The following is a 60,948-nucleotide window of genomic DNA, read 5'->3' as shown; positions in this document are numbered from 1 at the left end:
CGTCGGCTGTGGCGCCGCGCTCGCCGGCGTCACCGCCATTTAAAATTTTTTTTTTTTTTTTTTTAAATATTTTGTACGCTGTACTTTACTGTATTTATATTCCGAACAATAAACGCCCTGTTTTCGCCTGTACTTCCGCGTTGTCAATCAACATAAACATGTTCCCGAAAGAAGAAGCAGACGATATCACCGTGACATTCATCATCAGGGGGGTCCAGCGCATTTACCTACACCCTCCCCCCCCCCTTTCGGAGGTGACACTGTGCTTTGAATACAGATGTTTGCGAAGGATACTGGGTACTTTAGGAGTAATGAAGACATAAGAGAACGCATCAAGAAGCCTCTAATCATACTGATAGTGAAGAGGCGACGTTGAACCTGGCTCAGCCACGGATGCCTGAGGGGAACCTTAACCTGGCTTGCCTCTTCTTCAAGCCAACCGGATTCCGTAAGGCTGTTAAATATTATCTATAGTGTATACGGCGGAGCTATGGGATGCTGGTATGACCTGGAACGACGCAAGAATACTGGCTAGCAACAGGAATGCTTGGAGACGCCGCACGGTGTCCATACGCTCCAACCAAGGGGCGGATATGGCCGAAGAAGAATTGGCATGTTTCTCTTCAACATAATATAATAAGGCGTCGTAAATCTCTACTTAAATTGCTATCTAATTGGTCTGATTGCATCGATTCGAGATTCCCATCACGTATTAGAAACTGCCTTTAATGTTAATTATAGTAAAAATTTTAAAAGTATATTAATTCGGATTGGATACTGAGAAAAAAAACAAATCTGTTGGATTAATCCAAAAAATGATATCACATCTAAGTTGCATTTTGCACATGAGGTAAACTTTATATAGTTCAGTGGGTCTATTCTATACCTATCGACCGCTAAAGTGATAAAGTGATAAATATTATCAAACTTAGGGTAGGTTTGTATCAAAATATTAGCACTTATTGTAACAATTACAATAAGGTGGTTGTATTGTTGCAATAAGTGCTATATTTTAACAGCACCTCTCTTGCTGCTGTTAAAATATATCACTTATTGCAACAATTATAACCAACGTATTGTAATTGTCACAATAAGTGCTAATACTTTGATACAAACCTACCCTTAGTTTGATAATATTTATCACTTTATCACTGTAGCGGTCGATAAGTATAGAATAGACCCACAGTGCCATTTACTTTCACATTTACCCCGCCTACTAATTATTAGCGTATTATTATTTAATATATATTTATAATATATATTTTAACAGCACCTATCTTACTGCTGTTAAAATAAAGCACTTATTGCAACAATAAAAACCAACTTCGTGTAATTGTTACAATAAGTGCTAATATTTTGATACAAACCTACCCTAAGTTTGATACTATTTATCACTTTAGCGTTCGATAAGTATAGAATAGACCCACTGATAGACTATAGATGTTCTGATACATTTTGTCGGATTTTGCTAACTGACACTTAGTTTTCGGCTCAAGATGTGCTATGGGATGGGAACATCTGTCTAATAAAATTTTGAATACCAAGTAAAACGACATTGCAAATTTTTTCCCCGTTGGCGTGAGCATAACGTGGGTTCACGTGATTATAATGTGTTTCTAGCATAAGTTAGACTTGAGACTGCGTATAGTTTGCTGTTACGATCTCCCAATCATTTTACATTGCATGGGCACTAAACCAGGGATTTATTAAAATTGTGGACATAACAAATCAAAATTCAGGACGTTCAACATGAGATTTACATTATAACAAATATTACCCTCATAAGAGAGAAAAAGAAAAAATAAAAAAACAAATAATTTTATTATAGTAAAATAAAATTTCAAAAACAAAATACACAGCACATAACTGAAAATGTCAATGTCCTTGGGGAGCACATTGACTAGTCTTGCACCCCCGATGTCACAAAGAGATGAGCTTTCAGTATGTGGCTGTATAGATGTATCCTCAAAATTCCTTGGACTAATGTCCGTGTCCTCAAATGAATTGGAAAGGATCGAGAAGTTCTGCGTAGCATTAAAGTTAAAAAAAACTACCTACAGTACTTAGCCACATTATAGGAAGACAGAAGTACAACATACACCAGCTGATTATCCAAAGAAAGACTGTCCATAGCAGAGGAAGTTGCTGTATCTCCGTGGTTGGTGCGAGTGCAGCTCTACTGTTGCAGATTACCTCGATATAGGCTGACTTCTTTGAGAATATCCGCCCCTCAGTTAGCCCCAAGTATATGGACATCACACGGCGCCTCCAAGAATCCCTGTCGCTAACCACTTCTTGCTTCTTCCCATTTCATACCAACTCGTATTGGATACACCCTGTGGATGGTATTTTGGTACTTTTCAGGATGTTGGAATTCAGTTGGCTTAAAGAACAGCCAGGTTGAAATTTTCTCGAGGTATTCGTAGCACGTGGCCGAGTCAGGTTCAAAGTTGCTTCTTCATTTTCAATGTGATGAAAGGCTCCATGGTCTACTCTCTAATAGCACATCCAGTATCCACTGCAAATATCTGTCGTCGAAACTCTGCATATGGTTGCTAGGAGCCTTGAATTAATTAGTCAATGAATAATTTCCATATTGATCGATAGTTTCCGATTTATTAAGATTGCTTTTAAAAAAGTCAGTAATTTTTCGTTGGAATGGTGGCCCATTATTGATAATCATGTCTTCTACTTCATAGTAAGGATTATACTCTGAGAAATTTTGTTGTAAATAATTGTGTACTGTCGATAAGGCGTGTAGTGCCTCTTTATGAGATACTCTTGGGATTTCTTGCGTTTCATTTATAACGAGATTATTTTCACTGTCATTGGAGCTAGGTGATTGTTTTTCGCTTTTTGATTGAATATTATTGTCATTAAAAGTATTATTGTACACAGACTGGTTTCCGCAATCAACAAATTCTTCCATGTAATCATCGGACGCTGAATATTCAATAGGTCCGGCGTGTTTGATGAATTTTATTTTGTAACGTTTTTTAAAGCGTTCAAGCCAGCCGTTCGTCGGGACAAAAGTTGAGCAACCGAGTGATTCGGCAACTTGCTGCGCCTTTTGTTTCATTTTCGGTCCATTTATTACGGTGCCTTCTTGCCGCATGTTATAAAACCATTGAATTACCGCCTCTGAAACTCTTTCATTCGGGCTCTCTCGTTTTCGCTTGCGGCTTAAATTGCCCGTTGAAACTGCTTCATGCCGTATTTCACCTTCTTCTTTGCGGATCCTCGAGATGGTCGATTGGTTAACGTTGAACTCTTTCGCTACCGTGACTTGATTTTTAGTTCTTAGCGCACCCAGTACTTCTAATTTTTGTTCAATTGTCAGAGTATTTCGCTTTGTTCCAGTAGACATGGCATACATTTAAAATTATTAATTACCTATAATTTTTCATATTATTACAGAAACAAAAGTCATATTAGGTATAGGTCTCTCAGCCAGAGTTGGTGCGAACACAGATACGAAAGAGTGTATTGGTGCATTTCTGAGGCAACGGGCATTGCACAACGTCTATGAGAACCAGCCGTTTGTCTTGCTTACGCTTACTTATTGCGCTTATAGCGAAAAGAGGACAACATGCCTATACGTTGATATCGATTTAAAACATCCTTTTTGTAAACAATGTCTCTTGTGAGTATTGCTTCGCTTCAACTCTTGTTAACACATCTATACGTATCAGTTTTGAAATTATCACAATATATTAACACTACCTAATACCTATAATGATTTAGGTTGGTAGGTAGGTACCCACATTTATTGATTTTATAAAGTGTTTATGCATTAATATGGAGTTTGCATGAAAACAGCTGTGTCCGTACACTATATTATGAAGTCCAGTTTTTGGAAGTAGGTAATTTGGAATAGTTTTCCGTTTTTCTTAACATCCATAGATTATGCTTTTATTTAAAGTATGCATTTACGCGATATGCACTTAAAGAAATTATAAGCACAATATTTTTATGGAAGGAACGAAGGACGGTGACAGTTTGGTACGGTGTTGCACTCTACAAATAATACTGAGTCGAATAGTATTGTAATCTTATTAGAGTACCTATTAAATAATTTTACTTATATTAGAAAAATGTGAACTCATTCAATTCAATTTCAATTTCAATTTTTTTTTTTTTTTTTTTTTTTTTTACATATTGTGGACATTACAAATTATAAGTTTAAGACGTTCACAACATGACAACTAATTATTAACACATAACATGACATAACTAATTATTAATTTATTTTATTTATCTATAAAAAATCAACATGAAAATTTTATCTAACAAGTAGCAACACTGGTGACGATGTTATTTTTACGTCAGGTATTTTGTTTGCGTTAAAAATTTTCTTGCTGATAATAATAAATTACGCCAGAATAACATTTTGTTATTTTTACCCAAATGATAACACTATGAGCATAGCCATGATATGATCTGCACAAACTACGTAATGAATAATGACAATATAATAATAATGTGATGTTGATTGTCATCTCGTCACTTTTCGGGTGTTATGTCAGTTTTGACAATAGTGTTCATAGGTTCATCGCCAGTTAGTTTGTACTATCATTAATAATGTATTTATAGTTACAAGAGTGTGCCTGTTACAGTTTCAAAATAAATCGTTTAAAACATTTCGCATCTTTATCAGTTATCTTGATATTTTGTTATTTTTTATTACACTTACATAACCTATAAGTTTAGTACCTACTATTTTTTTCTAACGTTAACAGTTAAAAATTGGTATCGTCATGACGGTTCTACTCGTGAATTATATGGAGAGATCTAGGATCTATGAACATGCGTCAGTAAATACATTGTAATATGTAGTGTACGGGTGCGTTATTCTGCCTAAAAATGAGTGCCAAAAGCGACTTCAGGTTTGACATGAGGGAGTTCGCGTGCGGATGGGGAGCTGCCTTCTTCAACATAACGATCAGCTATCCGATGAACAAAGTCATATTTCGACAGGTGAGTCTGAAGCAGTATAAAATATCGACATTTTACCTAACGCAAATTATCCCAATGCCAAGATTCCAGAAACAGTTTTTTTCAAAACGTTTATCGCTACCGAGGCATGGGTTTACCAGTACGCTCTATGTACCAGTATACCCCCTTATGCTGTCTCCTACTGAATGTTGACAACCACCTTACAGTACACCTTCCTATCCGTGGCCATTGAAGTTAATGGCCCAATCATACCCGGTTTTAATCAGATGTATCAGGGACCCCACGCTTGACTGTGAAGGGACTCGAAGCGTGCCCATTGCCCTCTAATATTGGATTACGCGTTGTTTACGTGAAAAACTTAAATGCATTATTATGAGACAAACATAATTATTGAAAATAACATATTCTTTAACACATGTATAAAGTTTATCGTTACTGTTCGGTTATACGGAATACAGCGAAAAACACATTTTGAAAATACCCGATAAACTGGATTATTTGTTGGGTTAACCTAACCTAAACTAACCCAAACTAACAAATAATCCAGTATATCGGGTATTTTCAAAATGTGTTTTCCGCTGTATTCCGTATAACCGAACAGTACCAGTTTATCTTTTTCCACACTCGAGATCTGTACCTTGTTATACCACGGTTTCCATTAAGAGCATACACAAGTGAAACGGCAAATAATTTTCAATAGTAGGTGGGACGAAATTTTTCACTCGTCGCCAATCGGAGACCGAAAGTCGAGGTGTGAGCACATCAATTTGTTTTGTGATGGCGTCGGGAGGAATATATTCTTAAATCATGTAAAGATGACTAAAAAACATTATGCATGTACTTGAAAAAGAAAACATGTCAATGAATATACTATTATTATTACTAATATAACAATAAACATAACATAACGCATGTTTAATTTTTATGACAAATTATATTTCGTTCGGCACGCGTCATTTGCACAATCCGCGCATCGCCTAGTCACGATCATTTTAGACCATGCCTCAGCTGAAGTATAGTCTTAATTCTGTGTTCTCTGGTCAATAACCTTTTTTTTTCCTTCAATCACCAGATGCTGCACGGAGTGAAGACGACGTCGGCATTCCAGGAACTCAAGAATGAGGGTCTGGTCTGTTTATACCGGGGGATGCTGCCGCCGCTGTTCCAGAAGACACTTTCTATGTCGCTTATGTTCGGAGTGTACGAGGAGTGCCGGAAGCCGCTTGAAGCCACTGACATGAACCCGTATCTGGCCAAGGCGATCGCGGCCATCATCGCAGGAAATGCGGAAGCCGCCCTAATGCCCTTCGAGAGAATCCAAACACTGCTCGTGCACCCTGCTTATAACACTCAGTTTAAGAACACTAAGCATGTCGCGTACCACATCGCGAAGACTTACGGTGTTAAGGAGTTCTACCGGGGACTCGTTCCTATCCTGGTAAGGAACGGGCCTTCCAACGTTCTGTATTTTATAATCAGAGACGAGCTGCATCAGCGGCTACCCGCCCGGGACGTGGTTCTCTACCGGACTCTCCAGGATTTCCTGGCGGGAGCGTCCATCGGCGCTTTCCTCAGTACACTGTACTACCCGCTCAACGTGATCAAGATCGCGATGCAGACCACGTTGGGCGGGCCGCACATCAGCATGACTCAGGCCTTTCGGATGGTGTATGAAGAGCGTGGCCGCAAGTTCAGGAATTTCTACCACGGCGCATCCATGAACTGCACTCGTGCTTTCCTCAGCTGGGGAATAATTACCGCCGCTTACGAAGTGTTGCACAAAATACTGTACTAGCCGCTGGTTTTATGCAAACATCGTACAAGTTTCGGACTATCACGGTACCGCGAAAAACTTGCGGTGCCCGAAGAGAACTACTATTAGAGTGGAGGGAGTATTGTGAAATATTTGCATTACGATCCTTGTTAGCAGTTTCAGAACGTTTTTAGTACTGTCCAATTTTTGACTGTAGAAAAATTAATTGTTTTCACTGCGTTGGCAGCATTGTAATTAATTTGTATATAAAAAAAAAAATGGAGTCGTCCTGTTGACGTCTCGCTCCGGCTACTCACTTACATAGTGCTATTTGCTAGTTAACATAATGTTTCATCTAAATAATGATCATTCATTCTCTAAAAATACTTCTTTTAGGATTATAACATTGATATGAAGCACTGCAAATAAATCTCAAGAGCGTAGGTGTGAATTTTGCTACAGATGATTCTGCAATACGAAATGACATGCAGCTATAATTTAATCATTAACTTTAGTAACCATTTTCAGCTTCGCTTTTATAATATAATTATATAAAAGCTTCATCAGTTACAAGACGGTTTTTCTTCAAACTCTTTGATTTGAAAATACATCATTATGAAAATCCCAGAAATATCTGAAGAGAAAAGATCGAGGTTACGTTGTAATTATGTTTCTAGTGTTTTTCAAAATGATTACAGTGAAACCCCGATTCAACAGTTTTCAAGGGACCCTAAAAAACGATAAATACGAGATATATAAAATTAAAAAAAAACAACTCGTTTTTCTCTTGGATTTTTTTCGACATATTTTCAGTTTCTCAGATCTTATATAGAGTTCTAGTTTTCTTCATGGGGGGCATTTTAGTTGCGACTTATAAAAATTCATGATACTGCATGTGAGGCAAGCCTAAGCGCCGGCCGACCTGTGCGAACAAAGCGACGCGACTGAAAGGTCTGTACGTATCATAAACAATTCTACGAAAGCGAAATGTAAAATATTCAAAAAAATGGTCAATCGGGATAATATTTAGATGATAGATTGAGGAAAGCGATAAATCGGGGAACAGTTAATGCGGGATTATTTAACAATGTGTTTATTGGTGTTTGGCAGGACTTTCAAAAATGAACGATCCGTGCGGGAAAACGATTTATGCGAGAACAGTAGATCGGGGTTCGATTGTATATCAAAATCATCTTCGTATTAAATATACACAAATATATATATATTCATTCAAGATTTTAAGGATTGAACTAATACAAGTGCAATGGTGAGAAAACCGATTCCAAAGTTTAATATGCGATTATAAATTCTGCGTATCTGATTATTGTTTTCAACATTCTGCAAACGATCCTTTTTTGAAAATATCAGCACTCTTGTGGGTAAACAGTTATTATCGCGATAGTTTAATTTACATGCTATTGGTGCGCCAGTAAATCCATGCATGTGTACGGGCACAATATAAATAGGTCTTGTTAAAACTGTTACTATAAATTTCACTTTTTATTTATTCGTAACTTGTACCTGTTGAATGCTTAGGACCTCATATTAATCTTTGTTTTTGAAAAAAAAAAAGCGTTTCAAAGTACATGTTCAAACACGAGAATTTCTTGTGTTTTGTCGCCAATGGGTTAATAATGAAATTATTTATGAAGGATGTGATTACCACTAATTTTTTGAAAATTGTTGAATATTATTTATTTAAAAAAAAATATATGTGCTATATTGAATTGTTGGTCCCCTTTGATGGACTGTATGTTTTAAATTACAATATTATTGTCTTTTATTTATTTTTTATAACTTTTTAACGAGAAAAATTCACAGTAACGGTGCTCTTTACGGTTTATTTATTGCCTTTATGAAAAAAAAGGGTGAACTTAAGGAGTCATCCATGTATGATGTCGCACTCTAAGTGTTGGGAGGGATGGGTTAGGGTGGTTGTAGAAAATGTAACGTCGCAAAACTGACAATATATTATTATAAACTCATATTTTCTTAGATGAAAATAATTTAGACAGGGTGTTTAAGATTTTATGACAAAGTGTGACGGAAGGGGGCGTAAAAAGTACCGAAGACAGTGTGACTTCATTTATGGATGACCCCTAAGGGCCGTACTTATGTGAATAAGTGGTGTTATGCGTTACATGGAATGGGAATTATTATGAAATATTCCTGAAAACGGAAACATTCTGCCATTTTATTTGGTATTCAAATGTAAATAGCCGAAGCATAATAGATAAAAAAATATTCTTCTATCTATAAAATATCTAAAATAATGTATAATTTATGGTTAGCTTTAGGCAGAGTTTAATTGAATTTTAAAAACTAACCAACACCATCTGCAATTTGTATTCTTAGTTCAATGAAAACAAATAAGTATGACAAACTGAAGTTTAGTGTGTACTATTTATTTTTACCAAAATGGCCACGTGGCCTATAGCGCCGTGGGTCCCAGGTTCGAAATCCTGGGTCTGACAAATACACATATTGCTTTTCAATTTGTGTTTGAGTCAGGGTATGGACCCAATAGGTTGAGCGAGTGCCTGACATCCATTTCTCGTAAAAACAAAATCTGTTAATACCAACTTCCACTCTGTGGAGGTCCATAATATCGTCTCTGTTCTGGCAGAACACACTAACTGGAGAATACTAGTTTTGAGTAATTTGACTTTGAAGTTGTAAAATGTTTGAAATGGTCTATTATGTGAGTTTATTAAGTAATCGTAAAAAGGATGACTTTAAAATAAAGACTGTTTATTTATTAAGAAGGTTTCCAGACGGTAAAGTTTAAAATAAGGAACATTTTGGTATAACTAACTCAATATGTAATTTTTTCGAATTAGCGTCTTCTGCCAGAACAATGACGATATGATCTTATTAGGATCGGACATGGTCGAAAAAAAAACAACCATGTTGGATCTCCACAGCCTACCTCCACTCTTTGCCGCTGCGTGACAACAATCTGTTTGGCCTAAGATGTGATCCCATTCCATGTAATACATAAGCCCACCTATTTACATTACTATTGGTATGCAAAGTGCCCTAAGTAGCTGCTTTGTTTGCAATGTCGCTGTTCATGTCTGAGCATAATATTAGTCTGACCCATGGTAAGAAAGAATTAATAAATTTTTAATGTAATCAATGTCATTAATTTACTTTAAAAAATCTGTATGTTGTAAATATTATATACCTAATTAATGTTGTAAACATTTTAATTAAAAGGGAGTGTAACAGGCATTAGAGACGTCACTGACGGAATTATGCAATTAAAAACATCAAAAAATTTGAAGAATAACAATATGATTAATCAAAAAGTTTCCATGTTATTTTTATGGTTGTTTTTATCAATGAATTAGTCCCGTCCACAATTGTGCATTGTTTCATTTGATAGAGGAATGCATTGTTTGCCAGAAACCGGTTTCAAAATATCCATTTTCCGTGATGAAAGTGCACATAGCTCCTCATAACACATATTTGTCGCAACACGAAGATATTGCAAAAAATAACTTTAAATCTTTATGAAATCATTTTACAGTACGCTCTCAGTAATCCGCCGCTTGATTATCCGACAACTACTATAATCCGCCGTTATTTTTACTAGCTGAAAGCACAAAATCAAGCTCTACAATTCTCCGGTATTCGATTGTCGAATTCAGTAGTCCGCCGCGTACAAGTGTACAACGCAGATGAGACGGGTTTATTTTGGAAACTCTCCTTCGTAAAACGTATGTTCATCGCGAAGAAAGTATTGTGGGGGCCAGGGAGGAAAGTGCCCAAGCACCGCATCACAATAATTATGCGAGTACTGTATATCGATTTGTTCGACGCGGATTACTTCGGATGATTTCGCAACTATTGCATGGTCTTAAGGGCTGACGTGCCTCCGGTAACGTTACACTCCCCCATTTAAGAATGATTAGACTAGAAAGAGAAACGAAACGCTTTGCTAAAAGATGTATAATATTGAGGCTATATTCTGATTAAACATACTATTCTGTACCTACATATTTTATTATCGGGGTGGTTTTTGAGTATTGAAAGAATAATTCGCACCGCCATTTCAACAGTGCCATGTATTTTCTGTTTTTTGACACTTTACCTATCGCTCCGTCACGTCAACATGACGCCCTTAATAATAATAGTTAGCGCTTGGCCACAGTGACGGGATGGTAGTGGCGTGTACAACTCAAACGTATTACCGTGTGTGATATGCCCAAAAAAAGACATTGTCTTCGAACATTTCACACACGGTTATACGTGAGTTGAGTTGCGCACGCTACTTCCGCGCCGCCGTCCACCCGATCACTACATTCTTGCACTTAACGGTTACAGACCCATGTGTCGATTTTTGTTGTTCAACTCTATGTTGATTGAGAGTTGTAACAAAATTGATAAGTATGTTGAACTTAATGAAGACGTGATCCTTTTTACTTCTTTCAATGGCGCTACAGCTCAATTGGAGACTTGGCCTTCTCCACCGCTTTCTTCCAGCCAGGGGTATACTCCATGGCACCTTTCCAAACTTCGACACTGAGAAGGGCTTGTATGCCACTCTGCACCTGCCCAGTTCCATCCTCAGGAGTTTTACAAAGGTGGAGAGTTACAACTCATCATTATACCTGATTCTCACACCCCACCCTCACTCACACCCCACCCTCACTCACACCCCACCCTCACTCACACCCCACCCTCACTCACACCCCACCCTCACTCACGGGACCGTATATCCGCTACAGAATCTTCCTCTGAAAGGTGTCAATCCATCCAGCTGCCTTGGCAGTTAGTTTGGCCTACGACAGTTTTGTAAAGAGAAACCTGTGTTTTCTATGGATGCATCTGACTTTAAGATGGTTAACAGCGAGAAATATTACCTGTTTGCAGTGCATATTCTCTGTTTTTCTTCTTCAAGTTCCTTGTTTTCTTGACAGAACTTAGCAAGCGATTATCCATGCATGTTATGAATTTATTATCGACGTTGGATTTCAATCTTTGTATCATTCAATGCCGCTCAATTGTGATTTCCTAAATTCACTAATATGCTAAGTACCCATGCATGTTCTTATTCGATGGAACATGTTGACTTGGAAGCATGCTCGTCGTTGTATCCACATGCTCAGTCAAAACTCGATATCGAATAAAATAGCATTGAGCGAGATGGTACATACGTTGAGACATGTTCGAATGAGCGTAAAACCATCGAGCAAGAACATGCGTGGGTACTTAGCATTAGACTACAACAAATGTAACTCGAAGGCCGGCGGCGGCTTGGAGAACTAATAGCTTGTGCAATACTTCGCGTCACTTTCGCATATCTTGTTAACGTAGTTACAGTCTATTAGGAAATATTTAATTTTTTAAATATGTTATTTGCCTTAAGACTTATATGAAGGTAGGGTACAAAATACATGGTACAGAAGAACGTTGATTATACGGACTTACAGAAGATAAAGGATAGTCCAGAAACACACTCACTACCTGTTAAATTATTACATTTGTTGAATTATTTTTAAGCTTAATTTATAATTAATTATATAATATAAATAGCGCAATTATGTGATATAATGTGTACAAAATCATAATTTCTTTACATTATTTTATAACTGTTATTCTTGAAGATTTTGTTTGCATAATATGTTTGTCATTAATATTTATAAAGATTTTGTTTTTAAAATTCCAGAGTAAGCAGTCGAAAATTATTTAGTACGCCACTGAATAACCCGTCGCATCGCTTTGTAGTACTTAACTTTTAGAATTACCGTAGATTCTCACTAATACGGCACTGCACGGGTCCGGCACGTCCGGTAATCTCGTGTCGCGATTCACAATATCATTTTTCATAAAACTTGACTGATTTTTTAAATTCATAATGCGCAGAGAATTCATAATATTATGTTAAATAAACGCTCAAATACATATTATATACCTAGTTACAGTAAAACCCCGTTAATTCGAAATTGAGTGGACCGAAAAAATTTCAAAATGTGAATTATGAAAAAAAAAGTTTTTTTTTTACAATTATGTAACATTATTTCCATATCCGATATAATTTCTTTTAGCCGGCTCTCAGGTCCTAAATTCGCTTCGTCTGCCGCACAGCCATAAATTAAACCTTCTTGGAACGTCGGTCCGATGTTGCATATGTTATGAAGGCACCTAGTGACAGTCGATATAGTCGGTAGATATATTGGCATGTGGCGACCGGCGAGCCTGTATAGGAATGACCAATTCGTAGGTGTGCTTATGCGTTCTGGGGGCTTTGACTCGCAGCCCGAGACGCGTGCGATTTGTTGCTTGCAGCACTAGATGTTTTTTTCAAACTAAAAAGTCGCATTCCACCAATCTGTGCGAGCCGGCTTAAATTAATATCAGTGGTGACTATTTTGATTAATTCATCAAAAATTAGCAGAAATCGCTATAAATAGATTTTATGAATTGTAGCATATGTAAATTTACATCAAATACGAATTAATCGTATTCGTATTAACGGTGATTTAATGTAATTTTTATTTTTCTAGTAATTCGGTAATTCCAGTAATCCGGCACTTACAGGTTTTATATAGTGCCGGATTAATGTGATTCTACTAAAATCACATTCTCTCGCGAATATATATATTTTTTTAAGTGTATAGACAGACGTAGCAAGTAGAATAAGAAAGTCGACTACTGCAGAGTGATGCGATTGGTTGTTCATTGGTTACCGATTATCGTAATACTGTAATACCCTGAAGTTACCTGATGTAAGTCGAGGTACAAAAGTTCACACAGTTCCATACCAAATTAAATAATTGTCAGTCAATGATATATCATGTTACACCCTAGGGATTAGGAGGTGGTGTGACAATGGGTGTTGATTTGTGACAATAGGGGCTAAAGGGGTTGTAGAAAATATGATGTCACAAAACAAACAAATAATGATAATATAAAATAAAAATAGTGTGGGAGGGAATTAAAAAATGTGACCTAATTTAGACAGTGGGGGGTATTTTGATAAAATTTTGTGACAGGAGGGGGGGTGTTAATCAAAAAATACTGAATACTGTATGACGTTAGTTATTGACGTCGTCAGTTTGATCAGTAAAGATGGAAGAATTGTGGGCACATTATGACGTTTGTATTGCAAAAATACACAAGCAAATTGAAATTACAGTTTTTGGTGTATGATAACCATGTCTGAGCTTAATAAAATCATATGGGCCTCCACAAAGAGGAGGTTTTGTATTAACAGATTTTTGTTTTTACGAGAAATGGATGTTAGCCACTTGCTCAATCTATTAGCTCCATACTCTGACTCATACACAAATTGAAATGCAATGTGTGTACTTGCCAGACCCAGGATTCGGACCTGGGACCCACGACGCTTAAGCCGCACGGCCATCGTGGCATGTATTATTTAATATGTTTAAATTACAGACAAAGTAATTTCAAATCAATGTACGTTGGGGTATTACTGTAATTATTTTTATTCTGTCGATGGTATGAGAGGTGTTGGAATTATGAATTTGTTTTTAATGTATGTATAATAAATATTTAAATAATGAAATTGTTACCAAAATTTTGTCAAAATAGTTTTAATATAAACGAATTTTATAATGTTTCGACTATTAAACTATGTTCATACAACAATTTGTAGTTTTCATTTCATTCTATTAATGTAGTAAATAAAATTTTTATACCTCAGAGGAAATTGATGATTCGGTGCCGCTGATTGGATACTAGGATAACTGGACAACGGACTACTGGAGGCATGAATGAAATGTGTGAAGAATGTAGGAACCTATGTTACGATTTGACTACGACTGAACGACTGGACAACTGGACACGGTACAGATGAATAAAATGAGCAAAGATATACATATCGATAGCTCAGTTCAATAGTACGATAAGTCAAAAATTTCAAGTTTTGAGTTATGTTAGCCATTATATTCGTTTATCGCTCCTCTTCAGTTCCATAAAATTACAACGCAATAAAATTAGTTGTCCTCGATGCTTTTGTCACTTTTCTACAAGCCAGTGTAGGTCAGTCAAAATTTTGATCAGCCATTTCAGAAAACTACTAATTCCTAGTCGTAGCACTATAGAACTGAGCCATTGATATAAATAGCGTATATCCTCGATTATAAGACGCACCCTCAGAGTAATAATATAAAGAGAGTGGGTATTGTTCGGCAAAATGAAGTGGTGTTTTTTGCGTATAATGTACAATAGAACCTCAATTTTATTATTATTAACTTAACTATGAAACGTTATACCATCATGTTGCTTCTCAGTACGGTTACCAAATTTAAACACAACATAGTATTAACCATATTTTCTACTAAATTAACTAAAAATAATTATCACTAACTTTATATTTAACACAAAAACAATAAATTTCAGCAACACATGCTCGCAGTTTTTAAATTACTGTATTCAAATCAATATTTACCGGCGACGTGTACATCAGCCGTAGAAATTCTATCTTTCTATAACGCATATTGCAGAGATATAAGCGTGCTGAATGCTTTCTCACTCGCACTCATTGTTTTTTTTTGTTCAGGCTTGGACGCACCCTTATTTTTATATACCAATAATAAGAAATAAAAACAATAGGTATGTACACTTTATTATAACAGACAAAGTCATACAAACACAATAAAAAGGATTTGAAAATAGGCATATTATTTATGAACTATCGCTTCACTTATGACAAATTTACGTCCTGCAGTTCTGTTTCTGTGCACGTCTGCATACACAAAATTTTTTCTTTTCAATGCAGCATCATAACGTAGTCTTTTTACCGACATTTTAAATGGTAATTAGGGACAAAATTTTTATTCAACGTGTTTAGGCAGTGGCTACTGTAATTCGACTACCTGCTCCATTGCGCCGGACCAACTGACCCCTCCACTACTAGTAATCAGTGATGATTCATCACAACCAAGGAATTTTACAGCAATTTTTTACAGAATTTTACAGCAATTTTACAGCAAGACACCAAAATAGGAAAAAACATGCGTTTTATAATCGAGGAAATACGGTAATTTGGAACACCTTGGAAATATAGCAATTTATTTTTAATTGCCCGTACAGGTAACCCCCTGATTGTGAGGGATATGTCTTAGATACGGTCGCGATAAGCAAAATTTCGCGATCAATGGGGGATTTGAAAATAAAACAATTTAAAATATGAAAACACTTTATTAATAAACAAAATGAATAGCAAAACAAACGTCATACATTAAAAAAAGTAACCTATCTCTGCAATAAACTGAAATGATGACTAAATTATATATTTTAGGTTAGGTTGTGTTTCGCCGTATTTTTATTGCGAAGTCTTAGTCTCAGATAAAATTTGTACTCTATGTAGGCACTCCGCATTAAAAACAATAGTGGCATAATATTGTCGATTTCAGGAAACGATTCCAGCGAAGCTATTTTAAACACAAGGGTGCTATCGACAGCTATCGGAGGCTCTCGAGGGTAGTTTATTATATTTATGTATTGAGGCGGTTACTTGTTACAATAAGTTAACCAGTTGAACTGCCAGAAAGTGCTATGTTTTAACAGCACCTCTCTTGGCTGTGTTAACTTTTAGAGTGAGATAGACAGTTTTGACGGCTATCTTATTGTAACAATTGAGCCAAGGTAAAGGGAAAAGGAGAGTGAGCCAACTGACATTTTTGAAAGAAATGAGTTAGGTGCGTTATGGTATTCTACATGTCATAAACTATCATAAAAGTGAAGTGAGCTAAGTAAATAAATACTATAATAGTGTTTTATTGTTAAAATAAAAATATTCATTGAGCTATCGTATTATATTGTCAAATGGTGAAGTGAGTCACTTCACTGTTCTCACCAACTGGTTAACGTGTTGTTATCCTATAGAAGTGAACACGGCTAACACGCATGTTGCTATGGTTACATGCTTGTTAGCTGTGTTCACTTCTATGCATTCATGCAAGTTTCCCACGTAATGGTGAACATGACTAACTTATCTAAAAGTGAGCCAAGTACGATTGGTTAGAGGTGAACACAACTAATATAGGCTAAAGTGATCCAAGTGACATTAATAAGTAAAGGTGAAGTAAACTCACCCCTTTTATTATCTTATTACAATCAATATTATCCATAAATACTTTTTTTCTATTTTGTTTATGTAATAAACTTCCATTTAATATAATGCAGCTCCATCCAAAAAAATATGTAAAAAGTTCATTAAACTAAAACCTTCAATAAGAAAGTTTCACCATTTTGTCACTTGGCCTACTTCACTTCTTGAGGGCTCAATTATAATACCTCAACGCTTAAATATGATAAACTACCCTCGATAGCAGCTTTGTGTATAGAATAGACCCATAGGCTGTGTTAACTTTTAGAGCGAGATAGACAGTTTTTAGAGTGTTTAGACAGCTAACTTATTGTAACAATTATTAATACCTCAATACATAAATATAATACACTGCCCTTGATAGCAGCCTTGTGTATAGAATAGATGCGCAGAGCAATATCTTGTATCGTAATATGTGTGTTATCACACTTTTGCCAACTGATGTGCTGACTATGAATTACAATACAAGTGACATACCTACAGGTAAAAATGAGTGAAGAGCAGTTTTCACATCACTACGTAGTACATACCACCGGCGAAGGGTGGAGGTAGGCTGTGGAGATCTGACATAAACAGTGCACACTAAACTTTGTCAGTTATGCTTATTTGTTTTTATTGGACTAAGACTACAATACGCCTATAGTGTTGGTTAGTTTTAAAAACATAATTAAACCCTGCGTAAACCAAGCGATAATAGATAATAGTCAAAAATTATTTGTCTATGTAAAAAATATCTAAAACTATGCCATTAGTTATAACAGATACATAATTTTGGATATTAGAAGAATATTTTTTTATTTCTTATGGTTTGGTATGGTTAAAATACTAACCAACACAATCTGTAATGTGTATTCTTAATTCAATGAAAACAAATAATTGTGACTGAAAAAGTGTGCACAATTTTTGTTGGATCGTCCATAGTATATCTAAACTATTATGGTTTGGTTGGTTCACGTGGATGGATTTAAAATCGTAACACAGGCCCAGATGTCTATTGCCCAATTGTCATTTGGCGTCTAGTTGGCAGCATCGAATAGTCCAATTTACTTTCCTATAGTGGCCGTCTTTTGCTTGCGGAACTAATTTTAGCGATCCGCTGTTAGTCATTTTATTATTAAAAACTTTAACGACCGCAACTTTCGATTACGCTGACAGGATGTGTGTCACAGCTTCCGTGGAATCCCGAATTGAAAAAAATTCAGGTTCTCTTGCACCGCACAGAATTCATTTATGTAAATGTTTAGCACTGTGAAATGTTCATTGTCTTTTAGGCACTGTGAGACTATTTGCCGCAGCAGACGGAAGAGGTTTTGTCCCGGTGTGCCCTCACGGAGTTCAGGACGAGGGCGGCGATCCAGAGGAAGACCACAAACCAGGAGCATACCAAAGCTATCTGCAGGGCGAGCCCCGTGTTGATGAATTCACCGCGCCGCTTATCGTACAGGTCGGGCTGGAGGTAGTCCATGAAGTCGAAGACGGCCTGGCAGCCAAGTCGCGAGTGAATAGCTGACACCTGGTTTCCTGTTGCCCGTAGTGACTGCCAAACAAAAACAACTATGTATTCTCTTTGTGAGGTATTGAAACAAATATTCAGACATGGTTACTAAACCAGAAGAGTAATATTGACAATTGGTAACATTACAGTTAGAGCAAAATGTAATAATATTTTTAATTGGTTCATAATTTTTATAAATTAATGGTTTAATTGAATAATTTTACAACTAACCGACACCAATCTGCAAATTCTTTTCTTAAGGAGCCCATAAACGAGCATCAAAAATTGCAGATTGCCGATTCAATTGCCAAAAAAAGGTGAAACTATTGCTGGACAATGAAGTTTCTGCACCATATCTCGTCTTAATAATTATCAGTGGCGATGCGCCTTTGAGAGCGCTGGAGCGGTGAACACCTACTGATACACCCCTGTTACAGGCGGGCTTCTCCCGGTGTAAAATAATCATTTAGTAGCTATAAGTCGAAACGTAACCCTGACCTCTAGAAACGGCTTCATAAAACATCTAATCTGATTCCTTGCTCAACCACGTAAGTATTTTTTAATCATAAGTAAAGGCCTTCGTCCGGTGTGTGAAAATCGCATATTGGGCGGAGGTGTAATTAAGATAAATTTAATTTAATTTAAAAGGTATAAATGATGATGGATGAAAGCGATAATTTTAAGACTAAATATAAGTATTCAAATATAATAAATTTTGCCGCGCATTGTGCGTGAAATCCTCGCGCGCCGGCGCCAGGGTCAGGCTCGTAATTCGCCGAATCAAAGATCATGCGATCAAGATTTGGCCAATCACTAGTCCCTTTTACTAATGGCGTGGGTACGCGAAGTTTAAAAAAAATAAATAAATTAGTAAGCGTCCCCTTTCCGACATATACGGACCTGCGTAACTAATTGTAAAAACCTAAACATGTAAAGAAAGTGTAAAAGATAAGCTAATACCAAGTTACACGAGACAGACGTGGTTTTATTTAATTCCACCCTCAAATATATCGTACTTTTTTTTTTTTGTGAATCCGGGGTTCGATGGACACCTGAGCTAGCCGCTGGAACCCCGGGGATCTCACTACCCACTCAATTTATGCGAAAAGATTTTTTTTTAAAAATAAGTATTTCATTTATTAAAAGTGTTCTGATCTATTACCGTAGTTATTAATTCATATACAAAAACAAATTGTAATAAGTATGTGTTTTTAACCGGCTATTTTAAATATAATATACAATAATTCACGCGTCGCGCTGGCATCGTCCGTGTGGTTTCGCTTTGCCAAATGCAATGCTATTCGGGAGCGAGTTCCTCGATCGCACAAGCAATCATGCCTTATAATGAGAATGAGTGCGACAGCAATAATATTCGTCTGTAGGTGATAGCGTGAGATAGCAATACTTCTTCGAGCGCCACTCAATGTCGCCAAGGCGCGTTCCATACTCGAACCGTGAAAACGTGTAACCAAAAAAAGACTTTGTCTACGAACATTTTCACACACGGTTTATACGTCTGAGTTGCGCGAGCCGCTCAGGCCTCGTAAGACGCCCAGTAAAACCTCCCGAGAGCGGATTCATATTATTAATAATTATTGTTAATTAATAATTACATATTACGGCTTGGATATTTTTTATAATACTGATATTGCCTCAGCATTATTTAACATTATAATAGAAAAAAATCTTATTGAGACATTTACGAAAACGGTTTTACTATTAAACTTAATTATTTGCACTATTCCGATGACTAGGGTACTATCTAAGTGAAAGATGTTTTTCCACACTCAAACGGATCAAGTATTTTAGCAGAAACACCATCACGCAACCAAGATTGAAGGCATTATATATGCTCAGTATCCAAAAAAGAATGAATTTGTGCCGATGAAAAACAGAAGAATGGATTTCTCATACAAATGAACAGTAACATAGGTACTTACTTTAAAAAAAAGTGAACTCTCAGTAAAATAACTCGCCGATCGCCACTGATAATTATATAAACAAATCAAAAATAAATGAATAATTTGGATCCGGTCCTACTTTAACAAACGTGAAACAATAAGTAATATAAACCAGAATGTCAAAGATTGAGTTTGAGTAGGTATTTGTCAAATATAATTAGTGGGAAGAAAAAGTAAGTAGATACATACAGTAGTTATGAAGAAAGCAAGACCGATTACTACAATACCACCAATCACTCTTCGATTTTTGGCAACTGGATACTCATACAGGAGTTAAATGTATTTATCCAGGGTGTTCAATTCTTCAATTGCTCATATTGATCCAGATCCAGACGTTTGTGCAGCTTTGACAGTTGGCCTTTTCATATTTGGATCATTATATAGTTTGGCTTCCACGTTCCACAGCTCAAGACGTAAATAAGCCTAATAATTAATGAATTGGCGATTATAATAAATATTATAATGAGATCCCCGGGGTTCCAGCGGCTAGCTCAGGAGTCCATCGAACCCCGGATTCACAAAAAAAGAAATTCAAACGGTTGGAGTGTAAATAAAACACAGTCCTTCGTGCTCGTAACGTGATATTGTTTATATTTTACATTTTCTTAATTTTTAGTTTTACAAATTATATTTGGGATTTTTACAGTTGTAGTCGTCAGGTCCGTACCTATCGGAAAGGGGACGCTTACTGCCTTTTCTTTTCTTTTTTCAAATCTCGCGTACCTACGCCGTCCAACAAAAAGGACTCTCGTGATTGGCCAAATTTTATCGCCTGATTTTGATTTGACGAATCACGAGGACCACCTCGGCGCAGGCGCGCAGGGATTTTTACGTTGCCGGCAAGCGCGGCAAAATTTATTATATTTAAATACTTATATTTAGTCTTAAAATTATCTCTTTCATACATCATCATTTATACATTTTAAATTAAAAAAATTACTTACGTGGTTGAGCAAGGAATCAGATTAGATGTTTTATGAAGCCGTTTCTAGAGGTCATGGTTACGTTTCGACTTGAGCCACTAAATGATTATTTTACACCGGGAGAAGCCCGCCTGTAACAGGGGTGTATCATTCGCCCCATCTGGATTAAAGTCGAAAGGTACGCCCTGATCTCATCGGCCACCCATCCAATTCCTTGTTCATCCGTTAAATACATGGCATGATAACAGTTTATAAAAAAATTCAACTACAATCTAACTATTCTAACAAAAAAAAACAACTAACTTTACGTATTGTTTCTATATTTATTTTAATTACTATTTTCCTGCTCAAAGCAATGCTCCTGAATAAGTCAGAGTTTGATTTATTTTCCTTTCTTATTATCATTTGTCATAATTTATTATTATTTTATTTTTCTCCTGTAATGTCGTGCGTTTATTTTGTTTTCGTAATGTTTTTGTTATTCTCTTCGTTCTTTTATACTAGTCAGCGAAGGGGTCGTGGCGCTGCAGTCTTCGACTCTTGGGCTGTCCATTTTTTTTGTATTCCGAGAGGCTACATTTGTAGACGTTTGGCCCTCGTTCGGAATTATTATTTCGTGTTACGTTTTTCTTCTTCTGGTGCAATAGGAGCGTACCTCGTTTGGCGTCGTCTGCCTTTGCAACCAGGGCGTGGTAGTGGCGTTACTATTGAGCCAGGCTCGTTCCGAGCAGCGGATATCTTTCTGTGGAAAGTTTTCCACTGATCTGCTGGTCTCTGGAGTATCACCTCATAGATGGACAGGTATTGTGTCTCCATCTGTTCCTATTACTGCGGGCAAGGCATCGTATAGCGGTACAACGGCCAGGCTCGTTGACGGCGGCACGGCTTTCTCACAGGTACTAGGATGGATTTTCACAATAAGTATCCTTTTCCCTTTCTTTTCTTTGTAGATGGTTACACTTCGGAGGTACCTCTTGTTGTTTCACGATATCTTTCAGGCGTCACGTCCCTAGTCTCTCCATGAACCTGCGCGAGAAAGGAGAGTGCGCATTCTCCACACCATCAAGCTTTGGTATCATGAATTTTCGGCTACGCTGCCTTTGGATGCGCTTACTTCGAGAGGTGGCTGCCTTTGTGCTTCCAAATTGTCTTCATCTGTATTTATTCTTTTTCTTTCTTTAGTGATTTATTCGTTCATTAGACTTCCTGTACTTTAAATTTATTCGAATTTACTTTATTAATTACTCCTACCCCATACATTAAATAGCTACTAATTTTTTTACTTTTATTTTTTTGTACCTACTTATGGTACTTTTGTACCTACTATCACTTTTAATATTTTACCCTAATACCCATAATTATTTTGCAACATTGTATTGACTGTATAAATCACATTGATATTAAAAATTGAAATATTCCACCCTCTCATTATATTTATTTCTGAATCAGTACACTTAAAACTGTGTAATTAACTTTATTTTTAGTGAAACCCATTTTATTTTAAAAAAAAATTGTTGTTTCGTTTTACGCGCCCGACATCCTATTCCAAAGGCGCGCCGCGCCGATTTGCGGTGCCTCTCACGTTTTATTATTATTATTATTTTTTTCATTATTGAAACCCCGTTGAGAAATTTACGGCTTATTGACTCATTTTTTTTTTCCACAAGCATACAATCTCTACTTTCATCCTCTTATACCTAATTTTAACTTATTATTAAAATTTAACATAACAACTATATTATACACTTCGTCGAGTGATGCCGTATTATTCCCGTTCCGTTTTCGCTGTGTTAAATTTACGATTGGTAATTTGTAAAGAAATAATAGTGACGGTCGTATACTATTTTCCTCGTTTCTCTTTGAATTCAAATTATTAATACGGCGTAACTTTGAAACAGGTTTCGCGCTACTGTAGAATATCCTCTTTCCCGTTTATAAATTTTTTTGCGATTTTCAATGTTAATGTTTTCGAATTCATTCATATTTACTTTATTTGAACGGAAAGAATTGGCGTCACTTTGCGAAGCGTTATTTTTAAAACTAGAATGTACATTTTTCGTACTAATGAACTTAAGATTACAAGGCTCAGAAAGTTTGTCCTTAATTAACTTTATATCCGTAATTAGAAGAATTTCCGGATGTTTACGATTATTATCTTCACTTTTAACTACACTGTTTACACTGAAACTTCCAACAGCAACTCGGCGTTCACCCTTGACTAGAGGGTTGGCGACTGGTCCTGCTTCATCTCCTCGTGGTCGAGCCTGCGCCCGTACAGCTTCTTCGATTCATCTCAGCTTGCGCGCCTTCTCAGCCCTCTTGTGAGGCTCCCTAGCCTCGCGTTTCCTTTTTCTCTCCTCACCGAACATCCCGTGGTCGACTAGGGTACACGACATGTTAGTGATACCCTAGGAAAATCGGCATTTTGCTCGCCGTTTTTCGTCGTGAGTGGGCCGTGGCCTCTACGAGCCCTCCTCGCTGGATACCGTCGATGATGCGTCTGGTCTCCATAGGTGGGATTTGTGCAGCCATTCGTCGTACTGGAGACGCGCCGGTGCTACGGTCTCCAGCACGACGCTAGGCGCGGTCAGCTCCGTATGTGGACTGTCTTCGAACACCAGAGGGCTCTCCCGGTTTGATGTTAGAGACAGCACTTCTTCTTCGATAAGGGTTACGTCGGAGTCCGCTTTTTAGTTAACCATTTCTTGGTTGTTCCGGCTCCTGGATCGTAAACTTTTATTTAGCGTTCGCGGGCGTAAATTTTATTTCGCGGGTTCGGAAGAATCCATGCGATTCTTCGAGCTTCACGTTGCCAAGGGCGCCATTGAGATCCCCGGGGTTCCAGCGGCTAGCTCAGGTGTCCATCGAACCCCGGATTCACAAAAAAAAGAAATTCAAACGGTTGGAGTGTAAATAAAACACAGTCCTTCGTGCTCGTAACGTGGTCTTCTTATATTTTCTTAATTTTTAGTTTTACAAATTATATTTGGGATTTTTACAGTTGTAGTCGTCAGGTCCGTACCTATCGGAAAGGGGACGCTTACTGCCTTTTCTTTTCTTTTTTCAAATCTCGCGTACCTACGCCGTCCAACAAAAAGGACTCTCGTGATTGGCCAAATTTTATCGCCTGATTTTGATTTGACGAATCACGAGGACCACCTCGGCGCAGGCGCGCAGGGATTTTTACGTTGCCGGCAAGCGCGGCAAAATTTATTATATTTAAATACTTATATTTACCTAGTCTTAAAATTATCTCTTTCATACATCATCATTTATACATTTTAAATTAAAAAAATTACTTACGTGGTTGAGCAAGGAATCAGATTAGATGTTTTATGAAGCCGTTTCTAGAGGTCATGGTTACGTTTCGACTTGAGCTACTAAATGATTATTTTACACCGGGAGAAGCCCGCCTGTAACAGGGGTGTATCAATAATACACATTAATAACGACACAGCGAAAATTTATAATAATGTATTGTTGGGTCCGCTGTCACTACAATGTTTTTGTTGTTGCTATGGGCAAGGTAGGCCAACGGCAGAACAAACAGAGACGCACATATGGGGCAGAGCGAGAAGGAAATAGATTTATCTAGAAATTATTGCCGTATTTTCTATTGCATTCAATATTAGATATATCCACCAACCATACTGCCAGAAAGCATGGGCAATAGATGAAAAGTTTAGGCAGCGTAGACTACTATTTTCATGTTTTGGGGAACTCTTAACGGCAGCACAATTGCTATAATCATATTGCCGTAAAAAGTTGCTCGTTAACGGGCCCCTTTAGGTCAATGAAAACAAATGGGTTTGACTGACAAAGTTTAGTTTGCACTATTTATGTCAGATCTTAACATGAAGATGATGCTTTACAGATTTTTTTCCCTTTTGCTTTAATTAAGCCATAAAACTATCAAAACATTGACTATTCTTTGCGGCCACCATTCGTTTGGTTTCCTCCGACAGACTGTCTTCACAATCGGCGGTTAATTAATTACCTTGATGAGTTCTCCCCGATACTGATTGCAGGTTTTATAGTAGCCATCTGTAAGAACTGCGGCGTGCGCTATACTGTATAAAGTGAAGATGGCGCAGATCACAGCGGCCGGAATCCAGCAGTACGATACCCCGTCGCTGCCTTTAGCTGGAGCTCTTGTGGTCATCACAATCATCTCACCTTCTCTGAAATTCAAACGTGTCACATAACAATACTTTGAAGATGCAGGTGAGGTATTTTGGTGACAGATAAAAAATATAAATGACAAGTGTATTATGTATTTTCAAAAACTGACAAGTCCATTGTTCAATATTTGTGGTGAAGGTCATTTTTGTACTTTAGACAAGTGTAAATGATTGGTTTTTTTCATTGCATTGTAGTTTTAAATTAGAACAGTTGTTAAAATTTATTTTATTAAAATTAAATATATAATACAGTCGAACTTGGTTATTACGAGGATGATGGGACCGACTGAATTTGCTTGTTGAGCAAATGAGCGGTCACATTACACAACAAATCTGAAAACCATCGTAAAAATCCCCGAAACAAGCATGGCATTCATAAACTACAAAAGAAGTTGTTTATTGTAATGAACGCTAATAGGTACCTACGGACTTCACAAACCTTGGATTTTTCAACCATATGCGTAGATACTTTTTCATTATTGTCGGCGAAACACCAATTAGGTAGGTACTTAGACACTTAACTAGTGTCATAAACATAATCCGACCCTGGCGGCATCCTGTCCGATTGGATTTTATTGCTTAGACACATTAACAGTATTTTAGCTCAATATACTGATAAGTTGCTAGTTATAATAGTGAATATTTAAATCCATGAAATCCTTTTAAAATAAATATAAAAAATATTAAAACGTTGCATTAGTCAAAAATCTAAACGACGAAAAATTGAAAACTTAATAAACTAAATTTTAATAATAAATATGACCATAAAATATAATGTATTAATAAGATGTGACCCTGCAACGAATTCAAAGTTTATTACATTTTTTTACAATATTGTAAGTTCATCTTTAAATTAAAAAAAAAATAAAAAATCATTTTAATGTTTTCAGATACATATTAATTAATTAATACAGTTGAAATTGTAAATTATCAAATTGCAAGCTTCGTATTTTTCCGCTAGGTTCTCTGCTGGCGTGCCTCTAGTAGGTATTATTTTAAAATGTATTGTCTTGTTGTAATAATATCTTTCCACCAAGAATTGAAACATTATCTTATATTACGAGACCGTTACCTTTGCTCGACGACGGTGCCATTGTCATTCTCGTACTTCCCGATGTTGTTGATGCAGACTCTGAGGAGGTGGAAACCTCCCATGATGAGGGCGACACCCATAATGGGGATGAGGCCATATACCACCCACCGGCAGTTGGCCACACGCCCCCCGGGGAAGTACTGAGCGGCTGACACGCCGTAGAGGATGCAGCCGCAGTTGTCGTCAGGGCACAGGTCCAGGACCTGGCGCCAGTGGTTCCACACCACCGCGAGGCAGATGCATGCTATCAGTGCCAGACTTACGATCAGACTGTACAACAGTGACAGCCGGCGCTCGCTCTGGTATTGACCCATCTTTGCTCGTTAAATGTTATATCTGAAAATATAAATAACAATATAAATATAATAGTTTCATACACCGAAATTACATGCATACTCTACGGTGACGTTTTAGGCATAAAGCCCACCAAAGCGGCGCTCGGTGCGCTCACTACTGAGTAGGCCCCCTCCCACCCGCGCATTACCCTTCACCTATGTAATAAGGGGCACAAGAAGCACAAAATAATTATTATTATCAGCGTCTCTCATAACAAAGCAATAAAAATATTATATTATTTCTCGGGGCTTGTAATTAATATTCACGATGACATCATTCTACCAGCAAAATATTGGACACGCAGCAAACTAAACAATGAGTTCACTGTTATTAAATAATGCGACGCGCCCGTCCGACGAACGACGCGTCCAGAAGCGGATAAAATAAACAGCGCGCGCCTCTTTTGCTCGCCGTGTCAATGAATGGGCTACGTTGTATTTTCGTTAATTCGTCTCGCTGAGAAGCCAAACCATGGGTGACTCATGGGGCGGGCGGGCACAATGTGTCGTCAAATCCAGTGTGCGCTGGCGTATTTGATTACGTTGTATTTTCGATGATTCACATTGAATATGCGCGAGCGCCCCGCTATGCCTTAGGCATAAAGCCCACCAAAGCGGACGAGCGGGCGCAGTCGGCATGAGAAGCGTATATACATAACCATAATCACACGCCTCTTGCCGCGCATTACCTCTCACCTATGTAAAAAGCGGCGCCGATCACATTTCGTTTCGTGTTTCTTTGCAAAGCTATAAAATTTAGTAATTTATTTGTCCGCTCTAAATTCATTTTCACAATGATGTCATTGTGCTAGCATAGTAAGTTATTATTTGTAATAACAATAAGCGATGTAAGCGCACGGTGTAGAATAAATTAAAATATGTGTATGCAGAAAAAGCGCGCGCCTGTTTGACGACGCTCCTGCCGCCGAGTAAATTAGTGACCCTCGCGCCCCTTTCGCATGGTATTTTCGTTTTATTGTCATGCTATGACGTCAAAGGACGCCGCGCTCGATTCTGTGTGCGTTGAAGTATAAGGCGAGCGTGGCGTTATGGTCGTCATACGCTGAGTACACTCTATTGTATTCCTCACGATTCACCGCCCAAATTGCAAAAATGAGCGCGCACCCCGCATGTCCTATTCTATGGGCGCTATCGCTTAAACTAAAGAATTTGGATTACATAGACCAGGCACATGGCCCCCACATCTTGAAGCGGGCCCCCAGGCCAGGATCTTGAGCGCCCCGCTACCTATCGCTATGGTTAAAGGCGGTCTGAGGCTCTCCAGTATTGTTTTTCAAATGGTGTTCAAGGTCAAATAAAATTCAGTGTAAGTCAGCGATTTTTTAACACATCGAATTATGGAGTTGTCGAGTATTATTCAACACGTCTCAACAACCATATATTTTAAAATGGTAACAACTCCGAAGTAAACTAGCGCCGCAGGCGACTTTTTTTGCTATTACAGAAAATTTAAGATGTATGTTTATCTCATTTATCTGGTCGCCCCATCACGCCGGGCCCCTAGACTAGAGCCCTGTCAGCCCCCCCCTTGTGGGGACCGTGACCAGGCATGTCCAACACATCGATTGGGTATCGATTTTGATTGATTTCACCATAAATCAGTGGCGAAGGGTGGAGAAGGCTGTTAAGATCCGACGTAAGTAGGACACACTAAACTTTGTCAGTCATACCTATGTGCTTACTTGTTTTCATTGAACTAAAAATACAAATAATTGTAGATGGTGCTGGTTAGTATTTTAAACTCAATAAAACACTGCCTTAGCAAACCATAATGGTGGAAGTAGGCTGTGGAGATCCGACAAAAATAGTGTACACTTTGTCAGTCATACTTAATTGTTTTCATTGAAATAACAATAATTAATGGTGTTTATTAGTTTAATATAGATAAAAAAATAAGTATTCTTCTATCTATAAAATGTCTAAAATGATGTATGATTTAATGGCATAAGTTTAATTAGTTTTTAAAAATCAATTAAACCTTTCCCAAACCAAACCATAATAGTTTTGGTATATTTTGGGCGATACGACAAAATTGTGCACACTTTTTCATTCATACTTATTTGTTTTCGTCGGATTAAGAATACATATTGTTGGTTCATTTTTTTTAAATTTATTAAACGCTGCCTAAACCAAACTAGGTATAATAGATAAAAAATCCAAAGTTATTTATGATTTAATTGCATAATTTTAGATATTTTATAGTTAGACGAGTATTTTTTGACTATTAACGTTTAAATGAATTTTAAAAACTAGCTAACTCCATCTGTAAATTGTAGTCCTAATGAAAACAAATACGCATGCCTGACAAAGTTTAGAACAGCCTACCTCCACCCTTCGCCACTGCTACAAACATGTGAGTCATTTTCAGTGACGTCCCTAGATAAAATGCCGCCCCTAGGCAGCGCCAAAATGCCGCCTCATTTTTTTACACAGTATTTTTATCATCCTTTCATGAGTCCAATATCTAAGAAATGTGTTGTATGGATAAATTACTAACAAAATATCAGACTAATTATTCGTAAATCTGCACGTGTCGTTTCTGGTCACCAAGACGTCGAAGAGCAACAGAAGTAAACTATATATCGCGAAACCGAGAAAACCAGTCATCTGATTTTTTTAATGAAAATATATTTTCGTTATTACTAGGTTTAGGTGGCTATTTCCATATATTCCAAATTTATATTTCTCGATTTGCCGCCCTTCGAGTAACTGCCGCCCCCAAGCGATGCTCAATCTGCCTACCCCAACGGGACGTCACTGGTCATTTTCAATATTACTGTGGTAACTTTGCCGAATGCTATCGAATTGATATTAGGTCGGTACTGTACCAATATGTATGTAGGTACCTATCAATAATTCATTTTTGTTGATAGGTGTATATTTTCGTACTATTATGGTAAAACACAACAGGTTTCAAACATAATTTAACAATAACCAGTAGATACTTACATGGATGTAAGTTTTACGTTAAATTTATTATCCACTTTGGGATGAAGCACCTTTACAAAAACACCACATGGAAGTGTTTTAATAATTTATAACACAACTGCATAACAACAAACACACGCCCTCTTTCGAGATCCCACGAGCAGCACACAACTGACCGAACAATAACTAGGTGAGGTGTATTAAATTTAATTGTTTTTATTTACGTCTGGTATTCAACACAAATGCGACTAACTTGTAAACAATGTTATTATTTCAACTGCACCACGCTCGCGTGTCAAAGTGAAATCGAAAACTGAAGGCATTCGTGTAAAGTGTTGTTGTTTGTGTCTAGTAGTGCAGAGTGCGGAACCGAGAGGAGAGGACAGAGGGCTGAGGTATTTTGCCCCTCCCCCCACTTTTAAAAGTTAAACCTGTTTACCCGCCAAAACTAGTGACCTCGCGTCGGTAATAACAACTGTAGAAAATGAAATTCCTCATAGGTACCGAGATTCGAAATTGCCAATGCATACCTGTCTGTTTTCCGAAATACAAATCATCAACTTTCTATATTGAATTGTGACTATTTTGAGGAATGTCGGAGAAAAAAAGGGTGACCTTCTCGTAGTCCAATGCATACGACGCTAGCGTCTACCATCAAGGGTTACATGTTCGATTTCCGGCTGGGTCATCATTAAAATATAATATATTATGTGTTTTCCTCAAGTGTGTTTATGTTGTAGTATCTGTGATGCTGTAGTAATGTCCACTATGGCCGAGCGGCTTACGCTTCGGCTTATAATGTCATATTGTGTCCTGGGTCTGGCAAATAGACATTTTGTTTTTAAATTTGTGTTTGGAGTCAGAGTATGGACCTAATAGGTTGAGGAAGTGGCTGACATCCAATTCTCGTAAAAACAAAATTCTTTTGATACAAATGTTCACTCTGTGGAGACCCATATTATGATCCTTCAGGACATTTCGGAAAGAAAAAAGTAGCATTGAAAAAAGAAAACATAGGCCTATTAATATGGTTAGAATCTGGTTTGGTACACCTGTACCTATTTTACTCGTATGGCGACCGGATGTAGAAGACAGCGTAGACATACACACAATATAAACAAAATGACAGGCACCAAAACCAAACGTCCACTAGATCCGTGCTAGCGCGATGTCGTCAGTTTAGAATGGTAGAAAGAAACCCGGGATGAAAGTTCTCAATGTTATGCTCAGCGGTTTAGATTAAACGACACTCACACAAAGGAGACGAAATGATATACGTACATGGGGTGTGTCTGCAGTTGAGTTAGGCAGTTAGGGTGCCCTACCATCGTGAGTTCCTGGCTCCTGTTGGATGCCATTTACAACACCAACCGCAACGACACCTCGTTAAAAATGTATTTTTTTTATTGCAACAAAGTAATCGATAATTAATGTTTTAAATGTGCAAGCATATTTTAATATTATTTATTATATAGCCAGACCCTTTCACAAAAAAACGCAAGGCTCTGGGCAACTAGTATTTCTGAGCCCCCTTTTAAATTTAAAACTAGGTATGAGAAAGAAAATATAAAGTGATAGTTTTAGTTCACAGTATTTACCATTATTTATTTAGAAACAATACCTATTTTACACAGCTTTTCACAGTGACGTTTCTAGATAAAATGCCGCCTTAGTCAGCGCCAAAATGTCAATATCAGACTGTAATTACTCGCAAATCTGCACGTGTCGTTTCTGGTCACCAAGGACGTCGAAGGGCAACGGAATTAAACTAGATATCGTGAACTCGACAAAACCAATGAGCTGATTTTTTATAATGGAAAGATATTTTCGTTATTACTAACTTTAGGAAGCTATTTCTATACATTCCAAATGATTCTCCTCGATTTGCCACCCTTCCGAGTAACTGCCGCCGTCAAGCGACGCTCAATCTGCCTACCCCCACGGGACGTCTCTGGCTTTTCACCACATATTGAGTGATTATTTCAGAATAATCGAAATTCAATCAGTGCAGTGCCGCCAGTCTATTTACTCGCTCTTGACTCATTGTTGGTCGTTTTCAGTAGGTGGGTAACCTAAACAAAATAATATTTCTCCTTCATATAATAAATTCATAGATATCGTGGCCCAATAATGGTGTTAATCAATATTCGTAAAACAATGAGATTTGTTATGTGAATTCAATGACGTACCTTGGGGTTAGGCAGGTCACGCGTGACATAGGGGCAGCACAATATAAAAGGGGGCGAACAAAAGAACGAACACAGATATTACTATTTTTGAGAAGGTAGACAATGCAGTGGCTTCATTAGAAAGTAGGTATCAACATCTTCTAGAGGTGAGTTGGAAATACTGTCATCAGTTTGTGTACTCAAGTTTCGGATGATACTACCCATACTCAGTACGTGTGGCCCAATAAACTTATTCCAAAAAACTTGTGATGATATCATCGCGAGTTGCTGTTCTGTGCACTCGCTAGTTGTTGATAGACTTTCAACACTATTGACATTAAATGCGCGCGAATGAAATATCACTTGAATATAGGTATATCTTAATTTATTAGTCTATTGCGTTCGAATGTATGAATAATAGGTCATAAATTTTGTGTCGCAGCATAGTGGTGAGATGACGCACAGGCTTAGGCTTTTTATATGATCGCTCAAAACATGTTTAAAATTTAAAAAAATCACCGTTATTCATTTTTGTTAACATGAATATTGTAACCTAACAGAAAAAAAACTCATAAATTTAAAATGTGTTTAAAATTTTATAATAAATGGGACTTTTCGACAAGCGGAGCTCAGTGTATTTTTAGCGATTCTATTGAAGCCGATACACAGTCTGAGTTCCCTGAGCCGATACATATTTCAAATACTAATATGGAGTTGGTTTTAGTTTCAATTGAGTATGAAACTTTTGTCGCATACGCACGCCAAACGCTCTAGTAAGTATTTTGGAACAAGTTTCTATACTAAGTATTTTTTTATACTGGTAGTAAGTATACTTAGTCTTCAAAATCGACCAGTTTTCCCATCTCTAACATCTTCATTTAAAAAAATAATCGATGCATAAAAAATCCTAGTACGATGGTAGTGCTAGTTATTTTTTATTATTCCTGAATAAAAATGCGGTGACCTGTTCACTATAAATGAAGATTTTCGTAATATACCTACACACTTCATAATACCTAATATGATTTTAGGCCAATCGATTGAATGTAGTCATGCATTCCTACCTATCAATGTTGGTACCTACAGTTTTCAATATCCGTTTCCGTTCATGACAAACGTAAAATAAAACAGGTAGGTAGGAATAACAATAAGATTGTGGAGGAATACAAAATATAATAATTTGATCGTTAGCTATGCTGTCGAGCGACCTAAAAAAGTACAATTATGTTTGTAGATCTAATCAACGACAGGTATCACAGAAAACTTCCCCTAAGGACTTACCCTAAGCCCTAACGCGATGCGTTAACAGTGAGGTAACATTAGTGACGCTAGCATCAAAAAATAATTGCCTACGGGAATTAGTTAATGTCAGTAGGTCTTTATAAGTTTCAAACCATGTGACGACGTACACAACAGGCGTGCACGCAAAGGGCAGGGTTCAGATCCGAAATACTCCGAACCTCACCCCCCCGCAGGAACGAAAACAATATAATTTGGTTAATGTAATGGTACTTCTTCTTTGTCAAGACCCCACGACTGAAGATCCCCTACCTATTGCTAAGGGTAAAGTCAGTGCGACGCGCTGCAGTAACGTTATCCAATGGTATTGGATGAACGTCGACTGAAATTGCGCGAGCTAGTAGATATGGTAGGCATTTTAAAAAGTGCTGTACATGACATATTGACTGAAAATTTGGACACGAGAAAGCTGTGCGCAAGGTGGGTGCCGCGATTACTCACAATGGAACAAAAACAGCATCGTGAGGATGTTTCAATCGAGTGTTTGGCGAAGTTTCACAGCAATAAAGCAGAGTTTTTGCGTCTATTCATAACCATGGATGAAACATGGGTCCATCACTTCAGACCTGAGACGAAATCGGCTCCAAAGAAGGCGAAGACAGTTCCATCTGTAGGCAAGGTCATGGCGTCAGTTTTTTGGGATGCGCGTGGTTTAATTTCCGTTGATTATCTTCAGAAAGGAAAATCAATCAACGGTGTGTATTATGCAAACTTATTGCAGCGTTTGAGTGATGAAATCAAGAAAATACAACCGCATTTGGCGAAAAAGATCATTTCGTTTCATCAGGACAATTCATCAGTTCACACATCCGTTATCGCGATGGCCAAAATCAATGACTTAAAGTTCGAATTGCTTCCTCACGCACCCTATTCGCCAGATTTAGCCCCTTCGGATTACTTTCAGTTTCCAAACTTGAAAAAATGGCTCGGTGGTAAAAGATTTGCCAACAATGAAGAGGTGGAGTTGGCAGTTGATAACTATTTTGAGGAGCTCGACGATTCCACTATAAACAGGATATCAAAGCTATCGAACATCGCTGGAAAAAGTGTATCGACCTAAAGATTTTTTGTGTTTTATTTATTAGGTCGGGTACTTCTGGGACTACCCTCGTATAACTATATATAACTAGCGAATTTTACAAATTATACTTTTAAGACAACATAACACTTTTTTTTACAACATAACATTTAAAAAAACAACGAAATAGTGCCCCTGCACATCTATTCTATACACGTGACTGCTATCGGCGGTTACCAAGGGTAGTTTATCATATTTGTATTATAATGTTACAATAAGTTACCCGTCTAAACAGTCAAAACTGTTTATCTCACTCTAAAATTTGGCACAGCCAAGAGAGGTGCTGTTAAAACATAGCACTTATTGTAACATTTACAACAAAATTATTGTACAATTAACATTACATCGATACAAAATTTTGAAAAACTATTTTCGATAGCGGCCGATAGCAACAGTGACGTCCCTAGATAAAATGCCGCCCCTAGGCAGCGCCAAAATCCTGCCCTATGTTTTTATACAGTATTTGTATCATCTTTTCATGAGTCCACTACAGGGCTCGAAATGGAACGGAACGCACCGGAGCGCCGTTCCGGCTCGTGAAATTTGTAAAATTATCGCTCCGTCTCGTGGAAAAAATATGTTGAGCGTCTGAGTTAGATAGGCCATATAATAGAAAATCTGACACACTTATTTTCATAAAATACACATACGATTTGATGACTATGTAAATATCTTCAGAAAATTTGTCGAGCGCTCCGGTTCGTAAACTTTTCCATTTCGAGCGCTGGTCCACTATCTAAGAAATGTGTTGTATGGATACATTACTAACAAAATATCAGACTGTAAATTATTCGCAAATCTGCATGTGTCGTTTCTGGTCACCAATGACGTCGAAAGGCAACGGTAGTAAGCTAGACATCGCGAACCCGATAAAACCAGTGAGCTGATTTTTTAATGGAAAGATAATTTCGTTAATATTAAGTTTAGTTAACTATTTTTATATATTCCAAAAGATTCTCCTCGATTTGCCGCCCTTAGAGTAACTGCCGCCCCCAAAGCGACGCTCAATCTGCCTACCCCCACGGGTCGTCACTGGATAGCAGTCTTGTGAATATAATAGATGCGCTAATCAGGTTGAATCCAGCTCTGACGTTCATTAACAGTGAAGAAAGTCAATATAATTATCATGGGAATAATAAAATGACGTCACTTACTTTCTTTAACAAAGGCTAATTTATTTAAACGAGGTAAATTGGCCATATCATAGAATGTAATAGGAATTTAGGTTACTAGTCTAGCTACCAAGTTTAAATTTAATAATCATTTATCAGCTCACTTGTTTCACCTTTTGTTCAGTTCAGTGATGTTAGTCATTCATTTAATTCATTCGTTCATTAAATAAAAGTCTAAAATTCACCTACAAGAAGAGGCGCGTTTCTTTGACACAGATGACGCAAAAAATTCGTCAGAAGAAGGATGTTCGAAACGGTTCAAGCCAGTCACAAAATTCTTAAATTATACCAAAATGTTAAAAAATTCCGTTATACAAATTGCATATAAAATAAAAAATAATACTCAACAAAGTCCCTGCAACACTGACGACAACAAAACTATAATATGACCAATCAAATAAATACGTAATTGCAGTAGCGAAGGGTGGAGGTAGGCTGTTAAGATCCGCCATAAATAGTGCACATTAAACTTTGTTAGTCATACGTATTTGTGTTTATTGAACTAAGACTAGAATTTACAGATGATATTGGTTAGTTTTTGTTTTCATTGAACTAATTCTACAATGTGTAGATAGCGTTAATTGTTAGTTTTCAAAATTGAATTAAACCCTGCGTAACCAAGCCATAGAAGATAATAATCAAAAAATATTCGTTGATATATAAAACAACCTAAAATTATGCCATCATTTTAGATGTTTTATAGATAGAAGAATATTTTTATTGATTATGGTTTTGTATAAGCAGTGCTTAAGGCTATACCTCAGTTGAGGCATGGTCTTAAAAGATTGTGGCTAGGCGATGCACGGATTGCGGATCGCGGGTGCAAATGACGCATGCCGAACGAAATATAATTTGTCATATAAATCCAATATGCGTCAATTTAATGTTCTGTTTATTGTTCTGTTAGTAACAATAATAATATATTCATTGACATGTTTAACATGACATAACGGACATGTAAATGGGTACCTAACGTTTTTAGTCATCTTTACACGATTTAAGAACTCCGAATGCCAGCGCAGTGTTGCCAACTAAAATTGTCAAAATTCAGTAGATTTTCTGATTTTTTCTAAAAAATATCAGTAGATTGACAAAAATGTATGAAATTCAACGATTGTGTTTTGTGAAAGTGTGCATATTGACATAATCTAAAAATTTAAATTTCAAAAGTGTCTTTTAAAAAATCATGTAAAAAGTGACTTTTTATTCATCACAAATATCATAACTTCTTTTTCTTGACCAAAATTTCAGTAGACATGGCAAAACTGTGCCAGCGAGCCCAACATTTCGTCACGCCTATAGTTGAAAATTATTTGCCGTTTCACTGAAGTATCGTCTTAATGAATTAAAAAACTTACTAATGCAATCTATGCATACTATGTATTCTTATTTCAACGAAAACAAATAAGTATGACTGAAAAAGTGTGTACTATTTTTGGCGGATCGCCCCTAGCATACAATAAACGTTATGGTTTGGCTTAAGCAGGGTTTAATTAAATTTAAAAAACTAACCAGCTCCATCTGAAAATTGTTTTCTTTGAACTAAGAAAACAAATAAGTTTGACTGGCAATGTTCAGTGTGCACTATTTATGTCGAATCTTAACAGCCTACCTCCACTGGTAGAAAACACAGTTAAAATCCTGGAAATACTTTCACAATCGGTGAAAAGAAATCTCAAAAGCCTACCTCTACTATTATGGTTTGGTCTAGGCAGGGCTTAGTTGAATTTTAAAAACTAACCAGCACCATATTATGCATATTGTATTCTTAGTTCAATGAGTGTGCACTATTTATGTCGAATCTTAACAGCCTACCTCCACCCTTCGCCACTGGTAGGTAAGTACTAAAGCTATCATTTCTCATAGGATAAATTTACACATTCTATATATTATTCATAGCACAAACCAGAATGTATTAAAACAACCATTCGACGGCCGGTCGGTGCAACTCGAAGCAAATGTTGCCGACCCATTACTTATTGATTAGAATGTTTAGATTAACAATCACGTAAAATTGTAAATAACGTAAGTAAGTTATCATAGGAACACTTAACGGCCCACATGCTCAGCGTAGGTCAAAATGGAGCTTTTATGGAATTTTCAGAGCATAACCCTGGACGTTCCTTAAACGTTGTAGATAATCTATTTATATAATTTTGAAGCTTTATTATCCTTTGTATTTATTTTAAATATTTGATGACTGCATAAAGTATTTTTATTACATAAAATAGTATCCTTTTAAACCTCTCGCTCAAATGTTTTAGAATATAGTCATATTTCAGTACTTACGTCCATGTGAAGTGGTGTTAAGATTTTTTAGATTTATTAATTTTTAAACGCATTTACAAAGCCATTAGTAATATTAATGTTAACATTATATAGTGACATTTACGATAAAAACCTAACCGGTTTTTTTTTTAAATGGTACATAAACGTGCGTTACCATGATCTTACTCCCTACTTCCTTTATCGTTTGTCAATTTATGGCTACGGCCGTATGTTGTAGCTTAACCACTGGGAAATGCCAATAGAAATGGCGTATTTCAAAAAAATACTACCTTATTCTTACGCAGAGCATGTGGGCCCTTAAACGATTTAAACCAACAAAATGCATCAATTTTCTTTATTATAATAAGGTATACAAACAATGCATTCACGGTTGCCAATGTAGATATTAATAATTATTATTGATTTGTTTATATTGACCTATATTAGTAACGTTCTCAAATAAGACGTATCTATTGTACATACTAGAACTATGTACCTGCTGCCTAATCTAATACAAAATGTTGATATTAAAATGAGTAGGTATGTATCCCTCTAAGCTGACCCAATTTAGACAGATTATTTTCTATTAGTTGTAAAATAAAATAATTACTTACGGTTTCTTATCAAGGGAATTAATATTTACACTAAATTAGTAATACGTACATATCTAATGGGTAGTAGGTATGATCGTTTTCACTGTATTTTTTCCAATTATTTATCACATTTAACTTTGTTTGTAAAACTAACAAAAAAATATGATTCAACAATGTATTTATTGTCATGGAAAAACTCTTTGTACTGTTTGGTAGTAAGGAATGATTCACTGGGGATAGGTAGTAAATAGGTATATTTTTTTTAGTGAGAGATAAGATAACTCTGTTATCATAAAAATACGTCTAGATAATATTTTGCCATAGATAAAAGTGGCTACATACAGTGACATCCCGTTAGGCAGATTGAGCGTCGCTTGGGGGCAGCAGATACTCGAAGGGCGGAAAATCCAGGAGAATCATAGCTAAAATTATTTTGTTTACAATATGAAAAATGGTATGAAAATAATAAATCTGTCTATTGCCAAATGGTACAAACGAAATGTGTCAGAAATATCAACCAAATAACCAGAAGAAAAACCAGAGTCTGAGTCTGATGGCTTAGGTAACTGTCTAACATAATTACCTATTAACTATTTTTTTTATTCAACGATTAATTCACAAGATTTAAGAATGTAACGTCGAAATGTCGAAAATAATTAAACTTGTAGAGATGACAATGACACCAGCACAATGCCGGGTGAAGCTTCAAGCGGAAATATCCGAGCCATTTATATCACTGAATGGCCTCAGGCAAGGTGACGCTCTGGCATGCCTTCTTTTCAATATTGCGCTAGAAAAGGCGATACGGGATGCAAAGATTGATGCCCGTGGCAGCGGCACGATATTTACTAAGCCTGTGCAGCTGCTGGTGTATGCCGATGATATCGACATCATTGCCATATCAGAATTGGCACTGAAAAGAGCATTCACAGCACTAGAAGCCTCTGCCAAAAGAATGGGTTTACAAATAAACGAGGCAAAAACTAAATACATGCCTGTCTATGTCACACCACGAGAAGTCGCACCAAAGTTAGATATTGGTGCATACAAGTTTGATACGGTCGACAGTTTCATATACCTTGGATCTCTTGTAACTCGACATAATGATATTACAGAAGAAATCAACAAGAGAATCATGTCTGCGAATAAATGCTACTTTGGTCTGTTAAGACATTTTAAGTCCCGCATACTATCTCGCCGAACTAAAAGCACTCTTTACAAGACACTTGTAAAGCCAGTGCTCACCTACGCATCGGAAACTTGGACATTAACTCTGCGAAATGAACGAGCCCTGAACATCTTTGAAAGAAAAATTCTCCGCCGTATATATGGACCGATCAAGGGCGGCACCAATTGGAGGAGAAGATAATATAATGCTGAGCTCTACGAGCTGTACGAAGATTGAAGCGCAGTTAAATCAATTAAGATTGGGAGACTGCGATGGCTAGGTCATGTGAATGACAATGAACCGGCAAAGAGAGTGATGTCTAGCAATCCAATAGGACGTAGAAGAAGAGGGAGGCCAAAGATTCGCTGATCGGATGGAGCTGCCAGTGACTGCCGTATTCTGGGAGTACCAAATTGGAAAATGCCATACTGGATAGGGACAGGTGGAGGGAGCTGTTGGAGGAGGCCAGGACCCACACCGGGTTGTCGCGCCCCTGATGATGATGATGGTTGTATGCACACCCGCGAAGGTTTCTGAATTATAAAAATCATCATCTTCTTCTTTTTCATTCTATTTTCTTTTATTCGTATGGTTCCTATACCATTCATCCGATTGCGACGAAACTTTCGTCAGTTGTTGTAGTAACACCCGCAAAGATTTCTGAATTAATACAATAATCTTTTCCTTCTTCTTATTTATTACATCTTCTTTTATTGGTATGGTTCCTATACCATTCATCCGATTACGATGAAACCTTCGTCAGTTGTTGTGGTAACACCCGCAGAGGTTTCTGAATAAATACAACCATCTTCTTCTTCTTCATTTATTACATATTCTTCTATTTGTGTGCGTTTCTATACTATTCATCAGATTGCAATGAAAGTTTGGTCAAGTGTTGTTCTCATGCTCGCAAAGGTTTATGAATTGGTATAACCATTTTCATCTTCCTTTTCTTCTATTCTATCTTATTCTATTCGGTCGAAGCGACCCTGTGGGAAGCCGGGTATTTCAGCTTGTTACCTATATTATATTATTTATTCGATTTTTATATCTAAATTTAATTTAGAATGTTTTAATTTAGTAGTACTTATATATTTTGTTAGTGCTGTATCTATACAACACATTTATAAGATACTAGAGTCATAAAGGGATGATAAAAAATACTGTGTAAAATAATGGGGCGGCATTTTGTCTAGAGACGTCACTGGTTAAACAAATCACAATACATGTAAACTTCCATTATCTACAAAATTATTATCTAAAAAAGGAGGTGCTGTGGATTTACTGTTATAAGTGACATTTTCATAATAATTACTAAAACATAAGTAGGAAGGAGTATTTTTACATAACCCAGTACCATCTTTAGATTAATAAAGCCTGAGCATATCTTTTTGCACAAGCAACGAGTAGTCCACTGTTTAGCTATCAAAATCAGATTCCAGATTGCTTGACATATTGATTCGCCCTTTCTCGTTTCAAATTGAATTGTGAAAAATTCTCAAACCAAATATATTAACTATCAGTGTTATTTATAAATAGTATATATTATTTATATTATTCATCAGTTATCAAAGTCAGACTAGTGCTTCACACAAAAACCAGTGGTAATATCGATTTCCAAAAAATATGTAGCATTGATCTATGCAGTACATTTGTAGAAGGTGTGTTAATGCTAGTGTATTATTTATGATGTAACTCATCTATCCAAATCAAACCATTCCCTGTGTCAAGATAGCTGGAAATATCGATTTGTAATAACTACTAAATCAGATAGATACGTTAAAATAATCTGAAAGAAATCTGAAACTAAGAATACTCTGACAAATGAACACGACAGATACGTCAGTATGAGCACTCTATAGAACAATTACAGGCCATCCATCATAGACAACGGGAGGGGCGGAAAAGGTACGACCAGTCGTGAATGTTTCGGTTTTCTCTTGAGTCGGCAATGCATCACCACATTACAGGGGTCAAACACAGGTCCTAGGGCCTTATGTTATAACGTGCGAGTTGAAGTTGCCCGGTCGACATGACGTCATATGACATCATTGTGACGTACTACCGGAGTGATAATAGCATTCGAGAAATTAACGCTACTCAAACACTGGCGTTATCCATTGTCCCCATACACAAATAGGCGTTTCAGCATAATAATATCTATGGTGAGCCGTGTGCGTTGGGCGGCTTGCCTCGAGCGTGTATTGGCTTACGTCACAATTACATCATGTCGTCGAGTGACACACGAGTCGATAGTTAGGAAATCGCAGGCCTATGCGTGAATTATTATTAAGAAAATATTTAAATAATAGATTATAATATTATCGTATAGGTATGTACACCGTATTCAGGTAGAAGCACTACTTAGGGGTGACAGATTTAATAACAAAAGGAGAATAAATTATTATAAAACATTTGACGGGAAATTTAGCAGAAAATGATTTTTTTATCTGTCCTAATCTTCTGTAGAATGATACCCCGTTTACACGTGCATAGATTTATTGTGCACAATAATAAAATATATGGGGAAACATGTATTATCCTGCAGTTGGCAAGATTGCGTGCATAAATCAAACAAGTTTGGAAGATTCCAAATTCAACGCGACAGTAAGATTATTTTCGATCTGCGCCTGCGCAGTAGAGCGATAGAGAACATGCCGGTAAAAAAACGAACTACTTATTTTGAGCTCCGAGTTTCAATACGACCTGCCAGATAGTAGTATAAAATGACAACCTCGCGTCTCGCTTACTCTTGAAGAATGATATTGAAAAACAGTTATTGTTATGACAGTTTAAAATAAGCATAATTGCCGACAGTAATTCCATGCATGTGAGCAGGCGCTATTATAAGTGCATATCAGTGATTTAAAAATCGAGGACAATATTAATGTCCGTCAAAAGTAAGATGTACCTACATAAATTGTACAACAACAAAATTGAACACTTTAATTCAGTTTTTCGGTAAGTCATCGAGCAATCCGTCCGGTTCATAAAATTTTCTATTCCGAGCGCTGACATCCTAATTATATACTTACGCGTGATATAATAATATGATTCAAGTATTAAACTAGCTAATTATCGAAATCAAGAATATTTGTTTTCTCGAGATTTCGAGATTCTCAAGAAATCGCCATTATTACGAAATAACCTAATTTCGCCGATTTTTTTGTCACTTTTGAAACCCTCTGACTGTTTTTATATCGACAAATTACATGTCGAAAATTTTAGAAATACCCTTCAGCATAAAAGTTGAGATATATTTTTAACTTTTTCAAACCCAAAAAGAAAATCGGAGAAATCAATTTTTCCTTTTTTTAAACTGCGGTTGCGGTTGGCAGCTTAGCCTAAAGTGTCACATTCTCGATTTAGGTATCAAGAATCTCGTTGATAATTTCTCGAAAAAAAATCAGAATTTTCGAAATTTCATACAATTAAGTTCTCGAGATCCGAGATTTGTTGGTTATTATTACGTATTTTTAAATTGTTTTATTTAGACATGACTTTATCTCAATACTATACTGCTATTTGTTTCCGATACAACAGCTTACGGTGTATTGGGATACGGCGAACTGTATACGTGTGTTTTTTTCGAGACGTATATAAATCCTTTATAGTGACCTAGATTGTGACGTAGGTAATATGTTACCTAGGTACCCACCCTTTGTTTAAAAGTGGGTCAAACGGTGCGTTCTGAAAATAGTGCCAGGAATAGATTTTCACATTTAAACCACGTAAATGTTAGGTGTACATCTACCTGCATACGACCCCATTATGCTAAACAATGCAAATTAGTTAAAGGTGGGTAGATACAGAACCTTTCACGGCATATTTAATTAAATGCTTTATGAAAAACAGTCTTCACTAAACGCAGAAAAATAATTCGGTTTTCCACAAAAGCATCGATAAAACAGATGGAGCATAAATAGAATGAACAATGTTCTTCCTGGCGCTACGACCCTATGTGGGTCTTGCCCTGCTACAGCACCTGTCCCCATCCAGGTCTGTCAAGCCACTGCCCTCCAAATTTAGGACCTCCACAGTATTTAAGTCCAACTTCCTACTTCAATTATAGTTTGTGAATTTATGGCTACGGCCGTATGTTGTATCTTAACCACTGGGGAATGACAAAAGAAATGGCGTATTTCAAAAAAACACTACCTTATTCTTAGGTCAATAATTATTATAAAGCAATCATTATTCATAAGATGTTTATCACACTTGAATGGTCAAAAACATAGCTTATAATAAGTATCTTTAGAATCATCTTTAAATGTGTTAATCTTGCCGATTTTTTGAATAATAAAATACCTAATTCTTGTCAAATTTGGGATCACAGAGATTATCAATATAATTTTTTATCGTGAATATTTAACAAAAATTATCTCGTAATAAATTATACTAATGATTTTATAAATGCGTTTAAAAATTAATAAATGTAAAAAATCTTAACACCACTGCACAGTTATGTACCGAAATGTGACCATATTCTAAAACATTAGAGCGAGAGGTTTAAAAGAATACTATTTTATGTAACAAAAATACTTTATGCAGTCATAAAATGTTTAAAATAACTATAAAGGATAATAAGGCTTCAAAATTATATAAGTAGATTATCTACAACGTTTAAGGAGTGTCCAGGATCATGGTTTGAAAATACAATAAAAACTCAATTTTGACCTACGACGAGCACGTGGGCCGTTAAATTGACTTTTTAAAACTAACCAACACTATATACATATTGTAGTCTTAGTTCAAAGAAAACAAATTAGTATGCCTGACAAGGTTTAGTGTGCACTATTATGTCAGATATTAAAAACCTGCCTCCACCCCTCGCCACTGAAGTCCAGTCAATGACCTTCGGAAAAGTGTTTGGCTCTAGAGATCAGCCAAGTATTTCCACAATATTCAAAATATTTACATAATAATCTGTTTTAAGCTAAACTAGGTATGTATGTACATAACATATGATCGCTAAGTGCAAAATATTTATACTGCCTTACCAATTCTCCTCTTGAGTAAGCCTTCATGGTTGAAGATTATTAATTGCTGATCTCTTAGAGTTAATCTGTCAACCAACAATGCTAGTATTACTTGGTAACTTACCTGGAGAAAATATTGATCCAACAAATGTAATATAATATCTCATCTTAGTTACCTTCCAACCTAAGTTTTTGAGTGTAGTACCTATCTATCTTGTTCCATTTTTTGTCAAATTTGATAAGTAAAATTTAATATTTTTGTGGTAAACAAGGGTAAGTGATTGGTTTTAATGTTAGCTGCCAATTTTTATTAGCTGATAAACCCTTTAGCAAAATAATATGTTATCATTATTATATTGTGTATTATTTTGATTATCTTCAGTGCTTCCCAAACTCAGGGATTCTGCAGGTATTATTTTTATATTTATATTTCATAATTATTGATAGTGTTTGCTCACAGTGCCTAGTACGTTTATCATACAATGAAATATGAAATCCGTCTGGGAAGTTCATTCCACGTTTTGGTTAACATGTCATTAATGTCAAGAATTCATTATTTCATCTCTCGACAGTTTTGAAGTTTAATTTCGATAACTGTATTAATTAATAAATGTGTCTGAAAACATTAAAAAGAAACATATTTTTCATTTTAAGTCAAAGATAAACCTACAATTTAAGAAAAATCTTATAAAATGTGAATTTTGTGCAGGGTCTCACGTTTATTGTTACATATTATTTTATAGTCATATTTATTGTTAAATTTAGTTTATTAAGTTTTCTATTTTTTGTGGTATCCACCATCCAAAAAAAGACAAATAATGTAATATATGTGAAAAATTAAAAAAACATTGCTGAAGAAAATATGACAAATGTAGAAAAAGATTTCTACAAAAGACACAAATATGAAGCCGAGTTTTCCAAATATATACACTGAAAGAAAACCTAAAACCCATTTTTTTTATGTGTTTTGATCTCCAAAAAGTCATAAATACACCCCATGGAAACAACATGTCACTTTATTATTCACGAAAATACACAATCTTTAATGAAACTTTCTATGAAAGTGCGACCAGAAATGGTTATTGTTTTTTATGGGGGGAACAGGATGGGCATAGGGGAGCCAATGAAATTTGTACAATTTTAAATGACTATTTGAATATAGTGGATGAAAGGGGTTCAGTGAGCACGGTGTCGCTGTACCTACTGTGATTCATGCCCCGAGCAGAATAAAAATCGCCAAATTTTGGCCTGTATCATTTGGTTTTTAAGAACAGTAAAAATATTGTAAATATCAGCACAACATACGAGTACCTTGAACCTGGACAGACAATTGAAAATAATTTAAAGAATAAAGTTATTTGGCCACATGCTTTTTTTCTTATTCATTGAATCCTAATGTGGAGAAAAGTACCTTTACATTTTTGCTAGAGGAAGGTCTTCCTGACGAATATCTGAGCCAACCGTACGTATTGGTTGGCTAGGGCCTCAATGAAATGCACTAATGCCAATAGGTACATTTCTATAAAGTGTTGAGACGCTACTCTACAGATGGCCAACAAATCCTATCTCTAGCCTCCACGCGGCGTCCCCTGGGCAATGCAGATGTGGTGTGTCTTGTGACAGTATAACTCATCTGTAGCTAATAGAGAAGGGTGAAAGGCGAAACTCTGGCGCCTTAAAACGAGAGACCCCTTGGCTACGGGAAGGAAAACCCAGACAGAAAACCACACACCAACCCGTTTGGACAGCGTGGTGTGTTATGTCCAAATACCCCCATGAAACATAAACAAAAATCTCGGCCCTCATTCTCCGGAGGCCAACCTGACACTGATCACGACAGCAATCAGCAAGGGAAGGCAGAGGGTGCTAAGAATCCCCGGAAAGACGGTAACGGCTGCCTACTGATGACCATTTCCACATATAACGCGAGAACATTATCCAGCAACGCCAAACTTCTAGAGCTCGAAGAAGAACTCGAAAAAATCCATTGGGATGTTGTCGGGCTTACTCTGTTATAATGGGACTAAGACCGGACGCCCAAGCGGTGTCGGATTTTTAATCCACAGACTCTGGAAAGATCGCATAGTTGAATTTGATTTCTCCTCAGATAGAGTAGCAAGTTTAACACTTCAGCTCAGCAAAAGATACCAGATTCTGCTTTTGCAAGTTTATGCGCCCACTCAAAACTCACCTGATGAAAAAGTGGAGGAGCTATATGAAGAAATCAGTACGTTGAAAAATAAACGGAAATGTCACTTCACTATCATCATGGGAGACTTTAATGCACGAATCGGATCTCAACACCAGGATGATGTAGCGGTCGGGCACTTCGGACATGGCACCAGGGATGGCCGAGGAGACATGTTAGTGGAGTTTGCGGAAAACCACAATCTCTACATCATGAACTCATTCTTCAAAAAGAAGCCTTCTCGAAAATGGACATGGCGAAGCCCAACAAAACGAACCAGCGAAATCGACTACATCCTCACCAACAAGAAGGATATTTTTCTAGACTGCACAGTCATTAACAAATTTAATACTGGCAGCGACCACCGAATGGTAAGGTGTAAAGTACGATTTAACATCAAACGTGAGAGATCCAAACTGATGCAGAAGCCCAGAGTCCGCAGAGGCTTGAGAAGCAGAGTCGAATTCCAACAAGAGCTGGAGAACAGGCTAGCGGCTTTCCAGGCTGAAAATGACCCCATCTCCCTACAAAACACCGATGCAGTAACAAAAATCATTATAGAATCTTCGGAAGAGACAGTTGCTGCTGTGGTCGAACGAGTAAGCAAACTTTCAAAGGAAACGTTGAATCTTATGAAGCTGCGTAGGAGTACAAAAAGCGAGCAACAAGTTGCAAATGATCTCGAGTACTCCACGCTGTGCAAAACTCTACGTAAAAACATACGAGAAGATCTTCGTAAGTTCAATATGAACCTTGTTGAATCAATTGTTGCGTCAGGAAGGAGCTTGCATAAGAACAAGCAGCATCTGTCAATAGGGAGACGGCAGATCACGACACTAAAAGCGCAAGATGGAAGTATCGTGCGTAACTGGGAACATCTACTGGACACTGTTGTAGAGTTTTACAGCGCTCTATACAAAGATGACACTGACATCAATTCAGATCTTCCGGTGAACGGAGAATATGGAGATCCTCTTCCCGAGGTTACTACCACAGAAGTGGAATATGCTATAATGTGCATGAAGAGTGGGAAAGCCCCGGGAGAAGATGAGCTGACTATCGATGTTCTCAAACGGGCCGGGAGGACGGTAAGCGAAGTGCTCGCACGTCTGTTCACGTCTTGTCTGCACGAAGAGAACATCCCAGAGTCATGGAAAAATGCCTCCATTATTATTCTCCATAAGGCTGCGCGCACACGGCAAAACGACTGCGCGCAGACGGCAAAGCGAAGTTTCGGATTCATCCGCCAAACGTCGTTTGCGTTTTGTTTCCGGGCCGATTGCGATTCAAATGCGTCAATATCTCGACGATGCTGTCCAAGAGAAAACACAGATTTCAAGGGGATTCATAAACGCCTTTTTTTTGAAACTGCACCCTGCTGCGAGAGTATTTATCTTTCATTACAGTGGCGTACAAGGGTAAATAAATAAATATAAAAATATCAGTACCTACCTACATACATATTGTATTGTACCTACCAGTGGCGAAGGGTGGAGGTAGGCTGTTGAGATCCGCCATAAATATTGCACACTAAACTTTGTCAGTTATACATACTTGTTTTCATTGAAATAAGACTACATTTTACAGATGGTGATGGTAAGTTTTTATAATTCAATTAAACCCAGCGAAAACCAAGCCATAATAGGTAACAGTCAAAAAATACTCGTATATCTATAAAATATCTAAGATTATGCAATTAAATCATACATAAAATTGGATATTTTATAGATAGAATAATATTTTTTATCTATTATAGTTTGGTTTAGGCATAGCTTGATGAATTAAAAAAATGAACCAACAATATGTATAATACGTACTTATTCTTAATCTAACGAAAACAAATAAGTAAGAATGAAAAAATGTGCATAATTTTGTCATATCGCCTAAAATATACCAATACTATTATGGTTTGGTAAGACAGGGTTTAATTGATTTTTAAAATCCAACCAATACCATTTGTAAATTATATTATTTCAATAAAAACATAAGTATACATTTCACTGAAAAAGGTTATTGTGCACTATTTATGGCGGATCTTAACAGCCTACTTCCACCCTTCGCCACTGGTACCTTTATTTATTTTCCCACTATTGCTTCTTTTGGAACTGGACTGTTTTATATCGAAAGCGTTTTGAAAATTACCTATTATTGAGCCTTTTATGTATCATCATCAACTTTGTCTGATTAATAATAATTAATAATAATAAGTACTTGATGGAGTTTGAATTTAAATTCTAATTAATTTAAGTTTTGTACTATTCCATTTGGGTATTTTTTGCGACCAGGCTTTTGCCTTTCAGCATCTTGCGCACTCGCCAATGGCAAATACACATTGACATCAAATTCTTGCTTATTAATAGGTACAATAAAAAAAGATTATAACTTAATACACGAAGAAAGGGTAAAAACCTTATTACCTACATACCTACTAAGTAAAGGATTACGTATAAAAACATAATATTTTGAATAATTTGATTATTTGCAGTGTTTCTAAAAAACCTGTTGTAAATACTATTAATACATTCGGTAGGTAAGCGTATTAAAATGTCATTTCTCGTAAACAATTCTCTTCCAAATCAAGCAATAATGGAAAAATTAAATTTACGTAAAATGGTAAAAAAGAAATACTTAATAATATGTAGGTGTTATATTTTTTTATATTTTATTTATCTTAGTTCGCCACTGGACTCTTGAGACAAAAAAAAAGGTTTTTTTTTATTCTTCGGATAGTGCAATAAATAAATTCTTTAGGGGTCACAAGGGGCCGAACACAATAAGGCACATATTGTACGACATAATTTATTACTTTAGTCCGAAAAATTTGAAAAAATCCTCCTTCTTTCTTAATTAGTGTCATCAAGAATTTCACAGTGGCGTTTATGCAATGGGGAAAAACAAATATAATTTAATTAAAATATTTTATAGATTTTTTGTATATAATTTGTTAGAACAATGTAATATATTATTATACCTATTGTATCTTTTATCAAATAAACATTTAAAACATATTATAAATAAACATTTGAAATATCTCCCCTTAAAATCTGTTCATATTTCCAATATAATACTATTGCTTAGAATTCAATAGCTACATTTTAATATTATTAAAAAGATAGCTATTTTAATGAGACTATATCAGGTAATTTTGTGTTAGTGTAACTACTAAAATTTCAATCTATTTTTTATGAGGTGTTTTGAATTGATAACTGCCAACTTTTTTTAAATATGTAATTTAATATGGTACTGTAGCGGCTGAATAGATAAATTATCTAAATTTTATTGTCAGTAATCGCAACTAATATATTATAACAAAAAACAATAATTAATATAAATATACATATACCTATATAAGTACACAGGCACATACCTATCAATAATAGTAGGTAGGTATTCATTATTCTCACTTCAATATATTATTATTAGTACCCGTTTCCATTTTATTGTATCTATAGAAGATAAAAGTGTCAACTAATAAAAAAATTAATTAAATAAGTACATACTACAAAATAAATAATAATGGTTATGGCGAGCCTTTCTTCTGGTGATATACTTCTTCTCATAGCTGTGCTGTGTCACAACTTTTTATTTTATTTTGTAAAATTGCTTACCTACCGAATGTATTAATAGTATTTACAACATGTTTTTAGAAACACTGCAAATATTCAAATTATTCAAAATATTATGTTTTTATACCTACTTAATCCTTTACTTAGTAGGTATCTAGGTAATAAGGTTTTTACCCTTTCTTCGTGTATTAACTTATAATTGTATTAATAAATAATATAGTACAAAACTTAAATCAATTAGAATTTAAATTCAAACTCCATCAAGTACCCTCGGTCGATAGTATTGATCAGACAAAGCTTATAATGATACATAAAAGGCTCAATAATAGGTAATTTTCAAAACGCTTTCGATATAAAACAGTCCAGTTCCAAAAGAAGCAATAGTGGGAAAATAAATAAAGGTACCAGTGGCGAAGGGTGGAAGTAGGCTGTTAAGATCCGCCATAAATAGTGCACAATAACCTTTTTCAGTGAAATGTATACTTATGTTTTTATTGAAATAATATAATTTACAAATGGTATTGGTTGGATTTTAAAAATCAATTAAACCCTGTCTTACCAAACCATAATAGTATTGGTATATTTTAGGCGATATGACAAAAGTATGCACATTTTTTCATTCTTACTTATTTGTTTTCGTTAGATTAAGAATAAGTACGTATTATACATATTGTTGGTTCATTTTTTTAATTCATCAAGCTATGCTTAAACCAAACTATAATAGATAAAAAATATTATTCTATCTATAAAATATCCAATTTTATGTATGATTTAATTGCATAATTTTAGATATTTTATAGATATACGAGTATTTTTTGACTGTTACCTATTATGGCTTGGTTTTCGCTGGGTTTAATTGAATTTTAAAAACTTACCATCACCATCTGTAAAATGTAGTCTTATTTCAATGAAAACAAGTATGTATAACTGACAAAGTTTAGTGTGCAATATTTATGGCGGATCTCAACAGCCTACCTCCACCCTTCGCCACTGGTAGGTACAATACAATATGTATGTAGGTAGGTACTGATATTTTTATATTTATTTATTTACCCTTGTACGCCACTGTAATGAAAGATAAATACTCTCGCAGCAGGGTGCAGTTTCAAAAAAAAGGCGTTTATGAATCCCCTTGAAATCTGTGTTTTCTCTTGGACAGCATCGTCGAGATATTGACGCATTTGAATCGCAATCGGCCCGGAAACAAAACGCAAACGACGTTTGGCGGATGAATACGAAACTTCGCTTTGCCGTCTGCGCGCAGCCTAAGAAAGGAGACACTGAAGATCTGAAAAACTATCGACCAATTAGTCTACTGCCAATTCTGTATAAGGTTTTCACGAAAATACTCTCAAACCGTCTCGAAACAGTTCTAGACGAGAACCAACCAAGAGAGCAAGCCGGTTTCAGAAGAGGCTACAGTACTATGGATCATATACAGGTCGTCAGGGAAATCATAGAGCGCTACCAGGAATACAAACTGCCATTATATCTTGGTTTTATAGACTATGAAAAGGCGTTTGATTCCATCAAAAAATTCTCAATTATAGACGCCCTTAGCAACCAAGGAATTTCCAGACGCTACATAAACATATTGAACAGTATATACAGTGATGCCACAGCATGCGTTAATTCCCCATTAACAAAGGTGTCCGGCAAGGTGATACCATTTCACCTAAACTATTCACCGCTACTCTTGAGGACTTATTTAGGAAACTTGATTGGGAGGAAAAAGGTGTTCCAATTAATGGGGAGCACCTCAGTCACCTGCGCTTTGCAGATGATATTGTTATACTCTCACAAGACCCGAAAGACCTCCAAAGTAGAATGCAAGAACTCGCGGATGTCAGTCAAACGGTCGGTCTAAAGATAAATGTCTCAAAGACAAAAGTGATGAGGAACTGTATTTCGGACCCTGCGATTATCTGTATTTCTGGCACCCAACTCGAGCAAGTCAGCAGCTACGTCTATCTCGGACAGCAGGTGTCCATAGACGAAAGCATGCACGATGAAATTGCTCGAAGAACAAAGCTCGGATGGAGTGCTTTCGGACGTCTGAATATTATCTTCAAGAGTGACCTACCATTATGTCTTAAGCGTAAGGTGTTCAACCAATGTGTGCTACCCGTGCTCACGTATGGCTGCGAGACGTGGACCCTCAACACGAGAGATGTCCAAAGGCTAAGAGTCACACAGCGAGGCATGGAGAGGTGCATGTTGGGCATCACGCGAAAGGACCGTAAGAGGAACGAATGGGTTAGGAAGCAGACAAGAGTACGCGATGTAATAGACGTTGCCAAACAGCTGAAATGGAGATGGGCGGGACACATTGCTCGCCGAAAGGACGGCCGCTGGACAAATGCCGTCATCCAGTGGTACCCAAGGGGTACGAAACGGCCACAGGGTCGCCCTAAAAGCCGCTGGATTGACGAACTGGTAAAGTTCGGCGGAAATACGTGGCAGCGAACGACACAGGACCGAGAGAGTTGGAGAAAGCTTGGGGAGGCCTTCATCCAGCAGTGGATTGACCCCGGCTGATGATGATGATTATATTAAGTATGTATATATCAGTGGCGAATACTCCATACTAGGCGATTATTTGAACCCTACCTTCTCAAGAGTTTCAGCTCCATGAACCTACTGATATTACGAATTGTAGTTTTTGTTCGATACTAATGACGATTTGCTTTTCTGTCAGAAAATTTTGCGATGAAGGGGTGCCGGGATTATTTTTTTTAGATTTTGGGGGCCGTGCTACGAAAAAGTTTGAGAAGCACTGGAGCACTAGATAAGTAGATTCTACATAATCATTTTCAGTAATTATTGACTAATTCACTAACAAGGTTAACTTTTGAATTAGGTATGTATATGCAATAAAGAATGTTACATTCTTAAATCTTATGAAAAAAAATAGTTAATAAAATTTACTTACTTACTTCTCCATGTTCGGTCCTTATAGGATCGTTTGTATTGCAAAAATACACAATTAAATTGAAATTACAGTTTTTGGTGTGTGATAACCATGTCCGAGCTTAATAAAATGGGCCTCCATAAGGAGGAGGTTTTGTATTAACAGATTTTGTTTTTACGAGAAATGGATGGTAGCCACTTGCTCAACCTATTAGGTCTATACTCTTGACTCAAAACACAAATTTAAAAATAATATGTGTATTTGCCAGACCCAGGATTCGAACCTGGGACCCATGACATTTTGACCCGACGCTTAAGGGGTGTCGTGCGCCGCGTAGGTCAAAATAGAGATTTTTTGGTATTTTCAAAGCGTGATCCTCGACATTCCGCGTGTTAACATGATCTTACTCCCTACTTCAGTTATAGTTTGTCAATTTATGGCTACGGCCAGTGACGTCCCGTGGGGGTAGGCAGATTGAGTGTCGCTTGGGGGCGGCAGTTACCCAAAGGGCGGCAAACCGAGGAGAATCATTAGGTATATATAGAGATAGCTGCCTAAACTTAGTAATAACGGTATTTATTTCATTAAAAAATTCAGCTCAATGATTGGAAAAAAAATGTATTAATTACTCACTATAAAAGTTTTAACAGGACTTTATTTTCTTTGTCGGGTTCACGATGTTTAGTTTACTTCCGTTTTCCTGGGACGTCACGTTCTCGGTGAACAGCAATGACACGTGCAGATTTGTGAATCATATTTGAATTAGAGGTAGGTAAATACTTATCTAAGAAAAAAATAATTAGAAAAAAGCAAAATTAAAAAAATTATCTAAATATGTTTGCCAGTCACTCGCGAGTTTTGGAAGTTGTTAGGTGTATTTTTAAATGTACCTACCTATCTGAAACCGTAGACTCGCAATATTGTCTATTGAAGCAAAGAAGGCATTTAAATTAGATTTAGTGGTATATATTTTGTTAGTAATGTATCCATACAACACATTTCTTCGATATTGGAGCATGAAAGTATGATGCTAATTACTGTATAAAAAATGTGGCGGCATTTTCGCACAGCCTAGGGGCGGCATTTTGTCTAGGGACGTCACTGGCTACGGCCGTACGTTGTAGCTTAAACACTGGAAAATGCCAATAGAAATGGCATATTTCAAAAAAATACTACCTTATTCTTAGTTCAATAATTATTGGTAGGATGTTTATCACACTTGAATGGTCAAAGACATAGCTTATAATCAGTATCTTTAGAATTATCTTCAAATGTCTTTCCTATTTTTTGAATAATAAAATGCCTAATTCTTGTCAAATTTGGGATCACAGAGATTATCAACATAATTTTTTATCGTAAATATTTCACTATAATAATGCCAACATAAATTTTACTAATGATTTTATAAATGCGTTTGAAAATTAATAAATCCCAACACCACTGCAAATGGATGCACTGAAATATGACTATATTCTAAAACATTAGATTGAGAGGTTTAAAAGAGTACTATTTTATGTAATAAAAATACTTCATGCAGTCATCAAATGTTTAAAATAAATATAAAGGATAATAAGGCTTCAAAATTATTAAATAGATTATCTACAACGTTTAAGGAATGTCCAGGTTCATGCTTTGAAAATACCATAAAACTCCATGTTGACCTACGCGGAGCACGTGGGCCGTTAAGCCACTCGACAATCGTGGTTTATATAATATTGTAAGTATTAGCTCAAATTTATGTTGTTTGTAGTAGTTTGACTTAAGTTGAAATGATGTTAGGTAGTAGACATTGAAAAGTTCAATAAATATTAGTGCATACTATTAGAATGCGAAAAGTGTAACTTGATGTGCGGCAGCTTGGTGGACTAAAATTCTCTGTCGCCCTTCCCTATTTGTTCCCCTCACAAATACCATTTGACATTTCTTATTTGCTTGTCTTAAGTTATTTAAATGTGTTAATAATGCAAAAGGTTTTGAAAAGTGATGGTAGGAAGATAATAAGTTGTATTGGGAAGAAGAAAAGAATAACGGCGATGACAGGACAAAACATTTGAAATTTCAATATTGCCGTAAAACTAAAAGTATTTTATAAGTGTTTTAATCTAGGAATTGGGGAAAAATATCTTCCAATCCTGGCAATACTTTAATAGCACGAACGCTGCAGCTAAACTTGTCGCATCCTAGTACCCAAATAGTTATACATATTCGACATGATTGTAACTCGTCAACTTTGTCGATGTAATCTTGTTGGCATTCACAAAAACACATGCACACAGCGTTGATCCATCATTCTTGGTTGAAAAAGCTTTAGACGTATTTTTCATAATAATGAGAAGTATGACTTACTCCAGCTTATAACGTAGGGAATAGTAGATGGCAGCAGAAACATAGGTAGAAGATGTTCTTGGTTACGCAAATTCCCTAATTGGCTCAGTGTTCAAGGCGTTGGTGATCTGATAGAACTGACCGACAGGATAAGGAAAATAAAAATGCAACAATTGTTGGCGAATTATATAACATTTTTATTGCAAAAGTATATACATATAATAATTAAAATAAATGACAGTTTTTTTAGTTAAAGTAGGACAATTTTCCGGCATTGAAATCTGGCAGGATATTTTTTTTTCTGTTACAGGTGATTGCAATCTAGTTTTTTTTAAAATTTAGAATGTATAAGTCGAGATAATTAGAGGCCGAAATTAAATTTCTATTTTTAGCAGGAGAAATTATGCGTTGTCTTTAAGAAAAAAGTTGGGCACATGGTGACATGATAATCATCTAATTTGGAATATGTCAGACACTCATCTATTAAGAAAAATATTTGGACGAAATAAGAGTTAATTGAAGCCATAACCATCACCATCTAGCGGTTTTTAGAGATTGAATCATTATACAGTACACTCTCAGTAATCCGCCGCTCGATTATCCGACAACTACTATAATCCGCACAAACTGAAGCTTTTGGTCATAGAGAAAGCCAGGAATCCTATGCCATTCAAGAATATCTGCCTCACTCAACAACTGGCTGTGTCAAGTGATTTACTGTTTAATATTTAGTTACTCTAGCTTATATAATAAATCAATACAATAAAGTAGGTAAAAACTCCATTACCTACCTATCAAGTCAAAGGTCACAAAAATACAATCAACACATTATGAATAGTTGAAGTGTCAGTAAAAAAACCTAATTAGTAAAAACCTATCTTATTAATAACAATACACTCGATAACATATTATAATAAGTCGTCAAAACCTAATAATAGATCATTATTATTTATGAACAATACAAATACTACACTGAAGAGGTGTAAATCGTCAAGTCTAAGAAAAATAATTAATGGGGTTAACTAATGAAAATTACATGGTACTTACTTTTTTACATTATTTAAAAAAAAATACATATAAACTCGCCTAATATAATATATATAAACTTACCTAATATACACCTAAATCCTCATCCATACATATATAAATTTTGAATCAATAACATTGACCATAATATTATTATAGTCTCATATGTAAACATCATATTTTTTTTTTCGACCACAGAGTAGAGGTTTGTATTAACAGATTTTGTTTTTTACGAGAAATGGATGTCAGCCACTTGCTCAACCTATTAGGTCCATACCCTGACTCACACACAAATTAAAAAACAATGTGTGTACTTGCCAGACCCAGGATTCGAACAAAGGGCTACTAGGAAAGCTTCATTCTTTTGATCATTCAAAATAGGTGAGCTCTGTAACTGTGCTCTATTTATTTCTAATATTTCTTGGTAGAATAATTTATAATCACCCATATGACTGTGAAGTAGTTTTGCACCCTTTTCAATGTCAAACGTGTGTTTTTCATTTAATAAGTGGTTCGCAAATGTTGAAGTATCCTTCTCCAATCTTTGGGCTGCTAATTCTAATATTTAGTTTCCTCGTAGTTTTACCAACGTAAAATATGGGGCAGTTGTTACACTCTAATTTGTAAATACCGGATTTATTTTTAATTTCTATGGAATCTTTATTGTTTATCAATAATCTACCAACTGTGTTATTTCAATAAAATGCCGGTTTGACATTATTTGTGGAAAGATGTTTTTTTAACTTTCTCACTGGTTTTACCTATATAACTTAATCTACACCAATGATTAGCAATGACCGGTATGATAGGCTCTTTTTTTTTTTTTTTCCTGACCATGTCCAATCCTAATAGGATCATATGGGCCTCCACAGGGTAGAGGTTTGTATTAACAGATTTTATTTTGACGAGAAATGGATGTCAGCAGCCACTTGCTCAACCCTATTAGGTCCACACTCTGATTCATACACAAATTGAAAAACAATATGACGTGTACTTGCCAGACCCAGGATTCGAGCCTGGGACCCAAGGTTCTATACCTATATATAATTTAGATACTAATTTTATTTTCTTTTTTATTAAAAGTTTGTCTATAAGAAACTCTTCATAACCGTTGTTAATAGGAATTTGCTTATGTTATGTGCCATTCAAATTTGTACCGTTAGTTAGTCACCCAGCGGGTTCGAGCGGCTGAAACATGTCGCATCTTGTTCATTTCTTTTGTTTGTTTTTATTGTTTCCTTCCTAGAAGTATTCCAGAATAACAAACCACTCGACAGCTGGACGTCTCACAAGAAGGACGCATTTGTGTACCTTGTAATTTTGTGTACCTTGTAATATTCAACATTATATTAGTTTACCAGAAATAATAATTGTATGTGATTTTGTGTTATAAATCGGAATAAAAGAAAACGTTAAATCTAATTAATAATATCTTTTAATAAAACCAACCCATAACATAAAATTGGTGTCAGGAAGTGTGGATAAAGCTAAAATAACGTGAAATAAATTAACGGTGAATTCAAATTCTTTAAAAATAGCAAGAATCCTAAAAATAAAACACATAATAATATTACGTATAAACTAATTGTTTTTTTAAAGTACATCGTTGTGAAAAACGAACGGAAATTAAAAATCTATTTAATAATATAAAGTTGTATATTCTCCTAAATCATCAAAATCATTAAAGCAAGAGTCTTCAAATATCTTCAAATTCCTAAATTCGACGAATAATCTCCAATTCTCCAATTCTTCAAAATCAAAACTCGAATTCTACAAGCTCCAACTTCAAATCTTCAAGCTCCAGCTTCATATTCTCAAGCTACAGCTTCATAATCTTCAAGCTACAGCTTCATATTCTTCAAGCGTCCATCAGATCTTCAAATCTCCAATATCATCAAGACATAATCTCCGAGTGTCAAGTGCTTAGTGTATATAACAGTGACAATGTAAAGTGTAGGTATTTATTCTCCACAACAGAACGGTAAATTAATTATTCATTCATTTATATGAAAATTATCAATAACTACAATAATACTATGTCGTCACTAAGCTTAGATACCCTGATGAAATTTATTTCAACCTTCGATGGAGAAAGGAAAAATCTATACCCATTTCTTAATGACTGTGATACGGCTATTGAAATATGTCCGAATGAATTAAAACCCGTCCTGTTAAAATACATGATTCACTGCGTAGTAGGCAACGCCAAATATACAATTTCGAATTATAAATTTGAATCTTATGACAATTTCAAATCTTTTCTAAATACTACTTACGGTGAAAATAAACATATGTCTCAATTAGAATTAGAACTCAGAAATTGCAAACAGGATTATAAAGAACCTATTATCAAATTTATTCAGCGTGTAGAGAATTGCAGAAATAACCTCATCAATGCAATCAGACTTATACATAAAAATGACGACGAGTTAAAAGGTCGGATTAAACAAATCGAGGATAGTGCTCTAAATACCTTCATGCTAGGAATCCATCCTCAAACGTCTATGGTAGTTCGATTGTCTAAGCCAACAACATTAACAGAAGCAGCAAACGTGGCTATAGACGAGGATAAGATTTTAAATGATTTCAAAGGTATGCACATAAACTATAAAAATAATAATCATAATCAGTCACATCATTTCAATTACAACAATCAAAATATAAATCAGTTCAAAACTTCAGTAAATAAAGTGTGCAGGTATTGCAAAAAATCAGGACACTTAATCGAAGAGTGCAGAAAACGACAGTACAATAATCGTTTTAAAAATAATTCGAATCCTTCTCAGCTTCAAACTAATCAAACAAATCCAAATGTTTCTTTCGATCAATCTCCGCAAAATTCACAAAATTCGCAAAATTATCCAAACACTTTAAACTTCCAGCACTCCAGGAGACCTGCCTCCTCCCGGAACGTGCAAAGCATTCAGGCAGAATATTTTCATTAGAACCAAGTACAGCGTATGTTGAATTTCCATATACAGAAAAAAAAAATCTAAAATTATTGATTGATACTGGCGCCGACATCTCATTAGTAAAAATAAGTTCCCTAGATGGAAACGAACTTGTTAATGAAACTGAACTCGTCACGCTCAAAGGTATCGATAACTCTCCGAATCCAGTAAAAACTATCGGAACAGTTAATTTAACATTTCCTTTAAAATATATGCAAATTCGTCATACTATTCACATTATTCCAAACCATGTCACTAATGTTCCTTTAGACGGATTACTAGGTCATGACTTTTTCGTCAATAATAATGCGAAAATTGACTATGAAACTAATACATTACATATACACGATGAAATTATTCCTATATTTAATAAAAGCAATAATCCTATGTATACCTTAAAGCCTAGATCTGAAACACTTATAGAATTAGTTGTTCGAAATCCTGAAATTAACCAAGGTATAATACCAGATGTTCAAATTCTTCCAGATGTATTCCTATCACGTGCTCTAACTAAGGTACGTCCTGGAAACAAGGTATATGCGACCGTTCTTAATAATAGTGAAAAGTCGGTTAATATATTGTCTAATCACATATACCTCGAACCTTTTAATGAACACGAAAGTTTTCTTTACTTTGCAAATACTTTAGAATCTTTAGATAATAATCCATCGCGCAATCAACGAATTCAAAATGAATTACGATTATCCCATTTAAATACGGAAGAAGCCAATTCAGTTTTAACATTATGTCAAGAATTCAATAATATATTTCATTTAGATGGTGATTTATTAACCCATACAAACACTACGCATCATGAAATACCTGTGACATCTCAAGTACCAATATATACTAAATCGTACAGGTATCCGGAAGTACATAAGACAGAAGTTAAAAATCAAATCGAGAAAATGCTTTCGCAAAATATAATAGAACACTCCAATTCACCATGGTCCTCGCCTCTTTGGATTGTACCTAAAAAAAATGACGCATCAGGTAAAAAGAAATGGAGAATCGTTATCGATTATAGAAAGCTTAATGACGTAACTGTTAATGATAGTTATCCGATTCCTAATATTACCGAAATATTAGATCAGTTGGGTCACTCGAAATATTTCACAATTCTAGATTTAGCCTCCGGTTTCCACCAAATCCCCATGTCTCCTAAAGATTCAGCTAAAACTGCTTTTTCCACTGATCAAGGACATTATCAGTTTTCTAAAATGGCTTTTGGGCTTAAAAATGCGGTATCGTGTTTTCAGAGACTAATGAATAATGTTCTCTCTGGTTTACAAGGAATTAAATGCTTTGTTTACTTGGATGATATTGTAATATACGCTGACTCCATAGAATCCCATTCTCTGAAACTACGCGAAATCTTTCAACGCCTTAACCAGCACAATCTTAAACTGCAACCGGATAAATGCGAATTTATGCGTCACGAAGTTGCGTACTTAGGACATATCATTTCCGAAGATGGAGTTAAACCAAACCCCTCAAAAGTCTTATCAATTACAAACTATCCCAAG

General features: G+C 36.1%; 3 protein-coding genes across 3 annotated transcripts; 2 read left to right on the top strand and 1 right to left on the bottom strand.

The window, feature by feature from the left end:
* Positions 1 to 4,301: 4,301 nt before the first annotated feature.
* Positions 4,302 to 8,270, top strand: LOC147069152 (mitochondrial nicotinamide adenine dinucleotide transporter SLC25A51). The gene is made up of 2 exons (XM_085950982.1): positions 4,302 to 4,977; positions 6,029 to 8,270. The coding sequence occupies exons 1-2, from the start codon at positions 4,864 to 4,866 to the stop codon at positions 6,749 to 6,751; spliced, it is 837 nt and encodes a 278-aa protein (XP_085807108.1). The 5' UTR covers positions 4,302 to 4,863; the 3' UTR covers positions 6,752 to 8,270.
* Positions 8,271 to 15,293: 7,023 nt separating this feature from the next.
* Positions 15,294 to 30,107, bottom strand: LOC147069151 (uncharacterized). Its single transcript, XM_085950983.1, has 4 exons — positions 29,752 to 30,107; positions 26,426 to 26,782; positions 25,170 to 25,353; positions 15,294 to 18,330 (listed from the first exon to the last, which is right to left on the bottom strand). Exons 2-4 carry the CDS (start codon positions 26,758 to 26,760, stop codon positions 18,076 to 18,078), a joined length of 774 nt encoding a protein of 257 aa, XP_085807109.1. The 5' UTR covers positions 26,761 to 26,782; positions 29,752 to 30,107; the 3' UTR covers positions 15,294 to 18,075.
* Positions 30,108 to 46,723: 16,616 nt separating this feature from the next.
* Positions 46,724 to 55,304, top strand: LOC147069150 (uncharacterized). The gene is made up of 2 exons (XM_085951617.1): positions 46,724 to 47,731; positions 55,227 to 55,304. Exons 1-2 carry the CDS (start codon positions 46,724 to 46,726, stop codon positions 55,302 to 55,304), a joined length of 1,086 nt encoding a protein of 361 aa, XP_085807743.1.
* Positions 55,305 to 60,948: the final 5,644 nt, after the last annotated feature.

The sequence above is a fragment of the Rhyacophila brunnea genome, unplaced genomic scaffold (genome assembly GCF_057557595.1).
Source record: "Rhyacophila brunnea isolate RB1 unplaced genomic scaffold, BYU_Rbru_1.0 scaffold_24, whole genome shotgun sequence".
NCBI lineage: Eukaryota > Metazoa > Arthropoda > Insecta > Trichoptera > Rhyacophilidae > Rhyacophila > Rhyacophila brunnea.
This window is presented reverse-complemented; position numbering and strand designations above follow the sequence as displayed.

Excerpts from the sequence above, each read along its gene's own strand:
- LOC147069151 (XM_085950983.1), bottom strand. The coding sequence starts at position 26,760 with ATGGGTCAATACCAGAGCGAGCGCCGGCTGTCACTGTTGTACAGTCTG. Across the intron at positions 25,354-26,425 it reads GGCACCGTCGTCGAGCAAAG|AGAAGGTGAGATGATTGTGA; the intron begins GTAACGGTCTCG and ends TTTGAATTTCAG. Across the intron at positions 18,331-25,169 it reads ATCGGGGAGAACTCATCAAG|TCACTACGGGCAACAGGAAA; the intron begins GTAATTAATTAA and ends TTTGTTTGGCAG.
- LOC147069150 (XM_085951617.1), top strand. The coding sequence starts at position 46,724 with ATGGGAGACTTTAATGCACGAATCGGATCTCAACACCAGGATGATGTA. Across the intron at positions 47,732-55,226 it reads TCAAACGGGCCGGGAGGACG|GAATTGGGGAAAAATATCTT; the intron begins GTAAGCGAAGTG and ends GTTTTAATCTAG.
- LOC147069152 (XM_085950982.1), top strand. The coding sequence starts at position 4,864 with ATGAGTGCCAAAAGCGACTTCAGGTTTGACATGAGGGAGTTCGCGTGC. Across the intron at positions 4,978-6,028 it reads ACAAAGTCATATTTCGACAG|ATGCTGCACGGAGTGAAGAC; the intron begins GTGAGTCTGAAG and ends TTCAATCACCAG.